General features: G+C 41.2%; 4 protein-coding genes across 5 annotated transcripts; 1 reads left to right on the forward strand and 3 right to left on the reverse strand.

Annotated features, from left to right (window-relative positions):
* Window positions 1–12,041: 12,041 nt before the first annotated feature.
* On the reverse strand, window positions 12,042–29,264 carry LOC311502526 (RNA-binding protein Nova-1-like; the record flags this gene model as incomplete). The annotated part of the gene is made up of 4 exons (XM_084564792.1): window positions 12,042–13,532; window positions 13,869–14,035; window positions 21,850–21,993; window positions 29,087–29,264. 4 exons carry the CDS (start codon window positions 29,262–29,264, stop codon window positions 12,513–12,515), a joined length of 1,509 nt encoding a protein of 502 aa, XP_084420918.1. The 3' UTR covers window positions 12,042–12,512.
* A 1,636-nt stretch (window positions 29,265–30,900) lies between these two features.
* On the reverse strand, window positions 30,901–42,400 carry kptn (kaptin (actin binding protein)). Its single transcript, XM_084565088.1, has 12 exons — window positions 41,876–42,400; window positions 39,883–39,965; window positions 39,681–39,765; window positions 39,542–39,596; window positions 37,486–37,564; window positions 36,034–36,107; window positions 35,600–35,706; window positions 33,431–33,535; window positions 33,286–33,349; window positions 33,027–33,162; window positions 32,091–32,264; window positions 30,901–31,425 (listed from the first exon to the last, which is right to left on the reverse strand). The coding sequence occupies exons 1-12, from the start codon at window positions 42,075–42,077 to the stop codon at window positions 31,261–31,263; spliced, it is 1,329 nt and encodes a 442-aa protein (XP_084421214.1). The 5' UTR covers window positions 42,078–42,400; the 3' UTR covers window positions 30,901–31,260.
* A 6,437-nt stretch (window positions 42,401–48,837) lies between these two features.
* On the forward strand, window positions 48,838–51,046 carry crx (cone-rod homeobox; the record flags this gene model as incomplete). Of its 2 annotated transcripts, none has more annotated exons than XM_084565546.1 (3): window positions 48,838–49,080; window positions 49,988–50,174; window positions 50,408–51,046. In XM_084565546.1, exons 1-3 carry the CDS (start codon window positions 48,977–48,979, stop codon window positions 51,044–51,046), a joined length of 930 nt encoding a protein of 309 aa, XP_084421672.1. In that variant the 5' UTR covers window positions 48,838–48,976. The 2 variants fall into 2 exon arrangements, with proteins under 2 accessions (XP_084421672.1, XP_084421673.1); XM_084565547.1 differs by having other exon boundaries at window positions 48,838–49,076; window positions 50,023–50,174.
* Window positions 51,047–54,931: 3,885 nt separating this feature from the next.
* h3f3c (H3 histone, family 3C) lies at window positions 54,932–58,493 on the reverse strand. Its single transcript, XM_084564512.1, has 4 exons — window positions 58,375–58,493; window positions 57,085–57,228; window positions 56,681–56,834; window positions 54,932–56,375 (listed from the first exon to the last, which is right to left on the reverse strand). The coding sequence occupies exons 2-4, from the start codon at window positions 57,210–57,212 to the stop codon at window positions 56,247–56,249; spliced, it is 411 nt and encodes a 136-aa protein (XP_084420638.1). The 5' UTR covers window positions 57,213–57,228; window positions 58,375–58,493; the 3' UTR covers window positions 54,932–56,246.
* Window positions 58,494–60,277: the final 1,784 nt, after the last annotated feature.

The raw sequence follows: 60,277 nt of genomic DNA on the forward strand, positions 1-60,277 counted from the left end.
GCAGGGTACAATATTGTGATTTTCTTGCCCTGAATCATTTCATTTTACTTTGATATATCTAAGAACCATTTTTTGGCACATTCACATGAGCATTGTTTAAAAGCTCTGACAAACCCTCTGACTTCGAGCAAGTTTAAAAATGATAGCGCACCACATTAAATAATTAAACACAGCTTAATGAGAAGAGAAAGAAAATTATGTTTTCATTTATTTTGACAAAATCCCATTCTCTGATAATTGGATCATATAAGCAGCGATTAGGGCTTACTTGTGATGTATTATGCCAGCTTCTTTTGTTCTGTGATCAGAATAATATCAAGGAAAACTGCCCTTGTTTTTGCAAGTATTCACAGCTACAGCTCCTCCATTGCCCCAAAAGTGCTGACCATGAATCACAATCCCTGGTCCAGACCCCTGTGGCACCATTTTGTGTGTTGTTCCACATTACTCCGCCATTTACTGTTATCTCTTTAATATTGACTCACAAATATCAGCACAAAGATTCTTCTGGGTATTTCCTTAAAGAGAGATACATCAGTGAATGCAGCTGTAGTCAGTTTGTAATCTTTACAAGATGAGATATCAGAAACCAAACCTAACAAGCTGTGTTCTGTATTATAGCTTTACCGAGCATATGACTGAAATCCCTAGCAATCTGTCATGAAAAGCATTAAATAGGACATATTGTATTAATGTCAGAAAGACCAAGTTATGTGCTTTTATCATTGACTGCTGACTAAAACCAGTAAGTGGAGTCAGAGAGTATTTGGCTGAGTTGAATTACAACAAACACAGGACTGAATCTCCTGCATTTACCGAATATTCAACATGAAAATATATTTAAATAAAGGCAGATCTGTCCTACATTATTATCTAAACATAAATTATTTTTTACTAACACATTTTAACGTGTCTGTCTGCACTTATACATTTGAGCCCAGCTTGTGAAGCTCAATATATTCCTTTGGCATATAGAGATTCGGGTGTAAAATTGACATTTTAAACATGACACGACTTCTGATGGATTCCTCTTTAAAATAAATTAGCATTTGCACCCACCCAGGTCATCGACCAGCTAACCTGGAGTAATGATTTTATTTAAATGTACGCCAGTCAGTCTGGCGTTGAATGCTGTTAGTGGGGTCCTTTGGGTCCTATGGGTTGAGGGGAGGGGCCTCTGTGGATCAGGCTTGTTCCAGCACATCCCAAAGATACTTGATCATTTTTTTTTCCTTTTTTTTTTTTTAGTTGTCCCAGAAGAACATTGTATTGTCATAAAATGATCAATGTTATTCACTTCACCTGTCAGTGGTCATAATGTTGTGCTGATCAGTGTATGTTTAAAACATTTAAAATTGGATCACATTCCCCATTAAAATCAAGGAAAGCTTCATTATGGAAATATTTATCAATATATTTATCAGAGATTTACCATGCATTTCTGAAATGTACTTTTTATGTTGTATCTAGATAAATGTTCTGAGGCTCTGACATGTTGACAGATGGGTCTCTTGTGTCTTGACTTAAAGAGACTGACTGAGTTCATCTCAGAGCTGCTCTGTTTTTATCGTAGCTACATCTCTTGATCCCCCATGGCCAGCTCTACCAGGGTTGCCTTGACAGTGCTGACACTTTGCCTGCTCTCTACGCAGCTGATGAGGCTCAACACTGCTATCTGTTCTCTCAACACTCAGAAACAGGACTCACAAATGCAAAGGGAAACACGTCTATGAATAATGTTTCCACTGGTGGTTGCGATTTCAAAACATCTCTCTGGTTTCTGCCTCTCAAACCTTCATGTATCGCAAAGGATTTGAAAGTGTTCATGATGGGTATGATTTTGGTTGTTCCTTTTTGATCCTCACTCCCAGTTCCACTTAAAATAAACATTATTCACTTGCTGGCATATAATCTACAAAACTATAGGCTTGATTGCCACACCTGCCATTCACTGGGTTAAAGTATACGGTATGGTCAGGCATATGTCACTGAGACATGTCTGGATTCTGAAAATATATATATAATACATATGTTAGTAGTTCATTTTGCAGGGCATTGTACTGTGATATCTTATCATTACAACACACTAAAGGCTTAGTGCATTTGAAAAATACATTACCTGTGAGACTTTTTGAATGAATATGCTTCAGTATGAACAGAATATAACTTCAAATTCAATATGATAAAATACGATGTTGTGTGCAAGAACAGTGATATGTATCCTTCGGATCTCACTCCAGCTAAAATTACTCCATCCATGAAATAGAGGTATCCATGGTTACTTCAGGAGCCATGTTAAAGGGTGCCTCGGTGTATCTCTATTCTCTGGCAGTTTCCACCTTTTTCTTCATTCATCATTTGAAAAGGATCACTATGCCACCTCAAGGTTTCCGACAGCTATGATTTGGTTTTGCAAATGAGATTTGCAGTGCACAATCTCAATAGCATTGATGAAGATGGACTGGCTATTAAATACCTATAAATTATGAACGCAAAGCATATTACATCTGCAGTTACCTGCTTCACTCTAAGGGACTGAAACGCAGAGCTTATGTAGTGCAGTGAGACAGAGGGTGAAATATTTTATAGGAGCATCCCCAGTATGACATATTTGCAGTCTTCAGAACAACCTGTTACCTTGACAACGCAATTTTATCATTCAAGCCCATTGCTACCTTCTCTCACAGCAGGAATCAAATGTGCCTTAAATGTATACTGCTGCAGGGTTTTACACCTCAATTCAACATAGAAATGAAACACCGGATGAGTTGAGATGTGCAGAAAATTGTGAATTATGAGTTCACTCCATTGCTGCATAGTGGACAATGCAAGGTTATTTTTTGCCTTTACAGTGTTAAGAAGATGTCTAAAGTGCTTAACGAAAGCAGATTCGACAGTATTATCGAGGCAGACTTTGTAAGATAAGATTGTTGCGTCTAAAATCCTGCTGTTTTGTTTTACAGATATACTAAACTATGTTTTACAGATATACTAAACTGTGTATATATACACAGTTTAGTATATCATCATAATGCCTATATTGTGTGTAGGCATTATGACGATATACTGCAAGGGATTAGATCAGTTCAAACTGGCAGCGTGTAATTCCTCAGAAGTGACCCAAGGACGGTTACTATGCCCAATAAGTAACTGATGCTGTGAAATTGTCAAACCACATTTGCAAGTTAGGTAGTCAGTCTGATCACCGTTATGCTGCAAGGTACATGCAAGAATTCCACAAGGCAAGCCCATCTGCTGCTGGGTGTTGCTCACGGAATTCCACAAGCATCCAGGAAGGAATTCAAAGATTTTCCAAGGGCATGAAAAAGTTTAAAAATGTTTATCTCACTGGTAACCGAGATCAGTTGCAGAAAAAAGAGGAAAGACTGCAGCTGTGATCTTATCAGAAGTGGATACTTAGATCCTTTGTATAATACAGCCAACAGTGCACTATATTGTAGCTCGATCTCTTCATAGTAATTTGAATGATTGTTTATTTCTTTATGATTATGATTTTTCTTTATGAGCCTAATAGATGTAATTTAAACATGAATATACACCTATATGTAGTATAGTTTATATATTATTATATATAATGTTTAAATGTATATAAAACTAAACAGTGGATTCATCTGAGTAAAGCTACAGCCCTCTATATAGTAAGTGTAATGTCACCTTCCTTGTGTGGAGCTGAGCTCAGATGGTTAGGGATGCTGGATAATGAACAAGGTCAAACAACGTAGGAGGAATGGCTGTGTGTCGGATAGCACATACAGTAGATGTGATTGCATAAAAAGTCATGTTTGATGATTGGGACCCAGACCTCACACAGCGCTTACATTCAGTCTCATGAAACGTAATTTGCGAGTGCTTTTACTTGTAAGGGGGTACACTGACGTCAATAATCACGTATCAGCCTGGTATCAAGTCCTAGGTTTACATTTACAGACTTGGATTGAAAATAAAGGATTTCATTAATTGCAGGGCGTCCCTCTAGAGTTTGAACATCTTGAGCTCGTCCAAAAGCTCACTCAGAGGTTCCTCCACCGCAAAAGAGGAAATCATTGGCATGCTTGACATGTTAGCTATGTCTTTATGAAACATATGGACAACCTCCTGGTCTGTCAGTCCACAACAGGTCCAGACAGGCTTGCAGTCTGGACCTGGACCTTCACTATGGTGAACCCTTAACTTTGGTGCCAGCGGGTGGTTGACATTAATATTTTCAGTGAGACGCCATGCCTTGATTCAAACTGTCTCAACAACTTCTGGATGTGTTTGGTTCAGACACTGATGCTGGCTACCTGTAAGGATGAGTTGTAATCACTTTGTTGATCCTTTGACATTTCCTCTTGCGCTATGCTATGACAGTATCTACTTGGACTTGGACGGTGAACATAGACAGCATCATAAATATGTGCATGTTTGCATTTTGCTGGAGCCCTCAATCTATGCATACGCCATAGACCGACAGACAGCTTCCCAAAAGTGAAACCAAAATATTCTCCATCACCCCTTGGTGGTTGCTTGCGTCCATTAACCACACCCCAATGGTAGCAGATGGCACAAAAAAGAGCAAAGGACAATTCAAAAAACCTTTAGCTATATACAGTTTGCGTATAGCACCTATTGACGTGCCTCTTCCTCAGTTTCTTCTTTGTTAGTTATTTGAGAAAATAAAGAGGTATGGTGATTACTTCCTGAAGTTGGGTTTTCCTTGTTAAAATTAGTTTTGTTTTGCAGTAAACTGTACTAACCGATATTCAGAGGAATCTGGGGGACGGTCTGTAGGGCTTACAGTAGATATATGTTTTGATGGCTGCTGCTAGCAAGCAAAGAGCACAACTAATTTATAGAGAAACGATTAATCTAGCTTGCTCGGGAGCTAGTGTGTAATTAAGTTGCTATTGAAATGCGGGTCTGTGAAAATGCAAATTTCATTCTAATGTATTTTTCCATCCTCCAGCGGGGGACTGGTTGCAAATGATGTCACCAATGCAAGCATCACTGCATCACTGAGAGGAGGTGGTGACGTGACGACCATCTAGATCAGTCTATGGCACAACCACACAAACGCAAGGCCACACAAACACACCTAATTCCATCTCTTTTCAAGGTGAGTTGTGTATAAACTTTGTCAACCTGAGAGTCTGTCAAACATGTGAACGACTTTGAGGATGGGCATAGCAGATTACCCCACACCTATAAAATCCCATTATCTTTCACTTTGTTTTGCAGCCTGTTGTCACATTGTGATCCCAGAGAAGGCAAACATCTGATGCTTAACTAAATAGACAAAATGTCCTCTTTACAGATGGGCTCTGACCAAAGTCGCTCATTATGCGAGCATTGTGTCCATGTAAACGTGCTCACTGTTCACATCCAGTATGTGCTCAGATCGAGCTCTTCAGAAATCGATCTATTCATAGAACGTGTTGGTTGCAATTATATAAACACTCAACCTTTCACTCAAGTGAGACGGCGCAGAGGGGCGAGAAAAAAAGGAACAGAAGACAAGTGATGTTAAAATGAACATTTATAATGACTCTTTGTTGCCGTCGCAAAAATAATCTTTAAAAAACAATTCAATTATTAACACTGAAATGCTGACTTCACTGGTAGTCCACGAGTCATAAAACACAACTCACTGAATTTCTTTTACAAACACAGTACTACAGTTACATTAAATAGTCATTACCGTTAAATCTATTAATGAATAATGCTCAAATAAACTAATAATAAAAACAATGACACTTTTAAAATCCTCTCATTCCCTCACCATAGTAGCTGTTGTCGTTTATCAACAGTGTATCATTTAGAAAATATACTGCTTCTAAGATGTTTCTCTGACAAAAGCAGAAAACAGACTGGCAGCATAACAATAATGGTGCATGAGCTCAAACGTCGTACAATTAGGGTGATGTTTTTCAAGGGGAGTGGAAATGGGATGTAACCATTCCAGTGATCTAACATTTAGTTATGTAGGCTGGCTGCCTTTTGGCTCAGTATGGAATTATTTGGCACTCTTGCTGACAAATACTTGCCATAAAAAGCTTTCACACTTTTTCTAAAATGGCACAAGAAGGCATTTTCCTTTCAGAACATATTCAGAGGACTTTTTAAAATACATGTAAATGCTGTCCCAGAAAGCCCTTTAGATAGTTGACACTACGGACTTTCACAGCTTCTCTTTTCTTGCCACAAATGAAAGACAGACCCACTGCCATTAATGTCAAAGAGAACTATACCCAATCAACAAAACATCACTTTGCTTAGGTTGGAATATTTGATCTTATGCTGTCAGTCCATTTTTTTTTCTGAGATGGAAAGAACAGAGGTTAAACGATGAAAAACCGAACCCCGAAAGAAACTTTACCATGGCGTGAAAATGTCTGCAAGGTACTGGCATGCTTTCTTCAGTTTACACTTAAGCAAGCATTTAACCCTGCAGAATTGTCCAGATAACCAGAAAACAACAGAACAGTCTGGCAGAGTTTGACAGTAAAACTGTGGTGTAAAATATCCAACACATATATGAGTTCTTGGGGATGGAGAAGGTCAACAAAGTTCATGGGAGGTTCAGAGGGTCAACGACAAAAATGGCCTCATGTCAGGTTGGCAAAGAATCCTGCATTTTCTCAGACGAAAGGGCTCAGAAATACCTTAGTCCATTTAAAGGGTGGACACAGAAGCAGGTGCTCAGTGTAATGAAACACAAATCGTGATATTGTGTAGGCTGAGAGTGTGAGACTCAGGTAGAAGAGGTTTTAAGAGAGGAGTGAGCAGCCTTGGCCAGTTTGTAGCGTTTAAAACCAGTCCTAGCCTTCTTGTGAAAGGGCTCCGTGGGGGTGGATAAACGTCCAGAATACATTTGGAGTGAAAATCAAAACAAACATGACAACTTTTGGAATGATTCTGCAATTTGTTTGGCATTCAGATGTGAAGCAGTAAATGCAACGACAGGGGTTTGCAACACAAAATAATGAGACAGAAATATCATTCATGTAACAAGGCCTTAACCATTCAAAGGTTTCCTCTGTGATTTTCATCATGTTGAGGTGGCAGAGGCAATCTTCATTTTGCTGGTGCCAATAATGTCTCTCAGATCTGACTGTTATACGAGCCAGACCTTGAGCTTGCATCCCACAGTGCCTTCAGTCCAGTGCTTCGATCCCAATTTGCTGGGAAAATGAAAACCATTTTCCAATTTGGAATTTAAAAGCAAAAGAGGACTCAAAAGGACAAAAGGTGTACAGATCCATCCTGGTTAGTTCAAAACAAAGCACACAGTGATCGACGCAGACCTCTGCTGAAGGGAATGTGAAGGAGAAGCCTTCGAGTGAGGAAACAGGTGCTACTTTTCTATTTTGTCTGAGACTCCAGCCCTTTCCATCATTCATGAGACCCAACAGGATCAGGGAATAAATAAATAAAAGTCACATGACAGCAACAGCAAAAGATGGCAACAAACAAAATTCAAATAAACTGTTAAAAGCTAACGATGGTTTGCTTCATTTCTCACCATATATGACCCACTGATCAGTAAAGTGCATTTATGCAACACCAAACAAACAAGATAATGTTGACAGCGAATCGGAAGTTGTGTTAAAACATATCTGGTTCATGACTGTGGCCATGTGAGGCCTACCTGACTATAGCTGAAATCTGTTATTGACATAGATATTAACTCTACATGTATTTGACATTCCTGCCCTGAATTTACATTAAAGACCCATTAAACATTCGACAGAACTTAAAAAAGAGAGTGAATGGGTACATTCATAGATTAGATCTGGGCTTTCAAGCTGTGACATTAAAAAAAAAATCGAAAAACATAATGGGACAGGTTATATGAGGTTCAACCTGTTTGTAAAAGAAATGCATGTTTGATATCGTAAAAAACACAAGGAGCCAATGCACTGAATAACATTTTCACATTTGCTTGTTTCACATTTTAATACTCCTCACTGTCCCTAAAAATCTAAATATCTTCTCTGATGATGTCTAGAGACATGAACTTGATTGATGAGAATTTTGATCTCAGATGTATGTTAGTGTGTGTATCTGTGTCTTTTTTTTTTTTTTGGGCCAACATGACAATAATGAGCTCCCTCCCAACTCACAACATAAAAAACAACTTTTTTTTCTTTTTTTAACATGAGGCGAGTAAACTTAAGTGCTTTACATTGACTGCATGCAGCGTTATGTCTTTGAATGTTGCGAGGAAACTCGCAAGTTTTTGTAATTTTTTTTCCTCCATATTTTACTTTGATACCATGCAATAGAAGACGTGCAAAAAGATAACACCTAACTCCACAAACACATTTTTGATTGTTAATGGTTATGTTATGAATGCTTATAACATGTTATGCTTAGTCCATGCTGGCCTATAGAGACATTTATGAGAAAACAGCAGTACTTAAGCCACAGGTCAAACGAACACACAAGGGATGCATGGAGTGTAAAACAACATGGATCCATAAAAATCACAATCTTTAACTCTTACTCTATGTACCTATGGGATAAAACAATGCACAAAAAGGTCTTTGTCCTTTGTTTTCTTAAGTAATGTATTTGATTATCTTTTCTTAACTTAAAAGACAGTGTTTGATTGGCACTTGATCAGCACTTCTAAACAAGTTATTGATATCTAACATTTGATCGCACATCTACAATTTCAGAAGCTGCGGAGGTCTAGTTTGGCACAGGTTGTACTATGAAGTCTATTATTACTTTTACTATCTTACCAATACTGTATAGTATTCTATACACCTCGTTTTATGCTCCAGGCTTTGAGAGCATGTTTCTAATCAACAGACCAGACATCTTTTCAACTAAAATATTTTGTATAGTTTACTTATCAAATAGCAGCATTTTCATAACTTACAAAAAGTACATGTAAACCTATTCATTCAAAATCTTAGTAATTTCAAAGGTTCATACAACAGACATAAAACACAAAACAGGACAACATGCTACTATATTGCTTCCAATATTCTTTACATTTTCTTACTGTCAAACTAAATCATCAATGACAGAAATATGGACACCACCGGTCGATGATGAGTCATCGTAATGCACAAACAAATCGCGAAGCTAATCTTAATCAGGCTTAGTTGGCACTCTCATCATCCACACAAATATAACATAGTTTCACATTGTATCGACAACGCTGGACTGCATTTGGACTACAAACTAGAATAGCTACAATAAAGTACATATAGATCATATGACATGACATACTGTATTCCACAGAAATGAATTCTAGTCATTTTCAGATAAGAGGATATGCATAAAGGATGTCATTGTTTCGGCTTGAGGTCACAAACAAGTTCCCACCTTACTCTTGCTCTCTTATGCAATCTGTCCTTGCCATGCTTTGTTTAGAAGCTGAAACTTGAGCTCAGCCAGCATTTGAATATTTATTCAACCAAGATTTGCCTTCTTTTGGAAAAAAAATCTTTCTCTGCTCTTAAAAGGCCATGGTTCTCTGTCTAAACCTGTCTAAATCCTACTTGTTCTTCTTATAGAGGGAATTTGATACTTTGAGCTAACGTTGCTGGTTGGTCTTGGTGGGTGTCACAGTTTAGGAGGCAGGTGTTTTCTGTGCATTTTAGTCTTGTGAACTCTATGGCCTATGAAAATATTTTCATACCCTTATGACCCATAGTGCATAACTCCCACCAGCAGCACATCCAACACACCGCCCATGAGAAGACAAGACAGGAGGAAGGAGAAAGAGGGGGAGAGCACAGTGTAGGAAGAAGCATAGACAGGGATTGGGACACAGGAGGAATCTCAGAGAGGTGAGAAACAACAACATACAGGGGAATCAAATGTTGAGAGAAAGAGGAAAGTTAATGAGGGGCAGAGAGAGAAATAGCATTTGGCACAATGTATTGATCAGAGGGCTTTGAAGGAGAGCTCTCTGCAGTTTAGCAGTCCAGTTGCATTGATAAAACATCCTCTGGTTTTGTGCTTGTATCTTATTATATGCTAAAGTCTTGGGCAGTAAAAGGTTATCTATGATTTCACCGGTGGCCAGATTGTAGTTATGGATGACTGTGAAGCCTTCCAGAAACGTAGTGAAAGGAAAATATTTCCGTTAGGAAGAAAGGCTCACTGTTGCAATTGCCACACGTAATGTTGACACAAAGAGTTGTTTCAAGCAATTTCAAATCCATTTACTTTCAAACATGAACTATGAAAATGAAAAGTCTATTCTTTAAATTTTTCCAAAAAACGGGAGTGGTTCTGATTTTCCTGGACACTACTCAGCACCAACCCTCACAGCTGTGTATTCAGGAAGCTGATCATAGAGCTTGGGTTGATGGGGACAATTGAAAGATGTCTTTAGAGTGGGGGGGAAGTGGATGTAATAGGACTGGAGCTTACAGTGCAGGAAAAGGTGGTAGGAATAATTTGTAGTTCGCTGATCGGAAAACGCCCGCTAATTTAAGTGCAGTGCATTGGTAAACAGAAACATCACAAGACGCTGGAGTATAAATGCTCTTGTGGGGATATCCCTTCTGTCTGTGTTGGTAGGTCTTGTGTATGTGACATAGATGTGCACATTAAAATATACTCACATCCCAAGCAGGGACAGACACGCTTTACATTGTGTTCTTAATGTCTCACAGTGCAGTCTTCAGAGACCCAGTGTACTCAGGATGAACACTATGGATAGCAGCACAGAAGGAAGCCAAGGTAATCTTCGAGTGCTTGGAAATGCTCTAGGCAATTAATCTGTCTGCATTAGACAAACAATTGCCCATAAAAGACAAGAATGCCAAAACATTTTATGTTTCATTATGTGCTCCACCCAAGTTTAGTGAGCTTTAACGTGTTTTGGGAACAATAACAGGCTGCCAAGGTGAACTGCAGAGTTGTCTTTTTTTTCTTTTCTTTTTTTTTGTTTTGATGCAAATTAGGAAGGACGGCTCACAGAAAAAGTGAGTCCAAACCTTCTTTTCAAGTGTCATTCTACTTCCCTTTCATTAGTGTGTGTCTCTTGACTATTTGGTACCCTTAATGTAAAGGCAAAAGCTTCTTTGTTCACAGATATTGGTTCATACAGCTTTTCTTATCAAAATGCTTTTGTAGTGCTTTGTTCACTTTGCGAACTGAACTCGTTAAACACTGCTTCAAGGTAGTCTGAGCTTTAAGTAAATTCTTGGGAGTGACAAATATCTAAGGCAAAAATGATGTCAATAGTTATCTAATAGAGTATGGCCAATTTTTAGTAAATAAAAAAGAGAAATAAAAGGCCTGCATTGGGAGAGAGAATGGACTTGAAATATTAAGACTGGATTGCTTTTAATCACGAAATGCTGAAATCAATCATTTGTCATTAGGTGAGAGGCAGAGTCAGATCCAATGGGCTACTAATGGCTGGATATCAGCTATTTTAAATCAAGTAACAAGATTAGTCGCCATTCGGATTTCATGGTAAAGGACATATACACCTAATCCTATAGCACCAAGAAAGGGTTTAACAACAACATATTTCTGTGTGTTTGTAGCTGTGACTGAATATGCAAATATGTTTCAGTGTTTGTGCGTTTGTGGGAGCATCATCTATGAGTGTGTATATTTATACATTCCTGTGTGTCTCCTCTGTCCTCTCACATTGATTATTTAAACCCTGAACTATACTTGCAGACAGCAACAGTGAAGTTCAGACTGGGTTTGAGTTATACATTTCTTTCACTGCAACACAATATTTGATCCCTGTAAATAAAAATAGCAATAGGCTAATATTGTTTTTACATTCAGATCAACCTGCATTCACAGGTTTAAATAATCTATTTGTGTTTGAATGAGACCATGTCCATAAATAAAGGATGAAAATATAAAATACCCAAATTTAGAAAATTCAATTATGATATGAGCCAGAATTCAAAATATGTCAACACATATATGATTTTTTTTTTTTGTTTTTAAAGAAATTATACTCAGATTGCTTCCCCATATGCTGAGATAACCTCAGGTGCTTGTCATAAAACCTAACCCCTGTTAACAATGTCATCAGCATTGTACACAAACAGCTAGGTTTGTAAAACAGCTCTTAGTTAGCTGGCTGGAACTTCATCTGACGCTTTCAGCTCACCGGGAGCTGAGGTTTGCAACTGAAATTAAAACTATCAAAACCAAACACAAAATAAGGAAAGAAACAGCTATGAGGTTTTGGAGGAGGGTGAAACCCTGCGGCCTCACCCTTGAATCTGCAGCTTGGCAGTGGACCAGTTCAGCTTACTCTGATCACCATCGTCAAAAGGACTCGACACAAACTTTTAAAAAACGTCAGGACGTCAGTCCTAAAAACACATTCACATATCACACACACTTATCTTGGTTGTCTCCCCCACCTCCTCCTTTGTGATTCTCTCATTTGATACTGAAATATTGAACAGATATTTGGACGTTTCTTTTTTTTTCTATTCATCCTGCCTTTTCCCAATTCCCTTCTATCTCTGTCTTCATCCTTTCCTTCTTTCCTCTTCTTTTTCCTTTTAGCCCACCTTTTGTGGGTTGGTAGCACGCACGCCTTGCTCGTAAGTGATCCGCTGGCTGATCAGATACTGTGCTGCTTGCGTAGCGGCTGGCGACCCTGTTATGGTAACTTTACGGTTCCGAGTCCCAGGAATGAACTCTCCCTTTTTGGAGATCTGGATACGGGCACCTGTTAGCTCCTGGTACTCTACCAGCGTTTTCCCTCCTTTACCCAAAATGGCACCCACCAGATTCTCGGGCACAGCAATCTCAACCACGTCCTTGGCCCCATCTGCCAGCTTCTCTGTTGCCAACAGGGAGGAGGCCATCAGTGGGGATGAAGCATTTAGGTAACCATTGGAAGCCCCGGTAGCAGCCGCGAGAGACCCCAGGGAGAAACCACCAAGGCCTGCAGCAGGGTGGCCAGCACTGCTGGAGGCATCGCTTGCGTAGGAGGCCAGTAGGTTAGCTGCAGCAGCAGCAGCCGGGTTAGCACTAGCTGCTACTGCAGCAAGGACCCCAGAAGCAGCTGCAGGGTTGAGGCCTAGGCCCAGGGTGTTAGTGTTGTAGCCATAGCTGGCTAGCGTGTTGAGGGCTGAGGTGATAGCCAGTAGATCATTGCCAGAGAAGCTGGACATGGTGGCAGGGAAAGCGCCCATTCCTGTCAATCCGGCCTGACCCAGAAGGCTGGAAGCAGTGGCAGCTGCTGCTGCTGCATTGGGCAGCACCTCAGCTGTATTAGCGTAGGGGGAACCGGTGGGGTTGGAGTTGGCTACTGGGCCCGAGACATTGGAATAACTGATGTTGAGGCAGCTGCTGCTCTGAGGGTCCTCCTGTATTTTCTGCACTATGATTTCCACAGCCTTACGGTTCTGTTCAGGTTCTCCACTGATGGTTACCACTCGCTCCTGCAGGTTGATGCCCTCTGGTTTCTGGGAGAGCTGCACCCAAGCCCCTGACTGCTCCATCACGGCTTTTACTGTGGCTCCACCCTTTCCAATGATCAGCCCAGCTGTGCTATTAGGCACGATCAATTTGGCCTATAGAGAAATAAAAAGATTGTGGTAACATGAGACTTAACATCATAAATAGTCAACAGTAAGAGGGACATCTCTCATTGAGAGTCAGAGTATTATACCAGCCCCCGCTTTACTCAGCGATTTGTTAATCCCAGGGGTTTAGGCTGCAGCTGCCACATGGCTCTGTCTAGCTATGAAAGACTCTAGGTAAAAATAACCCCATACTCACATTTTCCTGACCCTACCAGACTGTCGGTCATGGCCCAGAGAACAAGTAAGACAGGCAACTAATAAACAAGGGTCCTGGAAATGAACTGTTCATACCCCGTAGTGACCACACACAGTTTAGAATCTCACCTGTTTAACACGGTCAGGGTTGACAGTGGTCTGTGGCTGCAGTATGCTGACTGGTTCTGGTTTCTGGGCGCTCTGGGGCATCTCACGGACTTTCTCCGCAATAAAGTTGTGGACACCATTGAGTGCTTCGACCGTACCCTGTATCAGACAGACTCGTTCTGTTGTTCCTGTGATGAGAGAAAAAGAGAACAAACACAGGAGATGGGTTAATGTGTTTTGGGTGGGTACCTGGCAAGCAGATTTGGGGGATTTGCTAGGGGCTGGACTAACATCTACATGTATATTAAGAAGTCTTGGCAATGAAGAATGTTCCTTGACATTTCACAAAGAGACCCAATTACTAAGTTATTCCTCGCTTCCTCCATTTACACAATCAACAGAGAAACAGCTGAAAGACTGAACCGTGCTTGGTTAGCAAGCCACGGGGGGGAGAAGGATTCCTCTTCAATGATGTAACACTTTCATTGCTGTAATACTGAGCCTGTCCTTGCCTTGCAGCTCTAATAGACTAAACACACATTTGTTCTTCCTCTAGGCTTCTTTCTACACCCACATTGACGACCAAACCGCCATTCCGTTGCCATGGTAAAGGGGCCGAGCCGTGGAAACAGGTGATTCAACAGCGACTCTTTTATACTTGCTTGCAAGATTTTTAAAACAGTCTCCCTTTGTATGAATCTTCCTGCCTTCCTTTCCTGCAACATTTGACTGTTCTTCAGTCTTATTTCAAATGTCTCTTCATTATCTTTACTGGATTGACACATGGCTTAAATCTGATCATTTTATGAGAGGAAAGTGTCCCATTTTCCCCAATGACTGAGTGAAATTTGTAAATGGGAAATACCAGCAGATGAGGCAATCTTGTATCTGAGCAGTCCTGTTCTGCTGCATCGCAGGGCATTTCCATCATTTAATTCAATTCTCAAAGGACAAGACTGAGTGAAACATATCTTCATCTGTCCTCTGTTTACATGCATACAGGAAACAGTAAAATGAACTCAGTGAAAAAAAGTCAAAGTCAGACCTGACTGACTTCAGATATGTGGAATAATGGATTCAGATAGTCAGTGGGCCAGTTCATACATATCAGGAAAAGTTAGAAGAAACTCTAATTGGGCAAAATTATTCCCTTCATTTACTTGTTAACATTAATAAATATTGGAGATTTACCCTTTTGACTGTGAAGAGACAAAGTAACAGACTGAAGCATGCATAAATTCATCATAAAATATTAGTAACAACATGTCAAAAATGACAAAGAATTCATTCAACCCTAACCCTGTATAAAATATTGTAAATGCACGGAGCATTCTGGACACTGTCGTCCAAAATCCAGGGTCAGTTGTGTATATATAAGATAAAAAGTGGGTGTTATTTCCTATCAAGCCTAAGTATGCTGGAGGAAATGGTAAGGATATGCATTTTTGTGTATGACACTGGAGCTGGTATGTGTGCCTAACTTAATTACACTGCGGCATACATAAAAAAAAGCACTGAGTTTCAGTAATTTCATTTCCGTCTGACCTATTGTAATTTTCTTGGACTAAGCAACCTCTTTCCTTGCCCTACACAGATGCAAAAAAAAAGAAAGAAAACAAACTAGGCCATCCTGAGTGATGTAACACATCCTTAGAAGACATTTTGCCCTGACTAGTCTTGCTTATTGCCTAATCTTCACTTTCCCGACATTAAATGCTGAGTAAGGAGGTCCCTTTGCTTTGCTCGGCACAGTGATCCCCATTTAAACATCTCCAGATCTACAAATGTTTTCAAAGACTGACAATTCTGCTCCCAGGTCAGTGAGGTATAATTTATCTGTGGGGAGAGATCGTAACGAGTGACTACAACGTTTGTCTTGGATGAGACAACACAAAGACAACACGAAAATGTCTGAAAGTTACATTTTTTTCCTACTCTTTCAGTTCCTCATAGCTGTTTTAGTTGCTTGCATCATCTTTTGCCTCTCGTCTCTCGTTGAGGGTGACACATTTCTTAATAAAGGAACACTTTGAATCGCAGTCAGAGTTCGCTCAGCCTCTTGTTAGCAGCGGGGGAGAAAATGTGTCAGTGCCCCATAGAGCACATACATCAACCTTCGGCGTTCCCTGCGAGACCAGCGACTCTCAGGTCTTCTCAACACACCTCTTTAGCTGATGGAGCTTTTAATCTGCATCTGTGCGCATTCGCTTGCCCAAATCTTTTGTCTGATTTCTTCAGACTGTTAGCACGCCACACATAAAGTATCACCCATAATTACTGTCATCACATCAGCAGATTTTCTAAGTAATTATTCACACTACAAATTGAGCAGGAGCGTTTTTTGTTGAAATCTGGTGGAAATATTCATCCTGTCACGTTGTTGCCATATGGCATGCGTCTCCAAAATGTAAACACTGATTTTAAATGTGCAGATCTTTTGTAATGAGTCATTTATATTCAGTTAATTGGAAACTGTTTCCTGCTAAACTTTTACATCACATCATATCCTGACCACAGGTTCCCACCAATCCCTGTTGCCACATTAGTAAAACAGACAGTAACCATGCTACACTTATCACAGTGTCTCTCTTGCATTTTCAGAGAGCTACGCTATTAAGTTACTATTAATTTGTTTTATGTACCTTGTTCTAATAAGCTGCAAGACAATCCGTGCTTCTAACTGATAACTCTCTGGAGAGCTTACAGCCGTAGTAGTATAGCAGATGTACGCAGGATTGAGTACAATTAATCTACAACACCAGACTAAATACTAGATACTAGATACAATATTAAAACCCCTACAACTGAACATTAAGTTAGGCTGGTATTTATCAAAAATACATGTCAGAAATGCAAATCATATGCATCAAATAAATGGAATGGTAGAGCGATTACAGAGTTGTGAAGGGAAAGCCACGCAACAAAAAAAAGGTGGCCCCTAAATAACCAGTCAGTATCTTGGTGTGCAATGACTTCTGCAAGTTCATTCATTAATTTTCCTCTGACTGGAGCCTATCCCAGCAGTCATTGGGGGAGAGGTGGGGCGAGAGACAAGACGCCAGTCTATCACAGGGCTAACAGAGAGACAGACAACCACACTCACACCTACGGCCAATTTAGTATCAACCTAGTATTAAGCTAACAAGCATGTCTTTGGATGGTGGGAGGAAGCCGGAGTACCCGGACAGAACCCACGAATACACAGGGAGAACATGTAAACTCCACAGTCGGCCGCTGGATTCAAACCCAGAACCCCCTTGCTGTGAGGCATCAGTGCTAACCACCACACTACTGTGCCGGCCCTCAGCATCATACCAATTCTGTGATTGTGGTGTTGACAGAAACCACATATCATGAAAGTAAATGGAGGACATACACAAAATGTGTAATAGCTGCAGTGACATTTTGTGACACAAGCAAAAACTAAATCTAAAAGAGTTAAAAAAAATGTATAAACTATACTCTGACTGTAATGTCATTCAATTCACAATTACTGATTCCCATTACTGCAAATCTTATGTAATTGTCTGATACCACAGAATGGTGGTGCGTAACATTCATTCCTTGTCTATCGCACTAAAAAGTGCGCTGTCACCATTAGAGGTAGTGTATACCTGTCTCACAGCTGTATTATACAGCATGGATTTGCAGCACAGCTTGTAGTAATTAAAAGTCAATAAGGCATTTGGTTTGTTGGCAAAGAACGAGCCACTGCGAACACGCAAAACTGGTTTAAATTGCAACGTTGTGCAAAACATGACTCTAGACACCATCTTGCAGTGAGATCACACCAGTCGCAACACCAGTCAACACGTTGACATTCTGACACACGAGTACTCAATAAGCACTCGGGCTACATCCATATATGAACTCTGCCTTCATTTTGATCTCAAGTACACACATGTAAAGTTTTATGACTACATCTTGCACAGTTGTGTTGATAATACCCGCCCATAGACAGACACATAAACCACGGCTATCGTGGCTCTTAATCACAAGAAAAACTGACACAGAGTTGTGACTCAGTATACTTAGCAGCTAGGAAAAGCACAAATTGCTAAAAAAAGTTTGAACACAAGCAGGTAACAGGCCTCACGTAAGCTGGGCTCAGCTGGGCTCAACAAGCAATGGTTCAAATCTTAAAGCTAAACGCTAAATTAAAGAACTGGGATACAATGGAATTAAATGGCTGTATTATGAATATTTCAGTCCCTGGAGATGTGGCCTTCAATGGCCCTGCTAGTTACATAACTTGTACGTAACTACAGAACTAAGAACTAAAGCAGCAGAGGCCAAGATGTCATGACTTTTAGGTTCAGACTGCCAACCCAAAATTGTTTTTGACACAAACCAGCTCCAGAATACATCCAGTGTGATTTTACAAAGTCTGGACGATTAAAAAACACATTAAATCAGATTCTGGCTAAACTCAATGAAACCTCCGTTTAGTGTTACAGTACAGTGAAAAGTGATTCAATCAGATTTCTATACATGCACCTCAGCTGAGCCATACAGTTTAAACTTACACGCAATGCGACACACAGCGGCTACGTCAAATCAACACCAGTGCTGAGCAGAATCAATGCTGCTACTGGCAGAGCACCTTGAGGACACATGGAGAACAACAGACTAAATGAACTGTCACTGGTATTTTGGGGGGAGGCTTCAGTGCAGAAACTGGAAGAGCTGCATCATCAGTGTAGGCACACAGTGAATGACACCTACATTGTTACCACAGCAACCCGTACAGATAGGTTGGGGATATCTGGACACACAAATCTGATCTGATCACTTGCATGTAACAGAGAGGACAATCCTTCAAATTTCATAAAACAAATAAGAAAAAAAACTATTTGCGTGCAATGTATGAGGCAAGCTCTAACAATACTGGATACCATTACCCATAATGCAGCTCGCTGGCCTCTCTCAATAGAGACACCATGTCTGGTTTGAAATCCACAGCCCCCTGCAATGCAGGTTTTCTGACAAAAAAATAAAAAAGTCTCCCAACCCATTACACCTGGCACTATTTTTACAGGTGGAATACTTTTCATGTTGCCGCGAAAACTCCGTGTGTAAAACTGGTGGAGTGCCCCTCCCTAAAATCATCTTGTGCATCGCAATGACACCAATTTTGTGCTTGCAGAGGAGTTCAGACAAGAGTCTTGTTCTCTAACACAAAACATTAGCATCACAAAGCAGAACAAAAGAGATGGAACACTATTTTTGCAACAACTGTTTCTGATCAAAGTTTGACTATTATTCCTTGCAGGCACAGACATGAATCTGGGGAAGTGGGAGCTCTAGTTTCAATCAGTTTGAAATCCCCGGCCATGACATCATCCTAGACAGAAGTGATACTGTGCAAAAAAAGAAGCATCAGAGTACTGTGTGTTGTAGAAAGAGTTAGAAAACTACAAAGTTTTCTTTTATGTAGTTTCTTTGTCCGAGGGTAAGAGCTCACCACATACTCCATAGAAGAGTCAGTGGACCAGTTGTTGTTTTCCAGTATTAGGTCACTACTGTTATTGATATTTTATGATCAAATAATGGAAAACATACACACCCCTTTTCTGTGACATCACAAAAGCATCATGTGCTTCTTGCTGTATGAAGTAACTCAATACATGCACGTAGCAAGAGGCCAGCAGCACAAAGCAAAGGGAGTAAAGTTTATTTTCAAGCTGTGAACGACCATGGCTCTCTTTACTGCTTCTCAATATACAGATGTTTGTACGTAGGCGTAAGTAGATGTGCGTATGTGCTGAATGCTCAGTACAAGTGGGCGAATGCATAGCATGCTTTTTAGGGGCGCCAGTAGTTTGGCCTTGCAACAGTTAAGATGGGGGTCAAACGAGATAATAAAAAAGTCAGCGCCCAAGTGTTAGGGAGAAGGCATGCAAACAACATTTTAGTATAAGTATGATGTCATCTCGTCAGGCCTGGACTCTGTCAACTACCAACAACCAAATCTGAGCGAAACAGTGAGAGGGGAGGAGGAAAGAGGAAACCTGGCGCGTCCTGGAGCAGCTTGAGTACAGCTGGGAGAGGGGTCACGTCCACAGAGAGAGATTGAAACAGGCTATTTCTAGGCCTGCCCCGTCCCCCCCCCCCCCCCCGTCCCCCTCACTCACATACAATCATGCATCATCCACACCCTTCACTATCACCACTCATCCATCTCAGTCCGCCACAGCAAACCCCGGTTATATAGTTCCTCATCAAGACCTCTGAATTCATGGTCTCATGTCTTGCACTGACGGATGGGCGAGGGTGGGAGTCTCAGACTGAGCCATCACTGAGAGGACTGCAGAAGAAAATGGCTGCAATCGGTTGTTGTCCCTTGATTTCTCTGGTGTGTGATTGTGCTGTCATGAGTGTGGTCAATCTGCTTCAGGATGAGAGATAAGGACGTGAACTGTGTGTAACGGCATCAGATATATTAGCCCAAATCACAGCTGATTCAACACTAAAGGCAGGTAAAACAGATGCAGCCGATGCGTTTGACATGCCAAATAGCTTGCTTCTAAAATTTGGGACAAGCTTTCTCTAAACTTCATCAAGTTGCCCACGCTTAAAACAGTAAGCTTTAGCCTCCACTGACTTCTCAGAAAGCAGCACTCTCAGCTATTGTGCAGTGTACAGTAGCAGTCGTTTCATTTTACTTGTGTGGGCCAGAACAGCCACCCAATCAAATCCTTGCCAGCACCCTCTCCCTGAACTCCTCTTCTCACTCATCACGATAATGAGAAGGGGGATGGGCAGAGCAGGTGGTGGCCTATGAACACATCCACAATCCAAAGCGAGAAATAAGGATACATATAAGTCCTTTTATCTGTTTGAACGCCAATGAAGTAGCCATAATTCATTCCCCTCAAATCGAGCTGACCTCCTACGTGGGGAATTAAAAGCCATGCCCTCTGAACATGCGTCTCTTCAGATACACGGTGGAAGAAAATGCACTTGCTTATTTACCTCTCTTTCCCCCAGTCCTCAATAAATCTTATCCACGGTTTGGCTAATCCAATATAAGTCCCAAAAGAACAAGCCACACAGCCATGGAGTATTTCTCACGTTCATATCCTGTGCTAGATATAATTGCTACTCATTTCCTATCTAAAGACCAGATGTATAATATATATATATATTTATATACGTACACAAAAAAATGTACTACTACATTTGGATTATTTGCTTGAATCAGTTATCACAGAAAACATCTGGACCTAATAAGCAGCGAGACACCCAGCACCTGTTATTTTTCAGCAGGTTGAAGCCTCCTCTGAGGCATGAAGGACAAACAGCCAGGCTCCTCTACGACTCAGCCGTTTTGTGTTTGGAGGATAAGATGGTTCAGCTTTGACCTCTATATGATAAGGGTCACCGGGCCGCATGAGCATCCTTCTCCTGTTGCCACTTTTGAGTGACAGCATGTGTGTCCGCCGTACCACGTAGTTTGAAAATAAAATGGCAGCCCTCCACAGTCTTTAAGAATTGTGACACAGTTCTTGTATTACACTGAATATTTAAGCCTGCAATGATAGATGTAACATGTATGCTGCCGAGCCACTTCATTGTAGGTCAAACTGCTCCTAGTAGCATGCTAGTAAGGGCGTATGTTGAATGTCCTCTAAGGTTCAACTTCTGCAAAGGGGATCATTGTTGCATGCAATCTCCTCTCGATCTCTGTACAGATTTCCGAGCTTGGCAATCGATATATAATAATTGGCTGCAGAATTGAACGCTGCATTTAACGGCTATAATGGCTCCATGCATGTTTTTTTCTTTCTCGGACATAAGGACAATTATGCTCAAAGTGTTTACGACTGCTCTGTGATCAAAATGGAGAGCATTCGTTCCTAGGAAGTCAAATGAAGAGGTAATATCAACTGCTGTCTTCCACCTAAAGAATCAGTCCTTCAACTAGGAGGTGGGTCAGTCCAGTCCTCTAATGTACACAAGCCTTTATGCTCATCAGTTTTATTAAAGTGTACATTCTTACCTGGGTAGAAGTCTTTGGATTTGGACAGCTTAATGGTGGCACCCGTCTCTTTCTGCAGTTGTACGATGGTCTGGCCGCCCTTGCCAATTATAGAGCCGGCTGCATAGCTGGGGATCAGCACCTTCAGGAAGTACTCACCCTCCTCTGGGGGAGAGACGCACAAAGTGGGAAAGGGTCACGTCTTGTAAAGCAGCTCTGCACATCATCATATACACCGGTACCCAATCCCTTATGTCATGAACAAGCAAAAAACCACAGTGGAAATAAACAGCTTTGACATATAGAAAGGCAGTAATATAATGATGAGCCTATATTTCCAGGTAAAGAGAAGATATCTGGAAGTACATTTAGCTTTCAGTGCATCCACATTTTATCAGAGATTGGTGACATGTTCTGTGTCCTGTCCCAGATTTCTTGTAGAGTAAATGATGACCTCCTTTCCAGTTTGCAGAGGTCTAATTTTAACTGTTTTCAAGGAGTTTTTGCAACCTCTGACTAAATAGAAAGTCAGGCACACTGTTAATGATCACCACATCACACTGCTTCACATATAAATAAAATGAAACAAGAACTGTTTGTTTAATTTGCAATGTGAAATTGTATCCGTACACCGCTAGACACAAAGGACTAAACGCGAACACATGAAATCCTAAACCCTGCAGTTCATGAATGCCAATACAGAGAGATCCTTCGTAATTAACAGACGCGTGGAGAACATATGGGAACCAATCCTGCAGATTTGTTCAAAGGGTATACTGCCAAGATGGTCTAAATCTCCTCCATTTTAGAAGGGGCTTCTGTGGCTTACAGTGGCTTGCAGCAGTCCGTGATTGACAGTAAGTCAGCTGAAGAATTTCTAGCCAAACATGTTTCTCCGTTTCAGTTAGGAAAGTTCCTTTTTCCTACAGCGCCAATTAAGAATTAATCAACATGAAAGTGGGCAAAGTGTCTGTCCAAGAAAACCCTGATGGCACTGAGTGCGCAATCTAGTAAAAAGCAATCAACCACATATTGAGCCTGGACCCAAATATAATTAGAAGAACCTGCCAACAACGCGTCAAAAATATATTTATAGGTGTGTGGCGGGTGGGATTACCCAGTAAATTTTAAATATTACACTGATGATGTCATGGTAAACGCTTGGTACAGGTGCGTACGTTGTATACTGAAGCACTGATAGAAATCATCTCTTCTGCATGCTGATTTGGATGCAATGACGTCATGTTCGATTCTTTTCAGCTGCCTAAAGGTGACGTCACTGGAGCGGACACAGATGTAAAAAGGCACTGTCCATCTTTTCATGACAATATTTCGGACACATTTTCAAGCATAGCTTGAGACTGATTTTCAGCGTCCGATGGCAAAGCCACAGGTTCTGTCACCATGTTACTGCATCCTATGTCCTATGGAGGGTATCGAATGTGGGGGCTTGAGCGGTATAGTGGCGATGGAGGACGGATAGATGGAGGTGGACCGCCCTGCACTGAGACCAACCTGTTGCCTCAGTAATGCATTCATCAGATTTAGATGTAAATGAATATGGCACTGTGACATTAAGGAATTTCACAGCCTACATGTTAGTTCTCCTTATTGCATTAATATGCCCCTCATGTTCCACTCAGACACAGGCTTGTTTTCGTGCACCCATCACCAATGGCTTTGACAAATATACTGACAATGACATGATTGTTAATGTAATTTCACTTCTGGTTTAGATTAATTACCCGTACGCATGGCGAAAATCCAAAATGCCAGAATGCATTCTTTCCACATCAACATGAAGCCACACACATAAGCATCATCAAAAGCTAGCAAATATGTCAGGTGCTGGTCAATATGTCATTTTTCTGAGAACAAAAGAAATGGGAGATAAATCTTCACACAGACATCCCGTAACTCCCCCTAAACACCCAGAGCCATTTTCTGATATGTGGATTTTTGTTCTACACTGTAGTCAGTCCTTTGTTATTCTCAAAATGAATAACTATAAAATGACCTTGGTGAAAAAAATAATGATCATTCACCACTAACAAGGTCGCCGTAAAGCTTCTGAGCCCTCACTTCTATCATAAGATATCTGATACAGTAGCCACACAAAGAATTTCATTTCAGTGGTGCTGATTTCAGGATCCAAACATCCAAAGACCTGTTGTTGACAGACAAGCCCGAACCCACTGCGTAACTTTCTGCTCATCTTCAGCCAGAGTAAACCCAGCAGGGGAGGAAGCCACTAAGATTCCCTCCATCGCCCTCACAGCCACGTTTGCTGTCATTAGTCAATAATTAATTCCGTCCTAGTGTCTGAGATCACAGTAACAGGTTTTAATGGCGTCATGTGGTAGAGTAAACATGGCAATCTGTTGCTGCAATCCGCCAGGGAACGAGAGCAGTGGGGCACATTGGGAAGCTGAGCCAGTGGGGTGTTAGTTCAAACCCCTGCTTCCAATACTGGAAGGATGGCTTGGAGGAGAGACACGGACTCTGAGCCAAATTTGTTTAGTTAAGTCACTCGAGGGGGGTGGGTCAGGAGGAAATGCCTTGTGACCATCCTCCCTCCTTCTCACTACCCTTCCAAGTACCCATTCTGCATTTCAATGGACTAACCTGCTCCCGTCAGGCAGCAAGGGCGACGGAACAAAAATGAGCAATAATGAATAAATGAGCATTGAACGTATGAAATTTCACACAGTATACTACGATGGATAAATTCAACAAGTCAGACAAAAAGAGTTTACGGCTTACCCATTCTGAGATCTGCTGCTTCTCAAGTCCTCTGTCAGATCGCCATCAATGCCGGGGCACAATCTCTAAAGGGGATCTTAACATTAGCCTAGGCATAGGTGCAATGGTAGTGTTGAGGAATGCGGCCAGTCGACCTTTTTCACCGAGGTCTAATTCATCAGTGGGTGCAGAAAAAGAGATTTCACCGCAGCATCCCGGCCATGCCTGCAGCTGGCCAGAGCCTCAATTGTCTGAGAAAATGCTAATGCAGGCTCTCAGTGTTTTCAGTGAAAGACGGCACGCATTGTTCAAGCCTGCATCGGTTTGAAGGGGGGGGTCTTCCCTGCCGCATCACCCTTTTCACTGCTCTCATCCATATTCATCGAGTGGCCTGTCCGTCTGCAGCAACGCGCAGGACTGACGCCTACCTCATCCAATGGGTGGCTTCCTCCCTCCAGAACGTCATGTCCCCACCCCCTGATGCCGGTCCCAAAAAATTGAATTTTCTCCCCTACTCCGCCTCTTTTGACGCAGCACTATAAAGTAAGCCGGTCCATTCACTCACTTTTTTTAGTGGAAAGTGACAAAGGTGAAGTGGCTGAGCGAGCGGGTTTCAGCGGTGAATGAAGAAGCATGTGGAGTGACCTTCAACAGTGGCTGAAGAGGTGTATGGATAACATAAGCAGATGATGAAGGAGGTGGAGGAGGAGTGATCGGAGACAGCGTGCCTTACGCCACACACCCTCCTTTCCTCCTTTCCCCCACCCCCAATCCCTGAGACGGCCATGTTTGAGAGGGCGGAGGGGCTCATCAACCATTGCAAATGGCAGTGCCGCAGAATGGTGGAGGGGGGTGATGAAGCCAATCACTACGCCTATAAATCTTACACCGAGAGGTATCTTAAGTGACAGAATGTGTGTAAAAACTGCATTGTGCATGTGCGTCAGTGTCTGTGTGTGGACACGGGGGGTCCGGCTTCATTTAACAGTGCTTTCAAGGGAATCTTTAAAAAAAGGAACTCATTTTTTTTTCTTGGCTGCTGGTTAGTTTCATCCACAAATCAAATGTTAACATCATGGCCCATTTGATTTTTGAGTAAATGCCTTCCAGAAAATTCTCGCAGTCTCATTCACTGAGAGATGCTCTAGTATATAGACACAGCTTCCCTGTAGACTCCTCTCCCTCTCACGGTCTATCTGTCTCTCCTTTTCGCTCCGCTTTGCTCTGTCTTCATTTCTATCGCTCTCTCTCATTCTCTCTTTCACTGCCACCTGGCAAATTCATAGTCCGCTCACGTCACATCGCTCTGCAAGGGCACCTGTGTCCTTCCCACCAAAAAAATAAATAAAAAATACAGCTCACATTCCTGTGCCAACCTTTCCATTAGCAACATTACGAGATCATACCTAATCCCTCAGCCACACAACCTTTTGGAAGGCACATGCTTGCCAGAAACATGCTCTGCTCAGTGTATGGGTAATTAGGAGGAGAAATGAATGAAAGATGTTCATTTTGAGGAGAGAAGGGCAATGCTGATAAAAGCGGAGTAATTTCCCTCTTTCAGTGGCCACAGCTCTTAATGCACAACGAGGGGCTCAGCTTTGAAAGAGCACAAGCTTTCTTCTCTTTGTTGCAACTGCCAGTCATGTTAATGATCAGTTCGGTAGGAATAACGTGATCAATATCAGACATAGTCAAGGGGTTGGTGATTATAGGGGTGGCTGAGGATTATCAGGCTGTCTACCACTGTTGCCAGACAAGCTGTGTGGGTTTGCATTTTCACGTCTAATGGAGGCTATAAATGGTTATATAAAAACACATTTCATAAAGCACCAGGTAACAAGAAAACGTATGAAGTGCTGTTTCATATAGGTCATTATAAATTACATAAATATGTATTTCGGAGCTCAGCCTTTAGGACTGTGGTAAAATAAGCCTCAAAGGTCTGCACTTTTAGCTGTTCATCAGAATTACAAGGCTGTCATTTTATCTCAATGTGTAATTTTTAAAGAGAGCTATAATATGGAAATTGTATTTTTTTTTATAACAAAAGGCAGTGTATAAATCCCTAAAGATTTTGACAAGCGATACGGGGCCTTTAGACAGTCATTATGTGACTCAAGTGGCCATACTGAGCGCTCTAAGGTCAAGCTATACATTAGATAAATTACACATGTGATAATAATACTATTATTAACTTGACTATTATAACCACTGGTTATAAATCATATTAGCCAGTTTAGACTTCATGGACTTTGTTTCCAGTCCATCACTGAGAATGATTAAAATTCATTAATTTTTGATATCCTGAGATGCATAATCCTGGTCATGCTAAGTTTGTACAACTGCAAACTTTTAGCAGTAACCCCCAAAATGTATGCACCATATTGCATACCCCATATCCCATTTAAATTTGCAGCAGGAGTTGCATGTGTCTACATTTTCGTGCACCAAACAGGGGCGGTTTGAATACAACGAGATAGCACAATTACAAGTAGTATTTTCTCATAGTTTTCCTTGCATAATTGATAAGCTGTTCTACACAGATAATATCATCATCAGCATGCGATTAATTGCACAACTTCAGATTCTGAAAGTTTGATTTAGATGTGATGTGAAATGTCATGTGGTGTGTGTGTGTGTTTTTAGTATATACTGGGAATTTCCAAATGTAATCTCACGTATCTCATGTAGCCAGTCATGCCACCTGGATATTGGATGGGAAGATCATGGCTAAGTCTCGGTGCCTCGGATGAATGGTGAAAACTCTGTTAGACTTCTCTGTTCTACAATGGTCTTAGAGGTGCTAATGGAGGACATATGAGAGATGAATCTGTTCTAAAATACTGTGTGGCGATACAAAGGCCCTTATGTGCCTCGCCGAAATTACATTTCTAAGGTGCAGCGAAGTGCAGCAAAGACACGCTCATGCTGTTAGAAACAGGACATAATGCCGCTGTCACTGAATGGCAGGGAGGCTGGGACACAAAGAAAGAGAAATCTCCCTAACATATGGTGAACAAAAATGCTTATTCTCTGCAGACGTCTAATTAACATTAAGTTCTTGAATAAGTGGTCCCTACGAGCTGCAATCAATCACAAGCTGAAATAAGATGTACAATAGCTGGAATCAGCCGTCATCCTCACTGCTGCACTCCGACATTTTACAAACAAAATAATAACGCAAGAGCACATACGCGTCCTTGTTGATTCCTTATTGGCCACCACCATTTCTCCTCCAGAACAATAAATCACAGTCATTTTTATAAAATGCCACTATAGTGTTTCTGTAGTTTCAATTTCCAATCCATTTAGATTTTGATGCAGGAATACCCTCATTTGACTACCGCCTGTTTGGTGAGCACTTAAATGTTTAACATTTCATTATTGTAGTTTTACCATCATAAAGAGAGAGCCTGTATGGCAATCCTCATGACAAGGTAACAACATACCAAACAAATCATGAGATTTGACTTAACACGCAACCTATAAACAACTTGAGTCTGATCTACGCTACAAGAAGTGATGAGCATTTACCCTAAAGCGTTGTACTATTTTTCACCTGTTGGTTTTCCTGCTTAGCTTATCATTTGGACTTGCACACATCATGTAAATCCGACAACTCTAAATCAACATAATTCAGGAATGTGCCAGTCAAATCTCAAAAAAGACTCACACTAAGTGAACATGAGAGAGCTGTTTTTTCACGTCCATTTCTTGTCAGTGTTCACAAATCAAGAGTTAACAGTGCAGGATCAAGTAGCAACCCCCCTTGAGAAGGTGAGAAGGAAAAGCATATATCTAAAGGAACACCGTGTCATTAAAGGCATCCTGTATTTGTACTGGACCAGAGCTTGTTGTTTGTCATCAATATTGATTGTTACAATTTGAGATATTTATGACATATGTTCTCTAGTCTGCTTCTGCTGTTTCTACTCCTGACATCTGTTAACAAAGGCCTCCTCACAGAGTGCTGCTCAGGACAAAAATGCAGATTTGTCTTTGGCCTCTGCACACACACACAAAGAATAATTAAAGAAACCCTGTCTTAGAATCTCTTAACAAAGAGTCATGAGCGCTTTACAGCATTAAAGCATCCACACAAAAAGCATCACCTTCTCAGTAAATTAAGGACTTCACAGGATACCTCCAGATGTGGAGCAAAGAGGCGCCTGGGTTCAAATTCAAAGCTGACCCGGACTGAGGAGGCCGCTCACTCTGTCAGGCTGCCTGCTCTCCCTGCTGGGATATGCAGCGGATGAAGTAACAGCCATAAAAACAGTAAGTGTTTTCAAAGTGCCAAGTGCACAGGTGTTGCAGCTATAGCCAACATGCAGCCCAGATCTGTTTCTAGCCTGAATGCGGATCCAGTGCATGCAGTGGGTTCACATACTTGACGCTGTGTTTTGATGCTACACTTGCTCCACTACGTGCAAATATTCACACAACAACAGATTTGACTTCCTGTGGAGGAGACACGGTGGATGAGCTGGTTCTCGTTGTGTTTCTCTCTTACCTCCAATGTTGGTGCGTTTGGTACAGCCGGCCTCCTCAGCCGGAGTTTCCAGCGGTCGTTTGCGGGAGTCGGCGTTGTCAGTCTCCATATGGGGCTGCTGCAAGCTGTGGAGGTCAGGATTTGAATATATCCCGTTATGGTCCACGGCTGCTACGGCACCACCACCGGCCATCATCATCTTTTCTTCACCCGGATAAATTTGCGCTATTCCCCCCGCTCTCTCTCGCTCTCTCTCTCTCACACACAGCTCCCTCACCACCTCATAGCCTGGTAACGCACAACGATTTGAACGACAAGTTTTGGGGGCTCGAAATCGTCTCAAATGATCAAAATATCAGACAGCACCGGGATCGGGGTCTCCTCTTTCCGCTGCTCTGCTTCTCGCCCGCTGCGTCCCTCACTGGGCTAAATATAAAAATCCCATTGAGTCAAATGCGCTCATTTAACGCGCACCCCGCCGCTCCAACAGCATGTTCCTTATTGTTGACGCGCTAAAACAAGCCCGCGCCTTAAAATAAAGCGGATCTCCCATTTAAACAAGTGTAACTGATTCGCAAAAGCAGCGCGTTGGAAATGGCTTTCTTAACTTATCCTCACGCCATATTTCTCTGTTAAGTCCAGTGTGATCAGTGCAGCTGTTGTTATTGTTGCCTTTGTAGTGCAAGAGGGGAGAAACATAGTTTGAGAGCTCCAGAGTGGACGACAGTGCCACTGACCGGCCAAAGGACGGGGCCAGCAGCCTACAGCCCAGTTCTGTCTGATATCAAGAAAGCACTGGATTGAACTGCTTTTACACTTTATTTCATAATGTATTTGACAGATAATTGACCATTTGCGTAATCAACTAATTGTTGAAATCGTTTCCCTAAAAAAATGCCCAAAAATCGCAGGTTATAGATTTAAGGGTTAGTTCGAATATTTGCAGATTTTGACCTGTTAAAGACAAATCAAAACATGGAAAGTAGAAAATAAATTAATAAATTAAATTAATTACATCATTATTGAAATCTAGATATTTTTCAATCCGAAATATTCCCAATCAAACACTAGGACAAATGGATGAAAACATAAAATTAAAACTCTAGTGTGTTTAGACTTAAAAGGTACTGTATCAAGTCGCTAATATACTTTGCTCTGTAGTTACTTGATTTAAATGCTCATAGATGTGATGTAGTTTGGAATCTTTAAGAGCAGAGATTTACAAATAACATGATCATTACTTCTTGACTGTAGAGACGTCCGCCTGGCCCTGTGTGTAGAGAATAACGTTGAGGACAGAATTTGTCGTTACAACTGTGATAAGCTGCTGCTTAGGTCATAAAGGCAAGTGCTTATGATGTTGGTACTATTAAAGTATTAATGGGAGCGTTAGAGGTTGTCAATAGTGTGTACTTGGCATTTTCAGCATTTACAAAAAGTCTGTGTTTAATTTGTAACCTACTCTATGGGAAGTGTAAAAAGAAGTGGGTTAAGGTTAGCTCCCTGTGGGACCCCGTTTCTGACCTGGGCTTTACTGGGGTCATGTGAGCTCTCTATGCAAAGTGTTACTATTTTGAGATGCATGACAGAATGAAAGAGTGAAATAATCCCACCAAACTTGTATCTGTCTTGACTTGTAAATAATTGTGAAGTAATAAGAAAAACTATATGGAGGAAAGACTGGCGACCTGTCCAGGGTGTACCCCTGCCTCTCGCCCGATGACAGCTGGGATAGGCTCCAGCAGACCCCCGCGACCCTTAACAGAACTAAGCGGGTATAGAAGATGAATGAATGAATGAATATATGGAGGAAAAAGTACACATGGACAAAAGGAAATATCCAAAAAACAGTGAAGGAATTTATTACCTTTCTGTAAATTATTGTACACTATCATCACTTCAGTCTATAACTATCACATACAGTAACTCCAGTTTAATTGGTTTATTCAGCCAACTTGCACCTTTTTTGAACTATGAATTACATTCAGCATAACAACACAAGGCATAGTGACTCTTTTGTACGGTTAATGTAGGCTATGTTTGATTTTCTAACTGGTGTCTGTCATCATCAGCACATTTAACTCATCAAGAATATAAATACCTGAGAAATCCTTCACGTCGCACCTTTAATTAAAACAAACACTTAACTCTGAGCCACTGGCACTTACCCAAGTAAATAAAGTCTAACAGTTTTGTTAATTTGATGGTGTCAATGTGGTAGACTCCTGTTCATGAGCAGGAGCACTGCTCTTCTCAGTGTTTAGAGCTTTGGCTGCCTCCAGCTCAGTGTTGGCTGTCAACGCTGACACCCTCTGGGAGAGACGCTCAAGGACCAACTCAGCAGTGCTGGTAAGGCTATGCTAAAAAAGATAAGAGAGGTATAAAACAACACCAAAGCAAACGAGATACACAGTGTGTAAGATAGCAGTTGTGTTGTGCTGTGCTGTACTGGTTCTAGATGTGTGAGGGTAACAACGCTGACCTAATGCATTCAATGAGATACTGTTTAAGGGAAAATCATGATAATATTAGCATTTCCAAAAATAAGGTAAAGAGCCAATAAAATCACGTTTGTTTTTTTTTTTTTTCATCCTTTTTCAGCTGGTAATCTATAGAGCCAATTACCTGTGTCTCAGTCCAATGCACTTCTCAAGATTAGAGTGAGTTTAGCAGATGAGCATCTATATATTGTATCCTAATATGTAGACCAACAGCAAAGAGACACCAATCAAGGAGTAAGCTGCTAAATCTGAATATTTTGAGATTTTGAACTGTTAAATTTAAAGATCAGAGCAGTTATATATATATATATACATATATATATAAACACATTACATGTGTATTTTTTCATTACTGAAATTGAGATCTTTAACTGGAAAATATACATAATCAAACATAAGTAAGATATATGAATGAAAACAACTACAAAATAAACATAAAATAACTAAGTTTTAAAAACTTCAAGGCACACAAAGAGCTGTGATTACAATCACTTATCGCTGTCACACTGATAACTGCTACATACCTGTAAGACATGCAGTCCTTTCAGTGTGAGGACAGCCAGATCTCTCAAACCATCTCCAGTTAAGTCTAAATAAATGACAGACAGTAAAGGGCTCTTGAAGCTCCGCCTCCACTGCAGCTGAAACTGTCCGTCTCGTCTGCTGCTTTTTGGCTGGAATTTGTAACAAAGAAGTTCCTGAAGGACAGAGAGGCAGACAATATTATTATCCTCAAGATGTCATCACATAGTTCAGGCATCTGTATAACAAGAATAAAAGACACCAATTGTCGTATTCCATCAGTAACCATCATTCTCACTTGATCTGTACATACTCTGTACTGTTCTAGACCAAAAGCTACAGTCAATTTACACCAGTCAGGCATAACATTATGACCACCTTCCTAATATTGTGTAGGTCTACCTTGTGCCTCAAAAACAGATGTGACTCATCAGAGAATGGACATGGACCTTCTGAGGGTGTCCTGTGGTGTTTGGCACCAGAACAACATTGAATTGTCACAAGATGGTCAATGTTCTTTAAGCCTCCTGTCAGTGGTTTTAATGTTGTGGCTCATCGGTGTGTACTGTTATAATAGCGTGTAGCCCATTTATAGAGCTTTATTGTTGCCCAACAACCATTGAAACACGCAAATAAGCCACACACTTGTACTGATTAGTTTAGTTTAGTTTAGTTTAGTTTATTCAATCTCATAACCTCTGCTGCTGGACACACTAGAGCAATGAATGGACACATTTATAATGTTAATCAATGCTATTAACGACTACAGTTTGCAGCTGTTCTGGAAACACTAAGCTTTTATTTTAGACAGGCGGAGGAAGATGGAAAGTATTGAGAAATGGACTAACACATTGTTGGTTTAGATGTCTTTCTAAAGTTTTGCTGAGATTAAAAAACACAGGCACATCATCCATCCATCAGTAAAGAGGTGGTCTGACCTGTCCGTATGTTCCTAACAGCACCTCCTTCTGTCCGTCAAAATCCAGGTCAATGACCAGAGCACACAGCACTGCATCCCATTGGTCACTCTCTGTAAGACACGCGGCGCAAGACAAACCCCGCTCCTGGACGTCTCTGAGCAAACACAGAGACACATCATCTGCTTTAGTTTAAAAACAACAATGAGCAATTCTAAGTGAAACTGCACAAAATTAAAATGCATTTTCTGAATTGTTTATGAGGTATTCTTGCTCCGACCTGTAGACAACTGCCATCTCTATAGTACTGGCTACCAGGAGGTTGTAGCCTTCCATTTCCACATCTGGAACAGAGAAGAGAGGCTGAGGTTCACTGCAGGTTCACTAAAGGCAGAGTGAAAAGTTACAACAGAATGGTGACATACTCTTTTCTCCGCTTGCCTGGATGGGCTCAGTTTGGCATCTCAGCGGGAACAGCAGCACTGTAGAGATTGGGCTGTCGAACTGGACCCGCCAGCTCTGCATAACCTCTGAATAAAACACACAACAGCCTTAAAACACACTGAAACACTCCTACAGTTCTGTTGTCAGTTAATTACCCACTTGCGGCCGTAGGCCTCTGTCAGCCAGTCAAATTTCATTTTGCATTCATGACTGTATGCAGAGAAGAATTTAATAAAATGTTTTTGCAGAACAATGACTTCACAGTAAAGCTGACTTTTGACATTTTGGTGATTTCTTGGACATTTTATCCTGTTAGACATTAAGTTACATGTAATTAAGGCCAAAAACAAGTTTTGTGAGGTCACAGTGAACTCTGAGCAGAAAACTGAATCAGTTCATCCGTGAGATGTTCACTCCAGGCATTAATGAGATCACGTTTACAAGAATGGGCCAGACAGACAATTTGAAAAAACATAATGACTCCAAATATGAGCTGCACACAAGGCATACAACTTAAAGCAACTACATACACTGATCAGGCATAACATTAAGACCACCTTCCTAATGTTGTATAGGTCTCTCTTGTGCCTCATCTTTCTGATTCATCAGAGAATGGACATGAGCCTTCTGAAGGTCTCCTGTGGAGTCTGGCAACAGAATGTTGTTAGTGGGGGCCTTTGGGCCCTATGGGTTGAGGGGAGGGGCCTCTGTGGATCATCCCACAGATACTTGATCAGTATGGGATCTAGTGAATTTGGAGGCCAGGTCAACACCTTGTGCTGTTCTTCATGTTTTTTTTAGTTGTTCCTAACCCGTTCTTGTGTGTGTGTCTGTGTCAGGCTGCATCCTGCTGGGGATGGCTGCTGCCATCAAGGAGTGTCATTGCTATGGGGTGGGGGTGCCTGGTCTGGTCTAGGCGGGTGGTACATGTCTAAGTAACATCCACACGAATGCAAGGTCCCAGCACAACAGTGTCGCAAGAGGATCGAGATGTTATTTCCTTCACCTGTCAGTGGTCATGCCTGATCGATGTACATGTGATGTAATGCAGGTGGACATCATAAAGTGAATGATGACAAGATTCCATGTAGCTGCTTCCTTCAGTTTCAAGGTCCCAGTAATGTTCATGCTCCCTTACTGACGAATGTTTGCCATGTTACAGGCCTATAGCAAGTGGCTTGACAACTTCAGACACATGTGGCATCCCTGTTGACCATTTGTTTGCATTTATAAAAGTCCAGTTACAAATAGAACCAGATACAGTGTTTCTTTATAAATTGTCTGGACATATTAAATTAGTGATCATACGGAGGTTTGCGCCATTCCCCCTGCTTTGTCAGTTCAAAAGGAAGATATGGTATCACAGAGAAAATCTAATACCTCCATCTCGAAATTACAAATGCAGTAATTCCGACACGGCTCCATGTAATTACAGTCTAAATAATTTGTTGTGACTACAGCAACAGCCCATTTGGTACTGTGCTCTTAGCTTTGTTGCTCCTGAATTAGAGCAGGATAAACGGCGTCTTTATAATTATTTCTTATTTGATATTCTGTCTGGTTAGTCATTCCCACTGTAGTTCTGACCACTTTCAACCTGAGCAGAGGTCCTATTAGACACAGGAAATTAAAACAGTTGAATGGGCCCTTTCAAAACCACAAATAAATTACCTGGCCAAAGACCCAGGTAGGTTCAGGACCCTCTGAGGGAGGTAGAGGAGCTTCTGTATTTCTCAATAATACTTCAGATCTGATGAAAATGAGGGCAGCGCAGTGGTGCATGTTCTCCCTGTGTCTGTGTGGGTTCTCTCTGGATACTCCGGCTTCCTCCCACCATCCAAAGACATGCTCGTTAATTACATTGGTGATTCTAAATTGGCTGTAGGTGTGCATGTGAGTGTGAATGGTTGTCTGTCTCTCTGCGTTAGCCCTGCAATAGACTAGCGACCTGTCCAGGGTGTACCCCGTGTCTCGCCCAGTGACAGCTGGGATAGGCTCCAGCCCCCCGCGACCCTCCAGAGGACAAGTGATTACAGAAAATTAATGAATGAATAAATGAATGATGAAAATGAATCATCAAATAATCATGTGACAAAACTGAATCTCTCTTCATCTCAGTGGGACATTATCCCATGTTTGGATTCCTTTACCTGGTCCAGTCTGGTTGACCAGAGAGAGTCCTACACATCCATTCTGACAGCCAAACGCAGAGAGTCGCCGGCCCCCGGGTATACTCATCATATCCAACCATAACACACTGCATGGAGGGAAAGGAAACACAAACACAGGGGGTTATGGATCATCCATACATTGAACTCAAAATGTGTCGACTATACTTTAACTGACCCGAGTATGCATACTGCTGCCAACGTAACAAAACTTTGTTGCTGAATATAAAAAGAATAGTGCTTTGAAATGTGAGAATAAAGGCAACTCGATTACTCAGGAAAATCACGAGTCTGACTAGCACACAGAAAGAAAGAGCAACACCCAGGTCACTGATCCCTCACCTCACAAAATCAAAACAACAGCCACATACACAGTTACACATCATGCAGAGCTAACGGGACTCAGAATAGCTCACTTGCTGGGAAGTTCTTGCAGTTCAGGGAAGAGCTTCTCCACTGGCTGCTCTTCAAACTGGTGGAGAGAGGCGTTCTGTTGCAGGGACGAGAATCAGGATGAATGACGCTCTGAGATTTGCAAGATGAATAAAAGTACATTTCTCCAACTGATATCCAAAACCTATTACCACAGAATCCATCTTGTACCTTTAATTTAATCAACCAGTCTTCTATTAAACAGAACAATGATTCTTGTTGTAATAAGACGAGTCCTTTAAGTTATATAACAGCAGGGTAAACTAAATCTGCTGACGAAGCTCATGTGATAAGAGAAAACACAATATTTATAAGCTGCTTCACATGTACGATATCTATTACAAGATGCACAAGTAACATTATTCTATGTATTTCTTTTGTGTTAAATCTCCATTCTGCATCTTCATTTAAAAATAAGGCAACCATGATGTTGGATTAATTTTACAAAGCAAATAATTTCATAAAGACATTGATGAACAAACATATTTAAAGGACACACCATGCTGACAGTTTTCCAAGTCTGTCTTAATAATAATAATGATCAGATACCCACAATGCACCAGCATGTACTTACTGTGATCATACCTCCTGTTCATACTGGACATTACAAGATCCCTTTGTGATGTGCTTCCAGTAGGAGCAATGCTAAACAAACTCTACAGTCCTGGTTAACTGCTAACACGAGGCTTCAGTAGTTTGAGTGAGCAGAATCCAAAGTTACAGTCTCTTAAGTCCAAAATTCCCTCTGTGTTTAAACCGAAAGCGTTTCCCCGCTGAGCTGCTATAGAGGTTCAGAAACACAAAGAATGAATATTATAATAAAAAGCTGTAACTCTGGAAGATGTCCACTTGGTTTGGTTTATCAAAAAGGCTGAAGCCTTCTGTTATCTCAAGGCACTTATTAATGTATTTTTAAAGAGAGAGAATTGAAGAATTTGTCCTTATCACTTTCATTAAAAACACATTAAGATTTTATCTGCCCATCCATTCTCTTCATCTTGTCTGGAGTCGTGTCATGGTGGCACCATGGTACTCACTCACGTGTCCTTAGGTGTTCTCAGCTACATGAGATGCTGTACATAATATCCTTAGTATTTGGGCCTCTTACTATTTGGAGAGGCCTAAAAAACAATCACCCAATCAAAGCATTTCAACTGGCTCCATCCAATACAGCAGCGACTGTACTCTGAGCTCCTGCTGGATGAGTGGAGGTCTTTTAAAGGTCAGTATGTTCATATGGGCACTTAATTAGAGTTTTAAGACAGACTAACCCAAGCCATTAAAGTAATTTAAAATAAAGATGAGGTGCTGAGGGGAGAATAAATATAGCTACAAACAAGTACATAGTGTAGATATCATCACAAACACATTCAGTACATAATATAATATAATTCAGATAAGGAAAAGGCAACAGTTGATCCATTGTTTGACCTGACCTCCTTGTACAGGTGAATCCTCTGGTCATGACCACTGAGCAGAAACACCGTCTCGCTGCCTCCTTCACCACACTGCACTCTGACAGAGGGAGAAAGTCTGCTGACATTTACCATCCAGACACAATCACATGTTCAGTCTGATACCATCTGCACTGAAGGTTCTCAGAGACAATGTTCCAGCTTTAAAGACACTCAAATCCATTCGTGAATCCTGCTACAGAAATGGATCAAAAGTTATTGATCCCTCGGTGGAACATTGAGTCTCTGCAGCAGTAACTCGTAATGACTCAGTGCAGCAACTGAACATAAAAATGTCACGATGACAGTTATTAAACATAACAGCAGAAGCAGTGTGTTATAAAGGTAATATGTAAAACTATATTACAATAAGTAATGAGAAGAGTATAATAGAGAATATATTATGAGGATAATACATTAGGAGAATATTTATTTCATATGTATCACTGAGAATTTAGGTCTTTTCTCTTCTCAGAATTTGTAAACCGTTATCCATGGATTTAATTAAATGCCGTTTAGATGACTGCAACTCTAGTTCTCTCTTAAACAATACAACCGGTTTCAAATTCAACTGGTCTATAATGCTGCAGCAAGATTACACACTAAACAATCCACATGGAGTGGAGATGATCAAGCACCTGTTTATGCTTTTAAAGGACCAGAGTGGCGGATTTAGTGACATCTAGTGGTGACTTTGCAGATTGCAACCAAATGAATAGTCATCTCTCAGCTCTCCTATAACAACCTTTATGACAACATAGAAATCAGTCACTTTAGTGGATGTTTACAGATCCCCATCCACAAATCTTTCAATCCTAGATAACAAATTTCTCAGTTCTGTAACTCTGAGTTGCTTTTCTGAAGCAACTTTCATCTTAACTGGACACTACTTTGATGTCTGATCAACTGAAAGATGTGCCACCAAACCCTTAAGTAACAACAAAAAAAAAAATCATTCCTACAAGCCCAAACCTAAAATATCACATCGAGTTGACCCTAACAGATTTAACCTTCACTAATGAAGATGATAAATATCCTGCCTCTTAGATCTGGGTATAAGCAAAAACTGCCCAGTGATAAATACACAAAATGGAGTAGGCAATAACATTTTATTTATTATCTATTCTGGGTCCTGTACTCTTCACCATTTAAGCCAACGAAACTGCCTCTTCGCTGCATTGATGCCAGTTTTCTCTTAGTATATTGTTAAAGATGTTCAATCAGCCAGTGAAAGACTACAAATCTTGCTGCATGCATTTGGCCTGAACGTACCCCATCCACAACATATTTCTGGGGGAAAGTTGATCTGGAGTCGCTCCGTTGAGAACAGACTATGCTCCGGCAAAGATCTGCTGGGCCAATCAAATTGTTTGGGAGGGCTTTATGCAGTGACGGATAGAAGAGTAAACGCAACATAGCCTCAAAAACCTCATACACAGAGTTGATTTTGTTTCTAACAAAGTGTCTGATTGGTTGTAGGGCTATCCAGTTGCATGCAGGGGTTGTTGTTTTACTTTGCATCTGTTCAAAACATACCACATAAAGGAATCCCAATGGTATGTTACCAGACTTATATTCTGAATACCCCACATTTTAGTCTGCCAGGCTAGCATGCACTGCACTGTCTATAATTTACTGATAAGCTGTGGTCTCCACACTTAAGCTTTAGATTTTGTTTACCACTCAAGCCTGTGGTGTGTTACTGATGTCAGCTACAGTACCCAGTGTTACAGTACTACTTAATGTCTTGACATGTTTTTTTTCATATCTAAATGTAAATCTTATTCATCATTACTGGGACAACATTAACCTATCTATGCGCTACTGAGTTTGTGCTTTTTTAACCGCTGTGGGACACACTGCATGTCAAAGTTCACATCCAGTAGAACAGATTGCGATGCATGTGTGCTAGTCTCAAATGATGTTACTCCTGGCAAACAAAACGCACCCCTGCAATCTGAGCTGCAAGGTTAGTTACCATGGCAACCATAGAGCATGCTCGAACTGTCTTTGTGAGGAAGAACAGCAGCAAACTCACTCTGTATGGTAGAGCTGGAATGGCGTGAACTGCAACTCCAGATTCAGGCAGCTCTCTGTTCATAGAAACAAACCAACATCAGCATGTGGAACATGTGTAAGAGCGAACACTATACACACCTGGACACTGCTTCACTTACGTGCAATAGACTCCAGGTTAAACTCTGAGCCGGGCTCATAGTCACAGTAGATATTCAGGAATGGAGTGGCTTTGTCACCAGAGTCCTGCAGGAGATTAGCCACAAGTAACAATGAGTCTTTATATATTTTACAGGTTACTAAAGTATACACATTCAATGTATATTTATATGCAACGTGATGTGAATTTTAATGTGAAAATACCTTTATGAAGGTGATGCCCACCACCAGACCTCTTTTGGGTGGAGACTTGTTGAAGGCATCAATTGATACAATCTCTGCATCAACTGAACAGAGAATTCTATATTAAATCTTTACAGCAACATACTGTGTGTGAAACATATTTTATAGTACCAGCTTATTAAAAACTATGAAGGAATGGTGCTGTTAACGACTAACAGCGGGTAAAAGTCAAATAAACCTGGTGAAATACAACATTACAATCAAAGTTCAAGCAGGGAGAGAACTGATATGTCATTTTAGTGCCAGTAATGATAACAATCAATTTGTTGGGGCCAGATATGATACCTGATCATATCAGTTTTAAAAACGCATAATGTGAAGAAGAACGTATTTATTTTTAGACTAACAAGTTATTGTTATTAGTAATTACTATGACCACAGAAAACTGGAACTGGAAGTAACCATAGTTCATTTGCTTTACTTATTTCTATATGCACAGCGCATATTTGTAGGCAATTAAGTTTTTTTTTTTTACATGTATGTATAATTATATACATTATTACAAGGTATTGCCTCCTGTTTGACAACTATGTATGGATGACAAATGCCACCAGAATAACTCACTAATTGATGGGTATGAAAATGGTAAATGCCTTACTTCACATAATATTTTATCCTTACTTTATACTTCTTTCACTTACAATGAACATGGATGCCATGCATGTGTGAATGGATGATGATTTACTCGGATCCTTGCTGAAGAAAAATCTAGGTCCCAATATTGTGGTGTGATGGTACAAGTAAATCTGCCGCGCTGCCAAATTTACTGATGTTATTAGAAAAAAAAAAAACATATTTAAAGTAATAAAGCAAAAATGATTGTGTAGTGCAGAGTGGTGGCCCTGTGAGTGGCTTGCTAATGTGAATGCTCTTATAATGTGAATAGTATTGGTAAGGATCATTTAAACTACATTCTATGCAGTTGTGTTGACTAATCTATAATAATACAACATACAAAAGCTCAAATTTCCAGATTTTCAGAAATAATGAATTAAAAGTGGCTAATAATTCACAGCAACAACTAAATGTAACTGCAATAAAAGGTTGTGGAGTCAAGATATAATATAATTTCCAAGATTCACAGTATTGGAGCAAACTGTGAAGACCCTAAACTCTGTACCCAAGTACAAAACTGGAGAAAATATACTTTTTCCCTTGGCTGTGTTCCATCGAGGACATTGTACAAATATGTGCATAAGATAAGACAGGACTTTATTTATCACTGTGGGGAAATTAGGGTGTTACAGCGGCAGGGAACAACAGTGCAAGATACAAAAAGACACAAAAAGATAAATGTGTGTGACACCATGCACTGATTTATGTTTTATATTAAATTATTATTACTATTAAAAAGGCTGGTATGACTGATAATTTGTTATAACTAGATCAACAATAATACTATTCAAGGTGGAGTCATTTCCAACTACAGTACTACAATGACCAGGCATAACATTATGACCACCTTCCTAATATTTTGCAGGTCTCCCTTGTGCCTCCAAAACAGTTGTGACTCATCAGAGAATGGACATGGGCCTTCTGAGGGTGTCCTGTGGTGTCTGGCAACACAATCCTGTTAGTGGGGGCCTTTGGGTCCTATGGGTTGAGGGGAGGGGCCTCTGTGGATCATCCCACAGATACTTGATCAGTTTGGGATCTAGTGAATTTGGAGGCCAGGTCAACACCTTGTGCTGTTCTTCATGTTTTTTGAGTTGTTCCTAAACTATTTTTGTGTGTGATCCCTGCTGGGGATGGCTGCTGCCATCAAGGAGTGTCATTGCTATGAGGTGGAGGTGCCTGGTCTGGTCTAGGTGGGTGGTACATGTCTAAGTAACATCCACACGAATGCAATGTTGTGGCTGATCAGTGTATTGACCTCCTCTGGGTCTTACAAGGCTTTGGTGGTCCTCTGTGTACTTTAAGCTGATGGTGCAGTGTTGAGGTTTCCTCTGTGTACCTGGTATGTAGGTGAACTGAACCTCCTTGGCCACAGGTCGGACTTTCTGCTGCAGCTCCTGGTATCTGAAACACACCACCTTCCCTTTGAGAGTGGCCGCTAACAGTTCCTGCTCCCCGGCCTGACACAGCCCGTAGATGTTACTCTGCGACGGGAAGCGGCTGAAACTGTCCTCCACAAAGGGATACGACTCTCGGAACATCCTGGAGGATACAACCAAACCCACAGCTTTTATAAGAAATGTCAAGAATTCAGCCGTTTCATGCTCGTTCAGCGAAAACACAGCTCCTCAGATATATTTACGACGGCGTTAGGTTAGCTTAAATGAGAAAAGGGTTCCCGGCTATTACTTTCAAACAAACTAATTTTGAAGGAATTAAATCTTGCATGTCTCTACTATATCAAAATAGCTTGACTTCAACTGTCCAGAAGCATAACATCCGGGTTTGGCAGGAGTTGCGTTCACGTTTATTGGATATAAAGCTTTTACCGCTTGTTAGCGAGTGGAGAGGAGACGGGGCACTCAAATAATTGGCTGTAAATAAAGAGTCATCCTCTTTATTATGGAGTGAAGTCGGTGTCTATTTTATAAAATGACTTTGCAAAATTTTTAATTATTAGGGTTTCTAATAATGCGGTCTAAATCTCCAAGTTCCCAGATACCATGGAAGGCAGCATGGACCTTTTCTACTTCGTGTTTTATGTTGGTGACAGAATCGACTCATCAAATGCACAGAGCTGCCATCTAGCGGCCTCGTCTGGAATAGCCCAAAGGAAAGCACCACTTTTAACAGGTGTGATGGATTATTATTACCAAAAGCCTCTTGCTGACGATTTCTAGACTGCGTATATTTCTAGTCATTAATTTCTACTAATTTTCTTTTTCATATGTGCTATTATAACAGATGAATATACAGTTAACTATTAGAACAGACTTATGACCAAGTCATGAAAAGGCTGAAAGAGGAAAAATATGACAAACATGATAAAACAGACGATTCTTGGAAATTAAAGTACTGGTGTGAAGGTACTTTAATTTAAAGTGAACGAATTATTACATGCATTTAAATGTGTGCAAACATATTACTGGGTATGTTCAGTTTGTTTTTAATTCACCATAGACACGTTGTACTCATATGAAAGAATGCAAAACCGTATGCACATACAGCATGTTAATTAACGTTCATCCACCAGAGGTCAGTGTAAACTCATTCATCAAGTTGAAGTGACTCCAGATGGGACGGTGCATGTTGCTGCCCTGCTGGTCCTCACACCTGAGGAGATGCAGGAAAGGCAGCTCAAGTCAAAGGCTGCTGAATTTACAGTGATGAGAAGCAACTTTTCTTGCTCAGTCTGCGGTATACAATGGTATCCTCAAACAAAAAGTAATTTCTTTCACACAAAGCAGTCCTGTTATGACAAGAAAAGCTGGCAGCTCGTCTTCCCTGAAAGTCAAATCACTCTCTCAAACAATCTTAGCATCATGTTGTGTTTCCTCACTGGGTTTTCACCATCTCATCCTCATCAAAATCATTGGAATTCATCAGCAATTCAGTGAAATCATAGAGATTGTGTATTTATTAGTGCAGCTTAGCTTGTACTCAGAAAAATATTTAACATTCAGCACTGCGTCATGCAAACTTTATATCATAGGTTCTTGCAATTAAGAAGCTCACTGCTTTTATTTTGTGACTAGTGGAATTTGTGAAGGCCTTAATACTTTAGGAGTAGATGTTAAAAGGCTCACACACAGATCAAAATATCTTCAAATATCTTCAACTTCAAAATGCCAGGTCTTCTGTAATAGATAATACAAGATAGTTCGAAACGTGTTGGACAGTCACAGCAATGCCTTGTCAATAAGAGAGCATTATCATCAACATAAAAGCAGCACCTCACCTGTGGGAATTTTGTCATTACAACAACACGAGCAGCAGCAGCAGCTGCCGCGTTGTTGTAATGACAACCCATTCACCAGGTCATTGGTTAAAGTTCTCGCTCTCAAACCACCTCAACGTTACTGTTACAGTGTCCGGCGTACGTGCGTTGCTGGGGTGAAGCAGACGGAGGCGAGGCCCCCACGGGCTGCTGCTCCATATTGTGGCGGTTCAGAGGTTGGCAGTGCGCTACACCCCCACTTCTCCTAATACCACCTGCTAATCCCTCTGCAGGATTACTGTCCACTGTAATCACTCATCCTCCACATTGACACACCTCACCTCACACCGCAACTCCTGAGTCATTACACTCACACACAAGCGCACCTTGCATAAGAAGTTTATTGTGGCTGTCACCAGTTTTGCCGTCAATGTGTTGTTTATGAGATACATGTCCTTCACTGAGGCTCACAATGACTTGATTTGTTTGGCAACTTTATGCAGAAAGTTCTTTACAGGACAGGAGTAAAAACTGGCAGCACTACCAGCGTTTTATAATTACAATAATAATAATTTAGAAGTAACTGTACTTACTTGATTATATCTGCAATCACATATCTCCCATCTCTTATTGCTGTTATCAATCACTACTATGTAAGGCTACCATATTGTTCTAAAATCCAAATAACGCTTCTGGGAACTCTGTGCCAACCACACATTTGCAGATACAGATCCCACTAATGCTGAAGGTGTGCAGTGAACATGACGAAGATAAGGGAGCTGTTTCAAGAGCTAAGAGAGATAAACAGTTAATGGTTCAAACAAAGGCTTCCCAGACGTTTCAAGATCCAAGGTTGGCAGCGTCAAACGGAGGACAGACAGTAAAAGATAGACACTATTTTTCTGACAGACATTTGTAAGAAAGAGCCAAAAACCTGACTGAAGGCTTGAATAAAAGCACCAGCGCAGACTACAAGAAGAACACCAAATAAGCAAGGATTTTGTACCCTTGAAAATTTTGCTGCACCTCTGTTTGGATCCCGCAAGACCTGCTTTAGGAGTTTGGAAGTTTTATGTTTCATGGACTGATGAAACTAAACTGGAATGTGTGGATCAGCTGTATGTCTGGCAGTGTTACACATACTGAATGGACTCAAGCTGTGATAGAAAGTCATCAGATAATAGTGAGAAACTGACTGTGATACAGTATCATGTTTTGGAAGTTATTAAGGAGGTGGGTTATCAATGTCAAACATACTTTGGGTTAAATAGTTTTGCTTACAGGGCTTTTTGTTGAACATGCACAAAGATGAAGATATATTTCCCGTATCATTAGTACCATTTGTCAGGTTCACATTATGCGCATTAAAATCACTTTAATGTGCATTATTAAAGTGTCTTTAACCATTTACCAGCTCTGCTTTCTGCTACATTTCAGATGGAAAATCAGTTTATGTATAACCCACTGCAAAAAAAAAAAAAAAGCAGCTTTTGCTTGGATCACTGTGCCTCATTTTATCATCTCAGGACTTTTGTGCCTTTATTTAAAAAAAAAATCCAACCTACGCAATAGCCCTGAAAACTAATGTGACACATTTCTGTTGAAAATTGATAAAAACATTGAATAACCTAACTGCAGAAATATGCGCACCAGTGAATTAATATTTGCTTGAAGCTCCTTTAGATTTTATTCCAGCATCCCGTCTATTCAGATCTATACACTGACTTGAGAATATTTCCCCACTCTTCTTCTTTGTCAGATGTTGGGGGCATTTCCTGTGCAGAGCCCTCTTCAGGTCCTCAACAGAGTTTCTGTATCATTCAAGACTGGACTCTGGCTGGGTCTGTCAAAAACATGAAACCTTTGTTGATTTGGCTGTGTGCTTCGGATCATTGTCATGCCCGCTGTTCTCTCTGATCTTTCATTTTCAGCTTTCGAGCAAGCTCCAGACACCTCTGTGCAAAAACTGAATGCTGCTTGGAGCTATATATGATTCCCTCCACCTTCACAGTTCGGACAGAAGAAGAGATGCTGTGACCACAACCATTCACTGTAGGAATGATGTTCTGCTGATGTGCTGCAGACATGCTTTTAGGACACTTAGGACTTGAAAGATTGAACTGCATTGCATGCTACATCATGTGCCCTGCTTTTCTGTCGCAACAGTAGTTGTGCACATTATCAGAAATGAAAACTTTGTGTTTTTGAGGCACAACTCAACACGTGACTGATGACTGTTGGATACAAAGCAGTTTAGACCAACATGACTGTGGAATGTGTTCACCAGAAACTCATAGTTTGTCCGGCTTATAGACCTTCCACGATCTTGCCCCTGATATTTACTCTACTGAGATGAGTTTGAAAGGAAGATATTTATTTTTGACCATCAATGATTTGGCTTTGATTTGCCAGCTAGCAAATAAATACCTGCTGGAAAACACACAAACTACTTAAAGAAAGACGTGAAGACATGTTGGTGACAAGCCCAGACTTCACACAGGTGGCTTTACAGGTGATCAGCTGCACCTTCCTCCCTCAGAGGGCCAGATTCTTTGACACAGGACGTCCAGTGTTAAATCTGGAGGTCATATTGGGTTTATTGTGACTCAGCAGACTGAGGGGTCAGAGGTACGTACCACATCATGGGTGTGACAGCTTATTAGCGCTCTGTCTCTGGCTGTAGCCATTCCCATGAACAATGGAAAGTGATCTAGAATCCACAATATAACTCAATGTTGAATGTGACGCTTGGTTTAGTACACAAACACACACACACACACACACACATACAAACACACACACACACGTGTCCAACTGGTCTGAGTCCTAACTGGGCTGGAGGGTGGAGGGGGGGGGGGGGGCTGGTGGTTGGTTAGTGGCGGTCTGTGCTGAGCTGCTGGTGGCACCTGGTTTGCACAGAGGAGATTATTGCGTCCATGCACGTACACACACCAGGCAGTGTGTGTGTGTCTGTGTGTGTGTGTGTACGCATGGTGAGTGATTGAGGCTGACAGCAGTCTCTGTATTGCTGGCTGGCCCGCAGATTTAGCCGACCTGTTTTAGACACTCTAATCTGGATTAACTGCAGCAGTGTGTCAGTGGGGACGAGCACCAGAGCCTCCCCCACCCTCTGCCCCTTCACCTGCTTTTTTCCTCTCCATCCCTCTCACTTACCGTCCCTCTGTCCACCTGCCCCGCTCCTCTCCCCCTTCCTTCTACCTGTTACATTTCTTACTTCCCAACTTTTCAGCCGTCATTCAGTCTAAAGCACGCACCTCAATCTCTGTTGAGTCTCTAAATAAAAATGCTTGCTTGCATCATTCTCACTACATCTCTGGGAGTCCAGCTTTAAGGGGGAAGGGCAGTCAGGCAGGGATTAAACCGGCTCAGTCCTCTTCCCTACTTCCCTATTTGCTGTTGCTGCTGCAGGACGAGCTGTTCCACTATTAAGAGTTCACTGCGACAGTGTGTGCGTGTGTGTGCAGCATATATGATTGTTTTCATAAAAAAAAAAAAAAAAAAAATTTGCTTTTGGAAAGAACCCACCTCAGTCTGGCCAGTGACTGTGCCCCTCATTTGGATAACATCGCAACACAATTATCTTGTGTCCAAAATGAAAACATGTAATAAAAGTCAACAATAAAAGCTAAAAGTAAAGACCATACTTATTAATGAAAAGCATTTATAATTTAAATCTCAAATACAAAATAGCGATCAGACGTTTGTCAAAGGTGATAGAAGGACCAGCCCATGCACACAGAGTTCCCTCTCAGTTGTTTGTTCTGTATGTCAGACTTACTCCTGAGCAATATTCTGTCAATATTCTGTCAGCACTTTCGTCCACAACACTCAGTGGGACTGCAGGAATCCGTGTCCAACGTGTCCAGTTGCCCAGTAGGTGCAGCATCTGTCTCCTCACTCTGAATCCCGTGTCCACATCTCTTCTTCCTCCCTCGACCACGATTCATTCTGCCATCTTCTCCAGTCTTTTTGGCTTTTTTTTTTTTTGTTTAAGTCACACACCGACACATGTATTTCTTCCACCGTACGACTGCTAGTCCCATCCAGCCTCCTTTCCTGCTCCACCACTGAACGGATTGCTCTGTCTTTCCCCTCTTTATCTGGAGATAAGATACTTACTTTTCAGATAAAGCATATTATGATAAATCAAATGAGCTTTGTCGCTTTTGTGGATCTGGGTGTTTCTGAGCTCGTGTGCGTGAATAAAGTATGCACACATGTGTGCATGCAGCTGTTTTGGAGATAGGTGCAATTTTATGTGTGAACGCATGAACTGCAGGAGGTGTGCAGCAGGTTAATTGATCACAGTTGCGCAGGAGGGGAAAGGGAAGGGACAGAGGGCCCTGAGGGAGGGCAAGACGAGAAAAACTGTTGTGTTTTATTGAAGACCTACATCAGAATTTCTATAATAGAATTATGTTTCCAGTTTAAATTGGCTGTAAAGGTAAAAACTGAATATTTCAAAAGATATTCAATCAAACTCAACATTTTCTTATAGCATATATACTGTGAGAACTTTGTATTACTTGTTGTTTTTTTAGATTTATATTATTTACATATGAACCTCTGTCTGTATGTAACTGACATGAGGAAGGATTATTTACATCAGAGGTTATAATCAGAAAAATACACAACCATGACTACAATAAACTGTAAAGTAACCTACACTTGGTTACATTATGTAGCCTGTTGCTGTGGTTTACTTTGTCTACGTGCGTGAGTGAGTGTGTGCGTGCTTGCCTGTGTGTGTGCGTGTGTGTGTGTGTGTGTGTGTGTGTGTGTGTGCGTGTGTGTGAGGGAGGGAGGGAGGGGTTTGCAGGAGCCACTTGCTCCCTCTAATTAGCAGCGTGTGCCGGTAAAGAAACTCAGTGGAGCAACCTCTACAAGGCGCAAAGGCATCCGGGTGTCACTTCACTTGTGCGATGTCTTTGACTGTGTGAAATCAGACTTGGAGAAGCAGTCCGGATATCCAGTGCGCTCTCCGGCGTGTTCTGCTGCGGACAGTCGGCTAAGGCTGAAAGTGTAGTAAAAGAAAAAGAAAAAAACAACAACTTGTGAACTTCGGCGAGCCCCGCTGCTCTTGGATCGCGGGTTGGATCGGACGCACCGACTTGTTGCCCCAGCTGAGATCCGAGGGGCCCACGGCTGCTGTGTTGCGTGTCCGACCTACAAGACAGTGACGGGACTTAACAGCCTGCTGTAATGATGATGTCCTACATAAAGCAACCCCATTACACCATGAATGGGTTAAATTTGCCTGGTCCCGGAATGGACGTGCTTCACACAACCGTTGCTTATCCACGTAAGTATAAACTTTATTTTTCCCAATGCGTTTTATAGAATAAACTTTTATGTTCAGTTTATTATTATTATTACTTTGTAATACTTAATTCACGATAGATTCATGTTGCCCTTGCACTTTATCGCGTCAAATCCAAAAACAAATGGTGCGTAAAATCGCGCAGGCTGGTGCGTAAAGCTGTAACCAAACATACAAGAACGAAAACATGACTCAAAGAGGATAAACATTTTGTTCTACAGCAGTCAGTGCTTTGATAAAAAGACTTAGGCATCAATGTCGCGGTGGTAAATAGAGTATATTTACCTTAATGCATATTTACGGCTGTTAACGCTGATTTGAGCCAAAGAATATTTGAGTATTTCAGCGTAGCTGTCGTATTTAGGGATGATTTCATGAAAGGTTCATTGTTTATTGTCCACGCTATACTGCTGTTGTAGATATGCCGTCTTAGGACGTTTTGTTAACAAATGTATTTAGTTCATTTTGAAATTAAATGTAGATGATCTAGGCTGAGTTCAGCGTCTGTCACAAATCTGACTTTTTTCTTTTTTTACACTGAATACTACAATCCGTGACTACATGTAATAATCCTTCACTATACATTTGAGTGTGTGAACTGTGGGGACGGACTGATATGACTTTAGAAAATGCAGCTGAATAAATAAAATGTAATTGTTTATTTGTCTCTAAGTAAACTAAACTCTTATAAGAGCTGGTTGCTATTATAATAATTTGTTGTAATATGTAATATAATAGGTCTCAATGCTAGTGGCGCAAAGATCACAAGTTTCTATTCATATTTATAGTTGTTATCACCCTCACAAAAATAGCTGGAAAACATGGACTCTCCTGTTCATTTTCTAAGTGCATCATTTAGACACAGTTTCATATCGTCTCTCTGTGGCGGCCAGCATGATAATCTCCTCTGTGTCCCCTGGGTTTGCAGCCACTCCCCGGAAGCAGCGCAGGGAGCGCACCACCTTCACCAGGACACAGCTGGACATCCTGGAGGCCCTGTTCTCCAAGACTCGCTACCCAGACATCTTCATGAGGGAGGAGGTGGCCCTCAAGATCAACCTGCCTGAGTCACGTGTGCAGGTACTGCAGAAGTAGGCTACAGACAAGATGGAGGCAGTTCTGTTTAGTCTTTATTGGTGCTCATGCTGAGGCAAGGCTTTTTAAGAACTTTAAAGGAAGTAAAAGTCCTCCACAGGAGTAAAACAGCACACTTTTACATCGCCTTACCTAAGTTACACTTGCTTTTCTCACATCTGTAACAGGCACCTCTGATTATTGACTTGTCGTGACACTTTTTTCGTTTGTATCTTCAGGTTTGGTTTAAAAACCGCCGAGCTAAGTGCCGCCAGCAGCAGCAGCAGAGCAGCGGCCAGTCCAAACCCCGCCCCCCCAAGAAGAAAGCCTCACCAGTGCAGGAACCCAGCGCCCCCGATCCTGTTGCTAACCCGTCTGGCTCTTACAGCCCCTCCTCAGCTCAGTCGGGCCCCAGCCTGGCTCCAAGCTCCAGCACTGGAAACACTGCTGTATCCATCTGGAGCCCAGCCATCTCACCCCTGCCTGACCCCCTGGCCTCCTCTTCAGCACCCTGCATGCAGCGTCCCTCACCTTACCCCATGAGCTACGGCCAGCCATCAGCCTACACCCAGGGTTACGCCAGCACCACCTCCTATTTCACCGGCCTGGACTGCAGTGCCTACCTGTCTCCCATGCACTCGCAGCTGTCGGGCACCGGGGGCGCTCTCAGCCCCATCACTGTACCCTCTATGGGGGGCTCTCTGAGCCAGTCCCCAGCATCCCTGTCTTCGCAGGGCTACAGCACTGCCTCCTCCCTGGGCTTCACCTCTGTTGACTGCCTGGACTACAAGGACCAGCAGGCCTGGAAACTGGGCTTCACCACAATGGACTGCCTGGACCACAAGGACCAAAACTCCTGGAAGTTCCAGGTCCTCTAAAAAGCGAGGAAGAGCGGCACTCGTGTGTGTCAACATGTCAGTGAGTCCCTTGTGAGGTAGTGTGAAGATATCCTGCCAGATGACTTGTTATCGATGAGTCTCAGTTTCTCGTTTTGGAAGATTTTGTTTTTATTTTCTAAGAGCGACCTCTGTAGTAACGCATTTTATTTAAAGTATTCTGGTGAAGAAGGGACCAGTGACTGTCATCGATGCTGCCTGACTGCAAATCATGTCTGTTGTCTTCATGCTATGTTAAATAAGAGAACAAACGCCTTCAAAGAGTTTGTAGGGAAAGACTGGAGTCCTACCTATGGAAACACACACACACACACACACACGCACCTGCACACACACAAACACAGACACACACTTCTTTTTTCTTTTTAAATTGTCATAGAATGAACGGAGAGCTGTTGTGACACACAGGATCTCTGAAGTCCTCTAGGTCACCGCCTCCTCCAGGGTTACATTGTTTTAGCTATTTATTATTATTATTATTTTATGCTACATTTAAATATGTTATTTGATTGCATATAGATTTTTTTTTTTGAACATTTGTGTTACATATTACAGTGTTAGTCTTTAGTGTTCTCATCCTGCTTCGTTTGGTGGAAACAAATGATTTTCTGTTTTAGCTGTGTGACATATTAAAGTGGTCTATTCTTTACACTTGTTGTGCGCTGAAGATCATTGTGACGAGCTGTAGTTTGAAAGTTTTGTAGCGCGTTAGGGATTTCTCTTCCGCAGCGAGGGGTTAGGACCCTGAGTCTATGTAAAGTGGCCCTGCTGTAGTTGGGTCTGGACCCGTCATGTTTGTCCTGTGGCCTGCATGGCTCTCACTGGTCCATCTTGGTTATTTTAGCTGATCTGATTCTGGGAGTGTCCCAATCCTCTTAGCCTCCCTTCACCAATGCCCTAAGTGAATTAGTCAGGATTATTGCCCTATCCCCCTCTGTCTCTCACCCACCTCAGCTTCTTCTTCCCTTTCCATTCCCAGCTCTCTCCTTGTTTTCCTTCCGTCTTTTCTATCTTTGTCTCTTTTATCATTCCGTCTCTTCAGCTCTGCAGTATTGCTTTTTCTCTACCAGTTGTCTGTCTTCGGGTTGTCCGCCATTTTGCCTACGCTTGAGGTGCGGCGCTTTTGTCCTGCACGCCCTCAAAAAACGTCTGGATCACTAACGACGGTGTAGTTAAATAAATAAAACCTTTTATCACACTCATTTTCATCACTTCCTCCAGCTCTCAGATCTCTATCAGGTCAGCGGTTCCCTTTCACCCCCCTTTCATCTCCCCAAACTCTTCTGACAATTTGGTAATCCCCACATGACCTGATTACTGCCACGTAAACTTAGCTAAGACATCAAACGTGTGAGAATATTTTATAGAAGTGTGTGCGGTGTTATCGGGGTGTTTGTTGACTGGAGAAGGATTGTCACAGAAGATTGATCCTCTACGCTGCCGTTCCAACACAACATCCTTCTATCATATTTCCATTACAAGCCCGTCTGTGTTTTTAAAGCTAAACTGAACTGTTGGTCATTTAACTCAGTTATCGTTAAAACAATTCATAAACCGAACCTCAGGTCAACAAGTCACTGCTGTTTAAAATCAAGTTACATTTGCTTCAATGAAACGCTTCATGAAATGTAAAAGGCCTGACAAATTTTCACTCCTCAGATATTTCTGATGTAATTCCGATATAAATAATAAACTCTGTTTCTTGTTGCTATGTAAATCCTTATCTGATCTCTATTCCCGACCTGCACCGAGAGAAGTAAACGAGTAGCGACAGACATTTCAAAGCATTTTTCCGCACTCAACGCTGACCTAATCCCACTCTGTTCTCGGTTTAATCCCTCCGCCCTCCCTCTCCGTGGTGCAATTGGTTAATCCCTGCATCTGCTCGCTCTGATTGGTTAACCTCCCTCGGAGGGGTGCAGTGCACTTGTAATCTTCCCCCTCAGCACTGAGTGTTTCAGACAGACATTTGCGCTGTAATCCCAGGGAGGAGCAGATGTGATGGGGGGATGGACGGGCGCAGACCTTGAGGAAGGTGAACGTCCGGGAAACTAAAACATGACTCTCAGTCCGAGAAGGGAGAAAACGAAGAAGAGAACGTATCCAGAAACTTCAAACATGATTGGAAGGACTCGTTACAGATCAAAAACACATAACAGCAGCTTGTTTTTCCCGCCTTTAGAAGCAAGTAAAAGTTTAAAATCAAGCAACCTAAATGGGTCATCCCAGAGTCATCCCTTGTGGTGATTGTACCCCAGTTTCCTTTTGGTATACTCAACTAGACTAAAATCTGCACATAGCCTGCTGTATCTGTGATCATCATACAGAGCTTGAAAACTGAAAGCTGAATATGGTTGAAATAAAATAAGAGTTAAGAAAGCATAAACAATAGCTAAAAGTTATAGTTTACATGGTTAGCTAAATGTAAAATTTTAATGGTAAGCTAAATATAAATAGTTAAGCAAAGGGAATGGTGGAGCAAAAAATAATAAGTCTGCTAAAATGAACTGACAGTTTAAATAGTTATTACTATAACTGTAACGGACAAACAGTTTAAATGGTAAACAGGTGAATCATTGTAATGGTTAGCTAGATGTGAATAAATGATCATCATAGACAGATAAATCATAAATGTAATGGTAATAGTTAAAGACATGTATTGTTTGCTACTATTCTTTGCAGTGACGATCAGTATCATGCATGCGATAGCGAGTTATCGCGATATCACGTGAAACACCGCGTTATAACGTAAGACCGAGCCGTTTTGGTTTTGTTTTTTTTTCTGGCGTGACAGCAATGCGCTTCCGTAATTGACAGCATGGTATTTGTTCAAAAATAAAAAACAATCTTGAACAATTTGACTCATAGTTGTTGACGCTTGGTTTAATTCAAAATTTAACACCAAAACAGTTCCTCTTTTGTAGGATGTAATGGATATATTTCTATAATGTATACAGAAAGGTGGACTTACGCTGCGCAGTTAATTGGAAATTCAGTTAATTGTTTACTGATTTGGGAAACAAAGACTAGAAATAAAGAAAAGCATTATTAAAATAAACATTAAAGGTTTACATTAAACTTAGTTGTGCTTTTGTTATAAACATGATTTGCTATAATGTGGTTATGCAAAGATTCAGCTAAACTATTACACATCTTGATAACCCAGTCACAGTTTTGTATGACTGAAAATTAAAATGCCAGAGGACTAAAATAATTCATAAAGGTGATTTCATTTATATCAATCTAAATTGTCTCAAGACAAGCCCCAGATTGATTTGGGGCAAAACCCAGCACATGTGGGAGTACACATCTGGATGAGGCCAACTGAGTTGGGAGATAGAGAGAAGGGAGAAGAGGATGGAGACTATTAGCATACATGAGATCTGTTGTCCTTAATAGGACGTCCTGGAAAACTGTAACTTGTTTTTTTTCTTATAATTAACCGTTGTTCTGTTTCTTTTTTTAAATTTGCAATGTAATTATTGCTGACAATTAAATGGATGCAAGACAAATATTGAGAGAGAGGTCATTCATGCAGGGGTATGTGACAACTCTGGCAATGATTCACTTTCATTATTGTGTGTCAAGTCATGGTGGGGAATACTGCTGTTGCTTTAGGGCCAGGCTTCATTTTTGATTAGGCGTCCCAGTTCCAGATAATTTTTTAGATGAGTCAGTCAAATTATGACTGATGGCACAGTGGCTGTGATGTGAGGCCTTGTTTAAGGTCTCCCCCATGTGGCAGCTGAGTTCCTCTACACTGATAAACACTGCTCCTTCTCATATCCAGCCTTTCCTTTGAACAGCACGGCAGCACATCAGAACCTCAGTGAAACATTGTAAAGCAAATACAACACACATACACACACACACAGTAGCCCCAGTTTGTTTTAACACCTATTTATTACCACCATAATATGAGAAATTTGGAAAATACAAAGATCAGCATATTTATACGTCTGAAAATCTCGAGGAATAAGAAAAATATAAAAGAAAACAAATATGAGGTTATATTGTGTATTACAAATTTTGAGAAAGGGACAGATTATATGCTCAGGTCTACAGAGATTGCAGGAGACACACAGACCCTAAAAATGCAGAGTGCACTTTAATGTGATGTCAATTGTTGTTGTGACGAATCTAATGCCTATCTGTGGTGATAGAGAGAGACGAGCATAATGAAGGATTGGATTGAGAGGGGGGACGGTAAACCACCGCCCCCATGTGGCTGCCATTAGAATAAAAGTTTCCTTGGAAAACAGAGAAGCCCTTCCTGATTTTCTATAGCAAATCAGATCACTGTAAAAAAAGAAAAAAATATGTTGAGAATATCCATTGTTGTTATTTTTTTTTCATCTTATTTTGATAATTTTGGAAGTGGTAAAAGAAGAGATGCTCCTCCATGAATTATGTGTGTAAAAAAAATAGACACCATATCCACAACAATAATCATTATCTTTAAGCAACCAAGAGATTCTTGCTTGTTGAGTACGACTGGTTTGAAAGATCAGAGCTCACATGTCCACACAAGAAGACCAGCAGTCCATCCCCTACCAGAGCAGAGTACAGAGGTGAAGGAAGTGAGCTGAAAGGGTACGGAGGAGCTATCTGGTTGAAGTTGCAGAGCAACAAGGGAGTTGGGGTGAAAAGGGACGGACTGAGTGGTAGGGGAGGAGGGTCTTCAGAGGGGCAGAGGCCCCAGGACTAGTTTTAATAGCACCCTGCTGTGGAAGTTGCAGCTCCCCTTAAGCAGACTAGTCCCTGGACTGTGTCCCTCTGCTTCCACTCTGTTTGTCACACAAACTGCATCCACTAACCTCCCACCCTGGATGAATCCAGGTGAGCTCATTGGTGGGCCTCGTGTACTGAAGCACCACCGAAACCAGTGATGCATGTTTGAGTATGTGCACACATGTGCAGCATCTGATCTGTGAAACCTTTTACATGCACGAAAAAGGTACCCTAAAAACATTTGGTGAAGACAAAAAAAAAAAAATCTATGAGACCAGACTTCAACATATTTCTATCTCTTCATAATCAGGATTACTCTACAGTCTACTGAGAAGCTGGGCAGGCTGGGGAGGGTGACAGGGGTGGGCAGAGGTGGGTGGGGCAAGACAAAGGAGCGAGGGAAGGGACTGGTAAATATAACAGGACAGAGGAGAAACATCAGGGAGGCTGTCTAAGCGCGCTCCCCGCGGATGCGGCGTGCCAGCTGGATGTCTTTGGGCATGATGGTGACACGCTTGGCATGGATCGCACACAGGTTAGTGTCCTCAAACAGACCCACCAGGTATGCCTCACTGGCCTCCTGCAGGGACATTATTGGTAGGACAGAACAATTCATCAATTTACAAATTGAAATCACAATATGAAGCAGAGAGCAGTTAATGTTTTTATGTTATCTCAGGTGGTAATGCTCAGTCACATTTTAAATCTATTACAAAGTGAATACTGAACTGATTTAAAAAAAAAAAATGGTCCTGCTAATCAAATAGAAACTGTAGTAGCTGCCAGAAAACTTGAAATTACCCCCCTCCCCCACAAAATCATTCAATTAGCTGTAGAACTGTTGGTTTTAAGTCACACGCACTAAAATATCTCCTGCACACAAACCTGCAGGGCTCCGATGGCAGCACTCTGGAAGCGCAGATCAGTCTTGAAGTCCTGAGCGATCTCCCTCACCAGGCGCTGGAAGGGCAGCTTGCGGATCAGCAGCTCAGTGGACTTCTGGTACCGACGAATCTCTCTCAAAGCCACGGTACCGGGCCTGAAACACACAACCAAGCTCCAGCTCAATACACCAAGTCAGTGTGAAGAAAGTGCTATTTGAATGACTGACGAGAAGAATGACTTTTGGTGGTCTGGGCCACTAATGACCACATTCTTAGTGGCCCAAGGCATCTCGGGTCACATTAAGGACCACCGACTACATCGAATGGTACAATATTCTGCTTCAAATGATGTCAGTGTTCATCTGCAAACAGAGCGATGCATTTGTACATGTCTGAGACTGTTACCTGTAACGATGGGGCTTCTTGACACCACCGGTGGAGGGAGCACTCTTGCGGGCAGCCTTGGTGGCCAGCTGCTTACGAGGAGCCTTTCCTCCAGTGGACTTACGAGCGGTCTGCTTGGTACGAGCCATTACGACAGAATATCACCTGAAGAAAATACAAAAAAAGTGTTACATTGTTTATACAATACTAGTTCAATTAGATTTTTTTTCCTTTTTTAGCTTTAACATTATGCAGAGTCGTGTTTTTATCAGTACAGATCATTATAGGTGCTGTACATAGCAATATAAAATATGTAGATTAGTATGAATGTACATATGTTTGTGCCTTTTTAACATAACACATTTTATATAGGATATTTATACTGATTAATTTGATATTTCAGGTAATTCTTTTTTGCTTCTCACACATTTCAGTGTTATTTTAGTACCAATACTCCACATGGCAACACTTTTCCTCATAAAGTATGTTTTATTATCTTAGAAAGACAGTTATTTATAATTATATCTACTTTATACTCTTATAAACTCCACTGTAAACTCTGGTTTTAGTATCCCTTGATCTCAAATGCAGGGTTTAGATAATTTAGTTTTAAAGTGGATGCAGTTTATAATATAACATCATCTTTGTTTTCATTCTTTCAAAGTGAGGAGGGAATATCTGGCTCAGTCTTTGGCTGTCAGTCATATTGGACCTCATGGGAAAACTTTTTTCCCCGGGTCTGGCAGCTGCACAAATACAACCCGTCGAGCCAATCAGGACGCTGTGGCGTCTGAAATAGACCAATCAGCTGCGCCGCAGCCGGACTTCTGGACCAATAGCCTTTAAGTCTGGAGGGTTTTAGGGCGGGACTTTCAGCAGTAGCCCCGCCCCATACCGCAAGATTATGGCCGCAGACCGAAGCGAAGCTACCAACAAACAGACGACAAGCAGGACGTAAACTTTACCATTTTCTCATTAAAACACAAAACACGTGAACACAACAATACCAACAAAACGTAGGGGAGAAGTTTAGCTACCAAAAAGGCGCCACAGGCCAGTGAAACGGTGATATATTAAAGGAGAGAAACGAGGTAGAAATCGCCGCTGAAAGTGGAGCGGATATTTCGGCAGTGGAAGTAGGGAGCCGTTTTTCTCTCCGCCTGGGTATCGAGGCAGCTGCCTTTTCTTCTCACTACAGCGTCGAAATAACACGACATTTCGGCACAAAAACAACTTTATTTCTCCTATTTTACGAACAAAAAGGTGAATGACATCGTGAGGTTAAAAAAGATTAACAAATTTTTTACTTACCGAGGGTGAAATTTACGCGTTTTCCTCGCAGGGATACAAGTGTGTTGAGGTTGTCTCTGGCAGTGTCAGATATTTACTATCTCTCACACAATGGAAGCAGAGAGAGCAAAAGCAAAATGGCGCCCGTGTCAATCATCCGTCTCCCACAATGCAACGCCAATATTTGTAAACATTGTAACTTTATTTCCACACTTTTTCTTTCCAACGCGGATTATTTGAATGCCGCGCATAAATACCGCAAATAATTAATATTATTAACTTACAATATTATATTTGTTATGTGAGGATTTGTTACTTTTTGTTTCAGTTTTTACCGTTTTAACGATTTAGCTACAAAAAACAAACTAATTTACAAAACAGGAAGAGAAATAATAATTCATGGGAGTATGTTCAGCAGAGAAGAAAACAAAAGGGGAACAATAAATTATTTTAAATGCAGAAAATAAGTCCAGTTACAGTGTAAGAATATATTTTAAGTAGTTAAACAAACATTTTTGTACACTATTTCAAAATGTGTGTTACACTACCCACTGAAACAAATGTGCAATTTTCTTCCTAAGTTAAAAAATAAAATGATTGATATCAGAACCAGTTAAATACTGTATTACATGCAGTGTTACCTTTGTAGAAGCAAGTCTCCTCTGATGAATGTGATGTTTCCAAGATTACACATTTAACTTTTAAGTGTCCTAATTAATTTATGATTGTATTTGTTTTATGTGCCAAACATCATGAGAATGGTATTTATTGTCTTCCCTGTACCACATTCTAAAATATAATTCATTTTGACAGGATATATCAAAAGATATGGACTTACAATGCAGTATAATGAATCCTAATAGTAGAGAAGTCCTTTTCATCTCACAGCTTTTTTCTTTCTTTCAAATATAGTCATCACAGTATCTACATCGTATATATACTGCATATCTCACAGTATCATTGTTGAGCTATTTATTAAGTGGTCAGAATGCAGTATAAAACAGGAGGGGAAAAGGCACATGGCATAACTTTAAGGTTCAGGCCTGTGGGTCAAAGCCCATTGAAAATGTGCTTGTGCTGGCATCATCAGTTCTTCACATATTCTCTTTCGCTTAGAATAGATTTAAGCATACCTGCTGCAAGTCATTCTGGTACAAAGGTTAGGCCAAAGCAGACACAGAAGCTAAATCAACTGCTTTGGTTCATTCCAGACGGTCATGTTTAGAGGAATCTCTTGCCTTAGAATAGTTGGATGATTTTATAATGGCCCCTAATGGCTAATTTTAAAAGCCTTTATTTTTATGCAACTTCTCTCTTTCAACATTCAGTTTGGTTTCTTATCGTCACGTCACTGCCATACAATATTTGGAACAAGGGATGTAGTTAGTGGCAGGCTTTTCCCTATATTTCAGTTTTCAAATCTAGAATAGTCAGTGAAAATAATAAGCAGTGAAGTGAAATGCAAAGCATACCCTAGTAATTTGTGCTTTGTTTAGTAAAATGATTGGCATTCAGTGCATTTGCTCTTGAGCCATATGTAGAATATTGACTTTGAATTCATTAACGGAGTTCAGATTTATGTTTTTCCTTTAAATTCCATTGCTTGTGGCTCTCCTGCAAATTGAGCACAAAACGTAAGTGACTATTTTACAATCTAAATGCAATTTTAAACAGACACCGAATAATGGATTGGGAGAAATGCACCTCAATTAATTCCAATCACGCAATAAACCAAGTATTGACACCTGCAGAGGAAATTTCTTCTCACTTTTGTAGCAGGGGGCTCAGAGTCAGCATCCTTGGTGCCGGTAGGAATTCAGTCCTGATCAAGGGCAGGGTGGATACTTGTTGAAATGGGAGCATTCATTCTGCCATCCAGCAGAAGTATTGTATTACACGGGGACGCCAGTCCGAAGGACTGAGA

This window comes from Chelon labrosus (genome assembly GCF_963514085.1).
Source record: "Chelon labrosus genome assembly, chromosome: 17".
Classification (NCBI taxonomy): Eukaryota; Metazoa; Chordata; class Actinopteri; order Mugiliformes; family Mugilidae; genus Chelon; species Chelon labrosus.

Bases quoted from the DNA above. Each gene is read 5' to 3' on its own strand.
- kptn (XM_084565088.1), bottom strand. From the start codon at position 42,077: ATGTTCCGAGAGTCGTATCCCTTTGTGGAGGACAGTTTCAGCCGCTTC. The intron at 35,707-36,033 runs GTGAGCTATTCT...CCCTCCATGCAG, and splicing joins CTGCAAGAACTTCCCAGCAA to TGTGTTATGGTTGGATATGA. The intron at 31,426-32,090 runs GTATGTAGCAGT...TATCTTTTTTAG, and splicing joins AAGGACTGCATGTCTTACAG to CATAGCCTTACCAGCACTGC.
- h3f3c (XM_084564512.1), bottom strand. From the start codon at position 57,212: ATGGCTCGTACCAAGCAGACCGCTCGTAAGTCCACTGGAGGAAAGGCT. The intron at 56,835-57,084 runs GTAACAGTCTCA...TGTGTGTTTCAG, and splicing joins AAGAAGCCCCATCGTTACAG to GCCCGGTACCGTGGCTTTGA. The intron at 56,376-56,680 runs GTTTGTGTGCAG...ATGTCCCTGCAG, and splicing joins CTGCCATCGGAGCCCTGCAG to GAGGCCAGTGAGGCATACCT.